We start from the raw sequence: 70,781 nt of genomic DNA, 5'->3' as shown, positions 1-70,781 counted from the left end.
TCACAATGTGACCTAGCTTCAGAAACATCACAGCATCGTTCATGCAGTGTCCTACCGGTTACACAGGCCAACCCCACTCTTTCCAGTAGACTTTGTTTTTAGACAGTTTTAAGTTCACAGCAACATGGAGGGAAGGTACAGGGATTTCCCACCTGCCCTGCCCCCCGCATCCACATCCCCAGTGGGGTGGGACATCCGTCACAACTGATCGCCCAGAGTCCAAGGTGTGCATCAGGGCTCACGCCTGGTGCCGCGCACTCTGTGGGTTGGCCAACCTGTAATGACGTGTGTCCCCCATGACAGCATTCCGCCACGTGGCCTCACCACCCTGGAAACCCTCTCTGCTCTGCTGTTCATCCCCCCGCCCCCTGGCAACCACTGATCTTTTATTGTTTCCACAGTTTTGCCTTTTCCGGAATGTCATGTAGCTGGCATCACTGGGTGCAGCCTTTTCAGATTGGCCTCTCTCACTTAGCCATATGCGTTCAAGGTTCCTCCGCGTCTTTACAGGGCTCGACGGCCCCTGCGTCTTTAGTGTCGAATGACGCCCCATTGTCAGGGGGACCACAGCCTATCATCCATCACCCACCAAGGGCAGCTTGGCTGCTCTCAAGTATTCAAGCCAGCCCTTGGCTGTGCTGAAGAGGAATGCACGGAGCTTCCAGGAGACGGAATTACTGGGGCCACCGTGGAAAGTGGCCGTCACAACCTGCCCCGTGTCCCTGGACGCACATGCCTTCCACACAGAAAACACACCCAGCTCTTTCCAAGACCCTTTGCAATTTCAGCACAAAGTCCAGAATCCTATCACCTAAACTAGGTCCAGGCATGGCCACTGGTCCCCAGGAGAGTCCTGAAGTACAACTTCCTGAGCACAGCTACCCTTGATCTGAAGACAAGACCTACAAATAGAACGACACGAACTGCACAGTAGAGCACCACTGCCCCGGCTTCTCCAACTAATTTCTGGACGAGACAGAACACATGGGTCCCTGGTTTTGTTTTGCGTACACTTGTCTAGCTGTTCGAACCCACTGTGTGAAAAAACTATCCTTCCCCCACTGAACTGCCCTTGCACCTTTGTCAAAAACCAGGGTAGATTAACTGACCTGTCAGTCTTTCACTGAACCACACCGTCCCCATCACGGAGGTTTTCTAGCAAATCTCGAAACCAGGCTGTGCGAGCCTGCAGCTTTGCTCTTTCCTTTACCTCTCCGTATAAATCTTAGAACCAGTTTGTCAATATTTGCATCTACCCATCTCTCTATCTCTCTGTCATCTATCATCCATTAATCATTTATCGATCTATCAATTTGATAGATCCATCGATCTATCATCTACCGATCTATCTATCTCCATTTGGGCAAAACTGGCATTTTGACAATACTGAGCCATCCAAACCAGGAACACAATATAGCTCCCTGTTCATTAAGTCATCTTTGACTTCATTCATTAGCATTTCGTAGTTTTAAACATACATGTCCTGCACCTTCTTTGGCTGTACGTATACCTAAACACTTTTCTTTTTGGGGTGCCATCGAAATAGCTGTTTTTCTTTTTCTTTTCTTAAATATAATTTATTGTCAATTTGGCTAACATACAGTGTGCACAGTGTGCTCTTGGTTTGGGGGGTAGATTCTCGTGATTCATTGTTTACATACAACACCCAGTGCTCATCCCAACAAATGCCCTCCTCCCTCCCCATCACCCATTTTCCCCTCACCCCACCCCCTCATCAACCCTCAGTTCATTTAAGAGTGTATTTAAAAGAGTGTCTTATGGTTTGCTTCTCTCCCTCTCTGTTTGTATCTATTTTTTTCTCCTTCCCTTCCCCCATGGTCTTCTGTTAAATTTCTCCAACTCAACACCCGAAAAACAAATAATCCAGTGAAGAAATGGGCAGAAGACACGAATAGACACTTTTCCAAAGAAGACATCCAGATGGCCAACAGGCACATGAAAAGATGCTCAACATCACTCCTCATCAAGGAAATACAAATCAAAACCACACTGAGACACCACCTCATACTGGTCAGAGTGGCTGAAATAGTTCTTTTTCAGCCTGAGAAGCCGGTTCCCCATGCACTCTCCAGTTTGCAGGGACCTGTTTCACACATGTGTTGCCAGAAATACAAAGATTTTGCTGCTGCGCCCAAACACTGTTTCACACTTGGACATCCTCATGGCACAGCTGGGGGGCGAAGAAGGAAGAAGGAGGTGCGCCCTGGCACGGCAGAGTTGTCTTTCTAGAATTTTGTCCAGAGTTTCTATCTGTCATCAGGGGAGAGGTCATTAAAGGGGTGTACTCCGTCTGGGCCAGCAAAGGGGTCTCATGACAAGATGGCTGGTTACAAGTTTGAATGTTTGATTGACATGGGGATTTTTAAGTACTCTGATTTTCTTGGGTCACTTTTGGTGATTTGTGTCCATGAAAAATACGGTCCATTTCATCTAGTCGTCGAGTTTTCTTGGCATAGAATTGTTCATAATATTTATCTATTACCTTTTCATTAGCTGATCTATAGAGATTTCTTTCTTTTGTTCTTGGGATTGGTAATTTGAGTCTCTCTTTTTTAAAAATCATCATTACTGGGGTGCCTGGGTGTCTCAGTCTGTTAAGTGTCCGATTCTTGATTTTGGCTCATGATCTCATGGTTCGTGAGTTCGAGCCCCACATTGGGCTCTATGTTGACAACGCAGAGCCTGCTTAGGATTCTCTCCCTCCCTCCCTCTCTCTGCCCCTCCCTCTCTCTGCCCCTCCCTCTCTCGATCACACACAGGTACTCTCTCTCTCTCAAAAATAAATAAAATAAACTTTAAAAAATATTATTACTAACTAGCCTAACTACAGGCTCATACTTTCATTTTTTTCCCCAAAGAACTATTTTATGGCTTCAATTTTTTCTACTGTTTATTTTCCATTTCACTGATTTCCACTCCTTTTTATTTTTATTTTTATTTTTTTTTTCAACGTTTTTTATTTATTTTTGGACAGAGAGAGACAGAGCATGAACGGGGGAGGGGCAGAGAGAGAGGGAGACACAGAATCGGAAACAGGCTCCAGGCTCCGAGCCATCCGCCCAGAGCCTGACGCGGGGCTCGAACTCACGGACCGCGAGATCGTGACCTGGCTGAAGTCGGACGCTTAACCGACTGCGCCACCCAGGCGCCCTCCACTCCTTTTTAAATCATTTTCCTTCTATTCACTTTTAGTTGAGTTTGTTTGTTTGTTTGTTTGTTTTTACTTAATGCCTCAAGTTGTTAGCTCAGATCACTGGATGTAGGTAATTCTTCTCTAATATATGAATTTAATTTTATAAATTTCCTTCAATGTCCTGTTACAGCTGCATCCCATAAACACTGGTATGTTGTATTTTCACTACAATTCAGTTAGAAATATTACCTAATTTCCTTCGTGCTTTAAACTATGGTTTATTTAGTAGTGTGTTGTGTAATTTCCAAATACTTGAGGAATACCTTCGTCATATTTCTGAGGTAGACTTCTAACTTAATTTTATTGTGATTTTTTTTTTAGGCCACATTCAGACATTTGATCTGACTTACAAGAACTTAAATTAAATACAACCTCTGCAGGATTTGAATCGTCAATCTGCTGAGGCTTGTTTTAGGCTCCAGCATACGGCATATGCTCTTGAAAATAATTGACGTTCCTCTGCCGACAGGCGTGGTGTTCAGGAAGTGTCGGCAAACTCAAGAAGGTTGTCGTGTTGTTTAGACCTTTATGTTGTCGACTGCTGTCAGTTCTTCCATAAATTGCTGATGCGGGGGTTTTAAATCGCCAACTCTGACCGTGGGATTTCCCATTTCCCCCATTAATTCTGTCTATTTTTCTTTCATGTATTTTGAAGCTTCGTTATTACAGAAGACACACATCGATTGTTATGTCTTCCTCCTTAAGTGACCCTTTTTTATTGTAACTTTTCCTTCTTTATCTCTGGTAAGGCCTTTTAACTTGAAATCCGTCTTTCTGACGCCACGGCAGCCACTTGAGCTTTCATGCTTTGTGCCTGCACACTGACTCCTGTTTTGCTGCTTCCAACCAGTCTCCCTGTGGCTTTGCATTTAAGGTCAGATTTCCGGGACAGCATATCGTTGGATCCCGTGTTCGCATCCATCTGAGAACCTCCTCTCTCCACACAGGGTGTCGGCTACACTGACACCTGGTGTCATTGTTGACATGGCTGTCTGGGCTCCACCATTTGATTGGTGGTTTCCTAACTGTCCCTCCTGGATTTTTGTTGTTGTTTCTTTCTCCTTCCACGCCTTCTTTGGACTATTTAAACGGCTCTCATGGGGACTTCAGCGAGGCTTTAAGTCAGCTGGGTCACCCAGAAAAAAATCAGGTGACCTTGGATAGCTTATCTCCCCAGGTACCTGGAAGGAAGAAAACAAAATTCTCCCTGGAGGACGATATTGAACTAGGCCTCAGATTATTTCTGCAAATACCTACACGGTACACACGCGCACATACACGCATATGTGAAAAGTACATGCTGATCAATATCAGGCAGCAACAGTGGTAATAATACATAATAGCAACACTAGTACTAACAGGATGAACTAGGTGATTGACATCACTTCTTTCTCACTTTTGTTTTTCAGTGGGGGACGCTGTGAAAAGAAAATGTTGAAATGCTGAGCCAAAATTTGGATACCTAAATTTGAGTTTGAATTCTGTGATGTAACGGTTGCACAGACTAGGGTAACATGATACTGTCTGGCCTCGGTTTCCTCGTCTGTAGAATAAAGCACTCAAACAACATGATCTATAATCTCTCTCCCACCTCTCACCTTCTGTAGAGGGAAACTGGGCAAATATTTCTATTCAGAAGGAAAACACAAATTTCCATGGATTTGACGCCTGCTTTAGTCAGGGCCCGTGTGCAGAGAAGAGAATCCACACCCGTAAACATGGGCAGGACCGAGGAGAGGTGGCAAAGAAGGACCGCGGTAGCTGTAGGTAGAGTTCGGGACAAAGCACAAAGCCACCCTGGACAGGCGGCTGCCTGGAGGCAATGTCCCATGACAGCTGACTCAGCAAAGGGGTGCCTCACCTGGCTTCCTCATCCCCGCACCCCTTCCCTGAGGTCCAGAGTCAAGCCTGGGGCTACCAGAGCTGTGGCAGGGCCCTGAGCAGCAAGAGTGTGCAGGAGTGGAGATGCTTGCTTCCTTGCATCTGATGAGCAGGAAGGCCCCTGAGAAGAGGGGGGCGGTAGGGGGGGTCACAGGCCTCCATTCTGCCTGCCTCGAGCCCCTGCCTTCTGTGGCTGGGCCTCCAGGTGACACACAGATTCGGGCCCCATCTCCCACGGCTGGGCCTCCAGGAAGCACACACTCGAGCCCTCTCCAGAATCTGAGCACGGAGCGCAGGAGCCTCCCTCACTTCTCGTGCTCGGGACAGCATCCTCAACCAGCCCCCCGGGCAGCAGCCCGGAGGGACCCTCGGGAAAATCTCCAGGGGGACGAGGCGTCAAGCAAGCATGGACCATTGGTGGACAGAGCCAACACGCAAGTGCCCGCGCCTCCCGCAGCCCACGGCGGTCAGCTCCGCCCACGTGGCGAAGACAGGGAAAAGATTTGAACCTGTAGAAGATGGGATCCCCCTCAGGCGCTCCCCCCTCTGCGCTCCACCTCAGGAGCCCTGCCGGCTCTCTGCCGGGCCGTCCCCCAGATTGGGTCCCCCAGGGCCCGCCGGCAGGTGTGCGGCCCAGTCAGCCCTGCCTTGGAGTCGAACCTCGCACGGGGCCGCCCGGGAACACCCCCGGGACGTGGCGTGTGGAGCCCCGGGGGTCCCTGCCCCGAGAACCACGTGGCGTGGGCAGCCTGGGGGGTGCCCCGCGAGCAGACAGGAAGGCAGCAGACCCCCACAACCCCAGGGAAGGCTGGGGGAGGGGAGCCGCCGCGAGGGACTGAAAAACAAAAGGTAAAGTTAACGCAGTGTAATGATAGTGCAATTTCCAAATATTATGGAAGAGGCAGCCTCTAGACAAATATTTTTGAATTTCTAATGGAAAAATAACATTTCTTTTATTTATTTTTTATGTATTTTTGAGTGTTAACAAATAGTTGTAGCGATAATTAGCATCTTTGTATATTTATTGAGAACCAGCACTAAGTCTGTATATTCACAGCAAAGTGCCTTCGGCACAGATAATAGCACCAACCCGTGCCTGTGAATTGACAGTCTTCTCTAAACACAGACTGGAAATTCGGCAATTATCACTACAGCTGTTTGTTAAAATTTGACAATAGATAAATAATGACTAGAAATCAATCTTTTCATTAAAATTCAAGAAACAAAAATATCTAAAGGAATTTTATTATTCCTTTAACAAGCCCAGGCCATGCTGCAAGAAACTCCTACACATACGTTTTGGAGACACGCGCCATGTTTCTTCTCACAGATGTGCGTCCGGCTGGAGACGGAGAGGTCGCGCCTGTGCCCTCCGCTCCTCTCACCGCCACTCCCCACTCACTGACACGCAGGCGGAGCACACAACGCACATCCACGCTCTTGCACCCATGTCTGCAATGCACACCCACACTCATGTGTGCATGCCCACGCACACTCACACACCTGCACACCCACACTCACGTGTGCACACCCACGCACACTCACACCTCTGCACACTCAGATTGACAAACTCACGCGCATTCACACAATACCCACACCCACACACATCTGCACACCCACACTCCCACACACCCACTCACACCCCCCTGCGCGCACACACACCCTCACTCACACATGGGCACACCTACACTCACACATCTCTACACTCACACTCAGGTGTGCACGTACCCTCACACATGCACACTCACACATTCACACTCATATACACATCTGTACACACTCACACATCCATACACACACACACACACACACACACACACACACACAGATGGTGCTGAGCCAAAGTGTTCACATTGCTTATTCTCTCCACTGACTAGACCAGCAAATGTGTCCTTGCCCTAAATAACCCCCCTCCTCCAAACAAACAAACAAACTGGTTTGTGCCGTAGATGTTAATTCATTGAAAACATTGAGTTAGATATTATCTGAGAATTAACTGTGTTGTGGGCTTTTGTTACAAAGAAAAGGCGGGGAGCACAGGTGGAGCTGAGACGGATGAGTGTGGTGAGCCCTTCCCATTCTGGCAGGAGAGCGCGGACAGGCTCCAGTCACAGAAGAGACGAGAAGAGACGAGGTGTCTGACAGGTGCATGGCCTTCCTGTCACCGGACATGGAGGGTGACGGGTCAGCCCACCGCAGAGTGAACAATGGCCAGCAGAGATCTTGTAAGATTCTCTGCAGGGTTTCTGCCTGGTTTTCAGCTTGCAGGGAGGTGGGCCAAGAAAAGAAACGGTGAATATTCCAAATCAATCTCCAGCTAAGGATTCGGGGCCAACAGAGCCCCTCTCTGTCACAATTTCCGGCGTTTCTTCATTTTCACAGTACTGCCTGTGCCCCTCCCTCCCCTGCGGGACAGGACAGTCACCCTCCCAAAAGCCCGCACAGCTCACAGATCTCCAGTTTCAAACTTTCCTTAAAAGATAAATATAGTCCTTTCCATTTTGGAGCAGAAACGTTTTCTTTCTTTCTCGTTTCCCTGCCATCCTTCTTAAATGGTGGGGTGCTACCCCGCATAAGGAAAACGGTTATCTGCAAACTATAACAGCACAGCAAGATGTGTCTGGAGGGGGTATCACTCTCCCTGCCACTGGGCGAGCTACCCTCACCGCCCACTACGGCATGGCCTCTGTCAGGACACGGCCACTAAAGTCCACTTCCCCGCCTTTGTGGCTACCACTGACACACCTCAGTGGGGTCTGTGCCGTGAGAAGGGGGCACCAGGCTGTGGCCACGAGAGTGGAGCAGAGTGCGGAAGGGAGGGTCTTCCGGTGTGACGGCTGTGTGGGCCGAGCCAGCCGGGTCGCCGGGAACGTGAGCACAGGTGAGCCGCGTGCTGTCTGTCTCAAGAATGAATCCCATTTGGGTCAAAAGTTTGATCACAGGAAGTTTCCACACCAGGACATGAACAGGAATGGACCTCGTGCGATTGCTTGCCCGGTAGACAAACACTGATTCGATAGTTTATTGACCATCTTTTCTTCTCGAGGCTGGATGCGGGAAGCATGTGACAGGGATGGCTTGTCCTCAGTGGTCATTCAACACCACCCCTGGGTTTGCACCCCTAACTCTGCCCCATGATAGCCCTGAGGTCTCAATTCCTGGGCTGTGGGACTTTGAATGTAAGCAACGGTAACCTGGTTCAAACTGGCCTAAGAAAGAAGTGGAATGCCCTGGCTCATGTACCTGCAAAGTCCAGCAACAGGCATGGCTGGATCAGGGCGTTCAAACAATGAGGACCCAGCAGTGTCATCTGTGTTGGCTTCCCTCTCAGTGGGCTTGCCGCACACAGGACGAGCAGGGTCACCAGCATTTCCAAGCTTCGGGGCTCTCCAGCTCTATCAGTTCTCACTCTCAAATGGTCTGGACAGAAAACACGTGCTGTGTGCACGCGAATGTACACGAGGACAGAGAGAGGGCAGGAGACAGATCAGGCAAATCTGGCAGGATGTCGTTTGGGGAACCGGAGACTCTGGACTCACTAGTACTTCTCTTGCAAGTTTTCAGCGAGGCTGAAGTTCTGGCTTTGAAGCCGCCCTCTCCTGACAGCTCCCACCACCTCAACAAGCAGGCCTGGAGCCCTGGGCCTTCCCTGGGTCCACAGTGGACCCAGGTGTGCGCGGCTCTACCGGCCTCCCGCCCACCCTGGAGCCGGCGTGGGGTCAACCTCAGCAGACCCACACGGCCGGCAGGGGAAGGGTGGCTCCCCACACGCAGACTGGGTGCTGCAGCCAAAATGAGGGGTGTGGATGCTGGCCACACTTTCCCCCGACATTCCAGCCGGTGGCCGCCCTTCTGTCCCTTCCCTGGGCCCGCCGGAGCAGAGGTCATCAGACCGTGATTCTCAGAAGCAAAAATCCCTACAGTCCCAACCCAGACAGTCATGGGATTGACCACGACCTGCGATTCTCACACATCTCCAAGCGGTGATGGGATTCACCAGAGGAGGTGAGATCCGTTAAGAAAACACAGCCATGGTCTTTTTGAAGAAAACCGTCTTCCTATTTTTTTTTTTTCACAAAAGTACTTATTTTCTTTGAACAGGAAATAAACCTGGTCAACGGAGTTATTTTATCAAAATATCCCATTACATACAGGAAAGGTAAGTGAGCACTGAAATTCAACCGAAACCAGGCTATTCCAGTGAATGCGAACATCCCAGAAACATCAAACTGGTGTGAACCTGTGGGGTCAGACCCTCACCCAGCCCCCCGGGGTGTGAGTGGATCAGCACAGGGACGTCGGAGGAACCCCTCAGAGCCCAGAGACCCTCTCCGCAGTGGAGCAGTGTGAAAATACCACCTTTTATCTATTTCTTGTAACACGTAAAGACAAGCACAGCTCCGGGCCGCAGTGTCTCCATATTTATATTTGGATTGTTGTGCCTTTAATGCTGTCTATTTTCTGCCTTTTAGGTGCTCTGGCGATTGTAACATGTTAACACTGCTCTGGAATAAGTGCTTTTTGTGAGAAGTTCATCCTCCAGGTTCAAACACATTGCATTTCCCGGTAAAATTTTATTTTGCAATTATTACACTTTTTAAGAAATTTTCATGCCACAAGATGTGAAGTCCAAAATATTTATGTTTCTGATTGTCAGTCTTTCCTTCTTCAAGATGTCGAAGTGAAAACAAAATAGACAACTCATTTTGTTGAATCAATACAGGCGTATTATCACAGCGAGATTATAATTCCGGCGCACAATACCTGCATTTTCAGAGCACAGCAAGGAGGCCGGGAGGCGCTCAGACGCACAGCAGGTAACTAGTATCAATAAAGTAGCCCAGATCTGTGTTCCAACAACACAGGGGTCGAACTTCAACCTACAAAAGTTGACAAAAAGCAGAGTTAAGGTCAAAGTCACCCCAAACCCACCTCTGGCTTTGGGGGGCGGGGGAAACTGTCGGGAGGGAGCTCGTCTGGTGTGGCCTCCTGGTGCCCATGGTTCCACCGGGAGACCAGGGTTCATCTGGGGCCAAGGCACAGGGACTGACAGTGACACTAAAACACTGGAAGGCTACCTCCTAGACATCCATGTCTCCCTACTGCTACCCTCTCATTAGCGCCCCATCGCTGCCACCTCACACCCTCGACCCCCCTCCTTCTTCCTCCTCCCTCCTCCTCCCTCCTCCTCCCTCCTCCTCTTCCCTTCTCCTCCTCTCTCCTCCCCCTCCCTCCATCTAGTCCTCCCTCCTCCTTCTTCCCTCCTCCCCCTCCTCCTCTCCTCCTCCCCCTTCTTCCCCCCTCCTCCTCCCTCCTCCTCTCCTCTTCTTCCCCCTCCTCCTCCTCCCCCCCTCCTCTCCTCTTCTTCTCCTCCTCCCCCTCCTCCTCTTCCCTCCTCCTCCCTCCTCCCTTCTCCTCCCCCTCCTCCTCCCCCTCCTCTCTCCTCCTCCCTCCTCCTCCTCCCTCTTTTCTATCCTCCCTCCTCCCCCTCCCACCTCCTCCAATTCCTCTCTCCTCTTCCTCCCTCTCCTTCTCTCTCCTCCTCCCTCTCCCTCCTCCTCCCCCTCCTCCCTCTCCCTCCTCCTCCCTTCTCCTCCCTCCTCCCCCTTCCTCCTTCTCGTCCTCCATCCTCCTCCCTCCTCCTCCTCCTCATCCTCCCTTTCCTCTCTCCTCCCCCTCCCTTCTTCTCATCCTCCCTCCTCCCCCTCCTCCTCCCTTCTCCTCCCTCCTCCCCCTCCCTCCTTCTCATCCTCCCTCCACCTCCTCCTCCTCTCCTCCTCCCCCTCCTCCTCCTTCCCCTCCTTCCCCTCTTCCTCCTCCCTCCTCCTCCCTCCCCCCTCCCCCTCCCTCCTCCTCCCCTTCCTTCCCCTCCTCCTCCTCCTTCCTTCCCTCCTCCTCCCTCCCCCTCCTTCCCCTCCTCTTCCTCCTTCCTCCCCTCCTCCTGCCTCCTCCCCTTCCCCTCCTCCTCCTCCCTCCTCCTCCCACCCCCCTCCCCCTCCTCCCCCTCCTCCCCCTCCTCCTCTCCTCCTCCGCCTCCTCTTCCTCTGTGCCAACATATCTCTGCACCATGGCCTCAGCATTCTGACGATCTCTTCTCCAGAAACAATTTTATAACAAACTAGAATAGGCTTCAATCGCACATAAGCAAAGCGAGACTTTATAGTATTCAAGCACACTTCTGAATGTACTGAAGATACATATAATCTGAATGTAAATTTTATGTCTATTTTGGCTCCCAGAACTTAATGACACGCAGAGTTTCCTACAATGAGTCAATAGCAGATCCCAAAATACAGAACAGTTTATTGGTTGTCTACCAAGCAAGACTTCAAGGCTTTGGGTGTGCGTGACTGGCTCTCAGGCCAAGACCACACGCGTGTTCACACACACACAGATGCCCTGTCCTTGCCCGTGGCCCAGCGCTGTACTGAGAGACAAGGCCATAAGTGTCCCTGTCACGGGAGGAGTTTACAGAGGCTTGCTGTAGGACGTCACTATTTTCAATCCTATGAGTCATCACAATATTTCCTGAAAAGAGCCACCTCAGCGTGTGAGGGCAGGAAATGGCATGTGAGGCCCACGGCCAGGCCTCAAATCCACCTCCATCCACCCGTGGCCGGGGACACGTGGGTTGCTGGCAGTGCCCGTGCCGTGGCCTGCGAGCCCAGCAGATGCCAGGTCACCCTGAGCCACAGGGCAGTATTTCCAAACTCAGCAAGACAGCCTTCGAGGACATGCACCCACCTACCCCCAACCGGGGACAGGGCCACGCCCCCATTCACCACCCCGCCCCCCCCTCCCCCTGGCGACAAGGCGGTGGGGCTTCGAGGGCTGGACGTTCTGAGGGCCAAGCATTGTCCCCCCACGTCAAGAGGGAAGAATATGCTTGCATTCCCACAGGAGACCAGATGTGCCAAAGGCCACCGCAGCCCTGCGTGGCTCCCTTGCTGCTCGGCCCTAGTGCCCACGGCTGGCAAGGATGAACGCCTGTCCCAGGCCACCCGACGCGCCAACAAGGCCACTGCTGACAGGACCACCGGCCCTGTGCACTCTCCCAACACCCCCCATCCTCACCGCCGAGGGCTCGCCTCCTCCACAGGGTGGGGGTGCACAGGGGATGAGGCCCAGAAATGGGTCAGGATGTCTGTTTCCATCATTCTTAGGTGACCGAAAACCATGAAATGCGGTGGCCTGATTTTCAGGTCCTCTCCCCCATCCCAGCACCTTGACCGTGGGGTTCATGTCCACACAGGCCTGTGGGAGGCACGAGATACCCCGGCAGACCACCGTACCGGCCCCATCTCTGTCTCTGGTTGCTGGTGACTCCGGGCACTCAGGCCTGGATGCAGCCGCACAGAGTGAGGCCATGACAGCCACGTGAGTTCAGGTCCCACTGCTTCCCTGGGCTCCCAGGGAGAGACCAGCCTGCATGGGCATCCCCCACGCCCATTGGTTCCACTCAGCCTGCACGCCCACACCACGGCCAAGGTCAGCCTTTACCCCCAGAACTCCGAGGCCACTTGGAATGGGCCACAGAGCCTGCGATGACGGCCATGGGGGCAGACCTGGGTCCACCCGCACAGAAACAGGTTCCAGAGGGTTCTGGCAGGCCCCAGAGGCCCAACTGGGCTTTGGTGGCTCGCCGGCCTGGGGTCCATGTGGCCCCAAGCCAGGTATCTGTCCCCCCATCAGACATGACCTCCTCCCAGCTCCTGCACCCTGATTGCTCACCCCCCGTCAGACAGGATGTGCCAGGGGGCAGCGCCGGACCTCAAAGCTGCTTGGTGCACAGCGTCCGTCCCTTTCTCACACACACTCTGTCCCGGGAGCCCAGAACCTGGAGAACATGGCCTGGGCGTCACCCCGAAGCAGGCTGGGGACCCTCAAGGCAGAAGGGCTTCCGTGGAGGGTCCTGGGAGGATGGGGCAGGGGCAGACCAGGCTTCCCCAGGCAGTACCAGTTTAGTGCCTTGACTTCAGGCTCCCGAGTGACGGTCTGTCATTTCTTCTGGAAACATCCACCGAGGCGACTCCACCAGCAGCTCTCTAGGCCCCATGGGGAAATGTGGAGCCACCGCAGCCAAGGCCTCGCATGCAGTCAGGGCCCCAAACAGGTTCAGGAGGCTCGCGGCCCTCAGTGCCCTCTCACCTTCACCAAGGGACCCATTGAAGCCCCGAAGTTCCCTTATCACGTGGAGCCACAGCCACGGCCCCACGGCATCCCCTGCTCCAGATCTGCGGCCACAGGACCAGCAGAAGTCCCACGTCAGGGTTCTCTGCGCCCAGAGCCGGCCCCTCCCCAGGCTTCCCCACCTACGTCCCTGAGCCGGTCCCCCAGCCTCTGGAAGAGGGCCCGGGAGAGGAGGTCCAGACGCGGCCACGTGTGTTGACACTCTGAGGACCACACCTGGGCCCCAGGCATCCCCCGCCCTGTTCCAGTGCCCTGCCCAGCACCCCAAGCTGGGCCTGCGTCCACCCCGCGTAGCCCCAGCACCTCCTCTCACGTCTGCCCGCGAGGCTTCGGGTCCCGGCACAGCCGCGGTCTGGGCACTCCACCCGCTGTTTTCTTCTGGCACCTTCCAGAGGGCACCCACCCCAGACGGCGTGAACGCTTGTGACAGTCCCCCCACAGGGCGCATGGTCGTTCCCTAACTCGGTTCAGATTTCTCAAGGACGGCGCTCTTGGGCAGCCCCAGCCCGCGGCCTCCTGGGCCTGAGGTGTGTGGAGGATTATTTCACTCTTTTTAAAAATGGGACGAAAGCTACTTTTCATGGAAACCTTGGAGAGCATCCTCCACCATATTGGCGGCAGTGAAAAGACACACACACCAGAGCAGATGGCTCAGGCTGTATTTACACAACAGGAAAGGACGTTCTGTTACTTTAATGGGCTGTTTTCCCCAAATCCTTCATCTGGACAGCACAGCATCCTGACTCAGGGCGAGCGCAGGCTGGATTCGGTCCACGGCAGGCCCCGGATGGCCCTGGCACGGTGAGGGCGCCAAACACCAGCTCAGATCCCGCTCCCTCCCGCCCAGCCGGCCTCCTCCCCTCACGGTATCCTCCGGCTCTGTAGGCTTTTCTCCCCGAACGGCACTTTGAAGTGCAAGCTTCCCCAGGGCTGTTTCCTGCAGGCATCCTCATAGGGAAGGGGACACAGCCACACTGAGGGCAGCACTGGACTGTGGGAGGCAGGGGGCTCCCGGGCTCAGTCTGCGCCAGGCAGGGGTGCAGAGGCCGGGGCCTCTGTCCAGGGTAGCTGATGGGTGCAACCCCCGCCTCGCCTCCGGCAGGAGTGTGGGCCTGAACGGGGAGCCCACAGTGCGGATCACAGTGGAGAAGTCAGAAAATTGGAATCAGAGCAAATTGCCACAACATGTGACTAGAAAGTAAGAGCTCTCGACTGAAGGAGCGTCCAACGGCCAAATGTGGGACCACTTCAACCATAATAATAACAGATTGTGTCCCATGGGACATAATAAACACCCAAGGGCTTAGGCTGATACAGATAAATAGTTGATACATAAGGGGAAAGGGAAGCTCTTACCGCGGAATCTAACTAATAAATGTAGACTCGATGATGGAAATAGAAATCACACTTGGCAAGCGACACGGTGATAATTGTCGAAGCCAGAGCCATCAATGCCGGCAAAAACTGGTAGGTGAAAATATAACGAGGAATGGGCTATTTGCCTTGTCCCAAAATATCTTCCCATAAATACTTACTGGTTACCAAGAGGAAAAGCACAAGTTCACAGTGGAGACAACTGGCAGGCAGGGCCCTGAGCACCTGACGGAAGCAGCCTTCGCCACGGGAGGGACACCTGGGCACCGGGCACCCCTCAGGCCCCACTTGGGTGGACTTCTGGCCAAAGACGCAAACTCGGGCTTATTCATGAGGAAGCCCAGGCAAACCCCAACTGAGGCATGTTTTGGGAAATCACAGGCCATCCCTCTGCGAAACCGCCAAGGTCATTAAAGACAAACATGTACGAAGGAATGGTCTCCGATGAGAGAAACACGCAGACATGGGGCCTGAGGCCAGCTCTCAGGACGGAAAAGGGACGTTTGTGGGGAGGATGGCAACCTTTGAATCGGGTCCGTAGATTAACCAGCAAGAATGTACACCGGTACATTAACTGTCTGATGTTGATATCGAGCTGTGATTCTACGAGACGGTGACACTTAGGGAAGTTGAGTGAAGGGTAGGCAAGAATTCTTTAGTTTTGAAATTATTTTGTAAATCTGAGGTGATTTCTGAATGAAAAGTTACAGAATAAAGTAAGGCTGTTGACGAACGGGTGCTCCCGCGGTCTTCTCCCAGGACCTGCTTTGACCACGGGCACTGCCCACACCACACCACAACCCCCCCACCAGCGTGGGGAGACTCAAGTCCCTGCCACTCAGCTGGTGGCCATCCCCGTGGGGCCCAGGCCTCTGTGCACCGGGAAGCTGGCAGGTGTCCACTGGGCCTCATCTCCGCTGTCACCCTGCGCACTCAGAGCCATCCAGGACCCGCCCCAAGCCTCCCGCTCTCCCCTTCGGACACTAGGACCCTGCCACCCACCCAGACAGGGACTTTCCTGGAGGACAATAAGGGCCAGGACTCCGAGTCGGCCGGCTTCTCACACCTCCTCCGTGTGGACGGGTCCGGCTGCCTACGGCACCTGGACAGGAGCTCCACACCTTCATTTCCAGGTCTTGCTTTCATTGTCCTGCAAAGTGGTTCTAAGGATCACCAGGTCGAGCGTAAGGAAAGGGAGAGGCATTTTCTACAGACGCTGGTACTGTTGCCAACAAGGGTGACGCACTCATTGTTCCCTTGGCTGAGACGCACGGTGACGTGGTTTCAGGAGCAGCACAGCCCTGCAGGCCAAAACACCGGGAAGTGGATGGCACTCCTCTCTGGGTGGGCGCGAAGGAGCCGTGTGGACACAGACCTGGCACGTTGCCCGGGCCCAGAGGGCAGTCTGGGGTGGGGAGGGGGGGGACGTGGGGTCTGTGCACCACCCATGGGGGGCACCGTGAGACCACCGGCTGACCCTGGGGGCGAAAGCATGCACAATGTCCGGCACAGCTAGGAGCAGGTGTGGGTGAGGAACACACAAGGAGGATGCAGTTTTGTGTCTCAGCCCCAGGGAGCAGCCCCCTCCTCACGGGACCACCGACACCTAGGCCTCGTGTTAGCGTGAACTTCACACACACACACACACACGTGAAGTACACGCGCGCAACAGATGTGTCTGTGAATAACACGTGCACGCTCACCTACGACAGGCACAGAGAGCAACAGCACACGAACACAGCACACGTAAGGTACGTGTGGGGTGTGCACGACACTCATGGAAAAAACCCACACCCGTGTTCTGTCGTGCGTCTAAGAAGTACAACGTGCAAGCATAGCAGCGTCACGCATGAATGTCACAGACACAACACGTAACGCACACGTGCCGTACGCATAACCCGCATGTGAGGAGCCCACGCAAAGATGTAGGTAATATCGCACACAACACACATCGCAGCGTGCGCGGACGACACCTGTAACATATGTAGTGTAAACGTGCGACACGCTAGAACACACGTGTGTACAATGACAGGCACCTGTGACAGCGTGTCTCCACGGCAGGCGTGGTGAACCCACAGAGCGCTAACACCTCCCCCCACTTTCTCAGAGGAGGCCGCACACACCATCGTCACACTTCGTGAGTGAGAAAGTGGTTGGTTTGCTGAGTGTCAGCTTTGGAAACATTGTCCCATTTGGGAAACCTGGCTGGTTCCGCTTTCCTGGACTCGCACGCAAGTGTGGGCGCTGGCATCTGGGCCCAGCCGCCCTGCACAGCTCACTCGAACTCCCGAGCGGCGTCCAACCAGCTAGAAGCTTCCCTGGGTCATTGTCCCTGAGCCTCAGGCTTTTCCAAGAGCCCGCCCCACCCCGAGGGGCCCCTCCCACACACACCGGGCGCCTGGCCTCTCCTTCTGGAAGCCACAAAGCCTCCTGCGGGAGTGGGAGCCGCCGGAATGAATTGCCACAGTTAGCACTTGCAGCAAGGGTCCCGCATTGTGGCCAAGGAGCATAATAAGTGTGTCGTGAAAGGAAAATACTTTTAATTAAAGCTGCTAAGAACAGTGCCAAGAAAACCGAGGCTGGAACAGGACTGGGGCCGGGGGCTCGCCCCACACCTGCCTCTGCTGCACAGGCAGGGCGGGGCGAGCAGAGCCAGGCCAGGCAGCCCCCCACCCCCACCCCGAGCAGGCGGGTCAGAGGGGCAGAGAGCGGGCGCCCCGGTGAGCAGGCCTGTGCTCCATCACGGCCAAGGTGGGCCCATCTTCTTCCCGTTCTCCTTCCTCGGAGCCTAGTGGGGACCCTGCTCTCGGCCGTCAGGCTCTCGCTGCTGAGCCCTCTGCTGAGCCGCCCGTGGCCAGCGCGCCCGCCGTGAGCACACGCTGCTGCCCACATGTCCTGCCCTGCTGCTGACGCTGGGGTCGCCCGGAGAGACACGTGCACCTCGGATGGCATCCGGGGACACAGTGACCCCAGGGAAACTTCAAGAGGCTCTTCTTGCCCCTGTTACCCGGAGACACCCGTCAAACTCCAAGTAGACAGCCGGGCAAGCTGGTCGTGAGCGAGACAAGCTCAGGAGAAGGAATGGGGAGGGGTCTGTGGGGTGCTGTGAGGTCACGTTCACACCCTCCCTGACAGAACCCGGGAGACGTGAGGGCTGCTCACTGTGGCCCTACGACCTTCAAAAGTCGGCCCCCCAAACCAGGGACGGACGTCGCAGGAAGGCGCTGGCCAGGCCGCCCCTCGGGCCACAGGTGTGCCGCGGGCACAGGGCAGTCAGCTCCTCACTCGGCTGCATTGAGACCCGTTCCTGGCACGACTTTTACCAAAAACTTCTGTCTGGCTCATCCGACTCCAGGACGCCTCTGGTGATTTTTAGTTGCTTTAATTTAATTAACTTTCCGAGACCCAGAGCATATTGGTAAAATACAGTCCCCGGTCACATCTACACGATTGCTAACAACCTACCCAATTACAGGAGGGGGTCCTGACCTCGCACCTGGTAATTAAAATTGCTAATCACTAGCAATTATCTGGCTCGGCTTTAGAGGCGAGGGAAACTGTGTGACCCTTCGCTCACAGCGGGAACAATGTTTGTGTCCATCCCGCGCTTAGCAAAGCCGTCCTGGCCCCTGCCTCTTAAGTGCCACTAATAGGAGATCCCACAAAAGAGCTGTGACATCTGCAGGGACGTCCGGGCCCAGGTCTGCGCACACAGGTGCTGGCATAAGGCTGCCAAAGCGGGAGCCCCGAGCAGGAAAATGTACCAATAATGAAGCGCCTTCGCAGCCGGCCTTTCAGCCAGGACCCAGCCCCAGCCCTCGGGGAGCGGCGCACGACCAGGCCTTTTGTCCTGCAGGCCCGCCTGGTCAAAAGCACTGGATGGGATTTCTTTTTTTTATCTTCTCTTTAATGAGTCTTCTCCGTGCTCCAGCAGAAGTGAAAGATGTTGCCTAGTCTTTTATTTTGCAGGGAGCCGGGGCTTTCTCCCCCCATCTCAGAGGGCGGAGGGTCTGTTTTCACTGCTGGGCTGAAGTGGTTCTTGGACAAGACCGGCTGTGACCGGCTGCTGGAAAGAGGCCCTCAACTAGTTTAGGCTCCCAAGAGGCAGCTTCACACAGCCCCGGGGCCCAGCGGGGGCTCCCAGGGCCCTGCCTCTCCATCCGGGGTCCCCTCCTGCAGGCGCACACGCGCCTGCACTTTCCCCCTGGCCGTCTGAGGAGGAGATGGCCGGGCTTGGACATACGAGGTCATCAGCACAACACGGGGACCTACGTGACCCGGACCTAGCCACCGGCAGACAGCAGGGGACACTCCCAGGGGACTTTCATGCTGGCTGAGGACGGTGACGGGAAAGTCAGTGCAACACCCCCTTTGGCCCTTTATAAAAACATAAAGTAGAATTAAGTACCACGGATTTTAAAGTATGTCTTCTAAGGAAAAGATAAAAAGAAAACACATAAAATGAAATGCCTTCCCGTGTTTGGCTCCCCACTTAGCCCTCTCTCAGCCCATCTCTCCCTCTCCCTGGAACCCAGGGGTCTGCCCTAGGCTCTCCCCAGAGTGTGGCCATGGGACCCCGGGGTGTCCAGCACCTTCTGGGGGTCAGAAAGGTCGGAGTTGTTTTCCTGACAACGCTGAGATGCTCCCGACCTTTTCACCGTGTGGACATCTGCACCGACGCACCAAAGCAACAGCGGGTCAACTTCGGGGACCTCAGGGTGAACCAGGGCAGCGGCACCCAAGTGTCTGGTGTCGTCACTGTGCTGGCCACCATCACCCTCAGAGCAGGCCCAGAAAATGCCAGTTGCACTTAACAATGTGCTTGATGAAGTCATTTTATGAAGTCTGGACGCACAAGAACGCAGGGCTGGCCTCCCAGGCGAGACACCCAAGCACCCCCATGGCCTCGGTGCACAGAAGGGCCAGTGTGCGGCCGATGCTGTGCAGTCCCCATCTCAAAACTCCTCATTTGTCCTTAAACAAGAGCCCTGCACTGTCCTTTTGCACCCAGTCCAGAGTCTGAGTTTTCCACGAAGGCTCTTTGTAGGACATCGGCAGTGCCGTGCACGAGGCACACGTGTGCACACGGCACGAGAGAGCCGCGCTACCGCGAGGAAAAGGACACCGTGCCGCCGTCTGAGCTGCAAGCGAACTGGCCGCTCCCTAGTGGAACATCCCTCTTCCTTAAAAGACCCACCGGCAGCTCAACGTTCAGACCCGGCTGTTGGGCAGAGACATTGTCCCGGGAAAAGGGCAGTGCGTGCCTGGATCTTTAAGGAGAGAAGCTGGCAGTTACCATGTGGCCTTTCAAGCAAAAACCGAAGAAAACGGATCTGTGCCCCTGAGCCTGACACACTTGCCTCCTAACGGTGTCTCATCTTTTCTGGTGAGGTCAGTGGGGCTACCAAGGAAGGTGATCTTTTCTGATATCGCATGACGATGTGTGTCAACACCTGGAAAATCTACGTCACCCTGTGCCAAACTGGCAAAAGATGTGGTCAGAGCCCAAGACAGAGCAACAGGCTCTAACGTGACAGCGTAGGAACAGCTCACTGCGAGGGTTTTAGACACCACCGCATAAACACCCTGGAGAAAGCCGCCACACGTCGCGGTTTAGTGCGGCCTCAACAAATATCCACATTCACCTGAAAAAGCTGTTGAGATGCCCTTCCTGTCTTCAACCAGGGGTTCCATGTTGGGCTCTGACGACAGAAATACAAGAACTTATTTTCTGTTCTCTTAACACTAATGGCATTTCCCAAATGAATATCTATCACTTTAAAATCCGATGTTACTTTGGCAATAGAAAAATATGCTATGTTTTATTTTTAAAAGAATGAGTGCTCTCCTAGCTAACTGATCCAGAGGAACTGACGAACTTGATACTATATTCCGAAGCTCTATAATGAGTTCTTGCTGAGACACGAGCGAGGGTCATTCCTGGAAGAAACCACCCTGGTTCTCAGAAGAGCGGCCCAGAGACGTGAAATCCCAGCTCCGAGCCCAGAGCCCTGGGAAACAAGCATAACCAAAAAGCATTTCCTTCTTTATGAGAACCACAGTGCTTTCTTTTTAGAGTAATAGGTTATTTAATCCAATATATCCAAACTGTTACCAAGTCAAAATGTAACCAATACACAATTGCAAATGAGACATTATGCGTTACTGGCGACGAGTCCCCTGTCTCGGGGCAGCTTGCCCCCAAAGCCCCTCCCCATCAGACTCGTGGAGCACCGTGGTCCGTGGCTGCTGTGCTCACATCGCAGTTCTGGCCTCGGAAGCAGGCTGGCTGTCATCCGTGTGTGTCCCCACTGGGCCGTGGAAAGAGCTTCCCACGTGACCTGAAATTGGCCTGGGAGCCAGGGGGCGGGGGGCGAGGCTCTCCACTTAGCTCTGGCCAGCAGCAGAGGCCCCGCCTACACCTGCCTGGCTCTGCCTCAGGCCCCACAGGCTGTCCTCAGGACCTCCAGCAGGACCCTGTATGGAGCCCCCGCCCTGAACTGCACACGGTCTGCAGTCTAGGACAAGAAATATCCAGCCAAGCTTCCAGCCCCCTCCCCACCCAGGACATGGCTCCCCCAGAGGACAGCTTACACAGGGTGTCCAGATCACTCGCCCTCCGAGGACATCTGCCCTCCTCTGGCCTGATTTCTGGTCTGGGAGCCACAGAGCCATACCTACCCTTCCCCCTCTCAGTCTCCAAGTCAGTTTCTGAGGGTAGATTTCTTTTCCACTTTTTAAACCATTTCTCAGCAATCCTACGGCTTCTCCCCCATGGCCTCTCTCTGGATTTAGGCTGGCCTCCACCACCGGCCTCCCTGCCATCCATGCTCCATGCTACCACCCGGGACTCAGGGTCCGTCCACCCACGGCAGGGCGTGGGGGGCTGATGGGGCCTCCCTGACCGCTGACTCCCCTGCCAAGCAGCCAAATCCCCAGTGCCTTGGGGTCTGGGACCTTCGGGCTCAGTGACACTATCTCTATCCCAGTTTCTAGTCACTGAAGGTTCCCCTCCAGGAGGCTGGAGAGGCGGGACCCCAGGTCCTCAGCCACGCACCCCAAGATGCCCACAGCCTCAGATGGGTTTGCCTTGAAGAGGGCCACCCCTCGCTGCCACTGTCAGCTCCAAAGGGAGGGGGCCAGCTGTGGGCGGTGACGACAATGGCTGCACGTGCCAGAGCCACCAGAGGAGCCCCGGGGCCGTGCGACACACAGCAGGACGGCCCTGCCAGCAGCGGGCCTTCTCCACCACGGCAGCGCCACCAACCTCAGGCAAGTCGCTTCACCTGTGAGATCCTTCAGTGGGACTGCAGTGGAAACTGGACACAGTAAGTGGGGCACCAACACCGCGCCCTGCTCTCCAAATGTGATCAGTGAGCGGTGGAAGCCTGTGTTATGTCAGTGCACCCAACGACTCCCAGTCCAGTGAGCCCTCTGCTGCTACCAACCCGTGTGTGCACATGTGTGTGCGCGTGCACATGTTACCAACCCGTGTGTGTGCACATGTGTGTCACCAACCTATGTGTGCACGTGTGTGTGCACGCACGTGTGTTACCAACCCGTGTGCACGTGTGCGTGTGCATGTTACCAACCTGTGTGTGTGCGTGTGTGTCACCCTGTATGTGCATATGTGCATGTGTGTGTTACCAACCTGTGTGTGTACTGTGTGTGCGTGTCACCAACCTGTGTGTGCACGTATGTGTGTGTGTGCCAGCATGTGTTACCAACCCGTGTGTGCACGTGTGTGCGTGTCACCAACCTGTGTGTGCACGTGTGCATGTGTGCACACGTGTGTTACCAACCCGTGTGTGCACGTGTGCGTGTGCATGTTACCAAGCTGTGTGTGCATGTGTGCATGTTACCAACCTGTGTATGTGCGTGTCACCAACCTGTGTGTGCGTGTGTGCGTGCGAGTTACCAACCTGTGTGTGCACGTGTGTGTGCATGTCACCAACCTGTGTGTGCACGTGTGCATGTGTGTGCCCGCGTGTTACCAAACCGTGTGTGCATGCATGTGTGTGCACGTGTGCATGTGTGTTTTACCAACCCGTGTGTGCACGTGTGCATGTGCATGTTACCAACCCGTGTGTGCACATGTGTTACCAACCCGTGTGTGCACGTGTGTGTTACCAACCCGTGTGTGCATGCATGTGCGTGTGTTACCAACCCGTGTGTGCACTGCGTGTGCGTGTATTTGTGCATGTGTGCTTGTGTTATCAGCCATGTGTGTGCATGTGTGCATGTGTGCCTGTACATGCGTGTGCATTCATGTATGCACACATGCTTGTATGTGTGCACGCATGTGCACACGTGTGCATGTTTGTGTGTACACACACGGGGCGGGGAGCAGATACAAATGAACAAGTAACAATATCTACACCTGTGATGATTGATTTTCTGTGTCAACTTGGCTAGGCTCAGAGGTGCCAGGATGGCTGATAAAATATTATTTCTGCTGAGTCTGTGAGGGCGCTTCCGGAAGAGCCCAGTGTCGGCAGTGCTGGGCTGAGTGGACACACCTTCACCCACACAGGCAGTCCCATCCAATCTGTGGAAGACCCGAAAAGAGCAAATGGGCAGAGGGAGGGCATCTTCGCTCTGCCTCTGCCAGGGCACCCGTCCTCCTGGCACCTCTAGTTCTCTGGCCCTCAGGTCTGGACAGGGACGCCCCCTCCGCACCCCGGCTGCCCTGCGCCTGCAGCTTGCAGACAGCAGGTGGTGGGCTGGGCCTCCGCGACCACAGGAGCCCGGTCCCCTAACAATGCTCTCCCTGTCCATCTCTGTCTGTCCACTTGTCCTCCTTCTGGGAGAGCAGCTCACCTGAGCTCGTGGTTAAGAGAAGCAAATCTAGAAGATTCCTTTCTCCCACATGACATGCCATAGCTTCCTCTCTTGATAAATGTGCATTTCTATTTCACACATCTTACTAAAATTTCTCTAGTTTAAGTTCCTGAAAGAGCAGGCCCTCTACTGCCATGAAACTGCCACAAAACATTCCTTTTTTTTTTTCTCTTTTCCCTTCCCTTCTCTTCCCTTCCCTTTCCTTTTATCTTTTCTTTTTTAGCTCCTTGGGTCTCCAAACTGCAAGCCAGGATGAGACCCCTCTCTTCATTTGGCCTGTAGGGACAAGACCCCTGAACTGGGTCTCATGAAGGACCCGACCATTCCTCCGGACGCCTGTCCCTCTGCTGTCCCCAGCAAAGGAGCGTGCACGTACGTGAAAGTCCATTTGTCAGGATCACATTAGGAAAGCCTCGGAGGACACCGTCTGCATGTGCCCGGGATTCTGATGCTAATTCAATTCTGCAGGGATGAGCAGCTAATGTGAGGGATGGGACCGCGCTGATACCCCTGTGACCCGAAGGAGAAGCTTCCGGGCTGCTGCAAGCTGCTGCAGGTGGGGCAGCCTCGCTTTACAATCTCCCAAAAGGTAATAAACTGATCTGTACAAGTACCACTGATGCCTCACATGACAGCTCTCCCAGGAGCTCAGTGGCCTTGCCTAATTAGCCACATAATAACTGGGAGCTTCTCCCCACAAACTGGACCTGGGTGCCGTGCCCTCCCCCATACCCACGTCACAGACACTCTGAGCAGCAGAAGTGGTCACAGGAAAAAGTCTAACATGCCTCCAACTTCTGGACGAAAAGACACGTGTAGAATCAGCCCTGCTGCCAGGATGCACAGCCCTCGCGTCTCCAGACTTATGCTTTCCAATAGGCCCCCGACGTGGGCTTTTCTGTCCTGTGCGGAAACTCCACACGTGCTCAGGAGCACGGTGGACAACCAGCTCAATTTCCAACGGGGAACCTCCTGTGGCCACCCCCTGGGACCCGTGGGTTCTGCGGTTTTCTGGAGTCACCGTGATGACATCATGATCCCAGTCGTGTGAGTTGAAGACCACAGGGTCAGGGCATGCACGCACCATAAAGACCACCATCTCGGCACTTCTGAGCGTGCGGCACGCTGTCGTGGGCGGGATCTGCAGAACGTTTCTGTCCTGGGGAGCAGAGACCCCACCTACAGCCCTTGAACCACAACCCCTATCCCCTCCAGCCCCAGGCAGCCGTGCCAGGTGTCGGCTTCTGAAATTATCGAGGAGGATCTAATAAGAGAACATGGAAAGAAAGCAAGTAAGCAGTGTCCAGGAGGGAAGATCCCTGCCGTCCTGGGGTCTGGGCGTGAGCCCACACAGACCCAGGCAGAGTGCATCACCAGTGAGAGCTGCTTCCCTGGACCCGAGACCTTTTCCAGAAGGCTCATCCTTCAGATGGTTGTGGCTGGTCTCCTGCACAAAAGGTGAAAATATACATACAATCAAGCCTTCCATTAAGTCGAGTTGCCGTCTACCAGTAATTCTGGAACTTGCCAGAACTATTTGCTTTTGTGTGCTGGGTTACCTCTGTTCACTTACAGGCTTGAGGTGCTATTTTAAACATTTGCCATTTGGATAACACAGGGTCACAGGCCCAACACCCTGCCCGGATCCTGTTGCCGCGGCCATGCACTCAGTGTGAGCACACACACGTAGCCGAGACCGGTCTGGAGACACAGAAGGTGCCGGCACGTCCTGAACCCTACAGCACAGACCCGTCTCTACCCAGGTGTCGACACTGTGCTCTTCGCACACACAGGAGCTAAACAACCTCATTCACTATGTGGCTCTCATACAGCCCACAAGCTTTGCAAGACGTGTTCTAAGGCCACTGTTCCACGAGAACTGGCAGCGGCCAGGAGAGCGCTGTTGTCAGGGGGTGCTGTGGCCCTGAGCTCGAATCGGCTGTCCCCAGCAGGCCGGCAGGGATGAAGCCCCACACACAGGAACCTGGGAATCTTGACCCAGGAGAGCACGTTTCCTGCCCACTTCTGTATGGACGGCCTGTAAATGAGATGCTGTCCCCACCAGGTTGAAATGCCCTGGTGGTGCTAGGACATCCAGGCTTTGCCACGACTGTGTCACCCGGCTGACGCGTGGCCTCCCCAGGTCCCTCTGGGGACACTGAGGGACGCCGCCCTCCAGTGGCCGGGCCACCCTGTCATCACTCATCAGAGGCCTCAGAGAAATCACCTTGAACGCTGAGGCAGGAGAGAGAGGCAATCCCCTGTGATTGATAGCACTAAATACGAAACTGCATGTACCTTGTCCGTGAAGCTTGGAATCATGCGCATTGTCACCGGGGGAGATGAATGGAACTTGAGATAACCCTGGCAAATTAGGCGTATGTTAGCGTTAAGCTTTGTCAGTAAGCAGGCTATAAATTACAGACATATTGTAACTCCATAAACTCTTCTAATGAATTGAATGACGGCAGTAATTTAATGCGGAACATGCCAGCTTAACCCTTTTAAGAAATTAGCCCCAGGTCTCCACCACGCAACCAGCCAAAGTGCATTTTCAAAGTTGGTGCTTAGATCTCCCGAGAGAGCATATACAGCAGGCTGTAAGAACTTCTGAAATTTTCCTGGATATTAAAAACAAATGTCCAAGAGCCTCTGAGTAATTACATTATTTCATAGTTAATTCTTTCCTGAGCTTTTTCTCCCCCCACACATAATCTTCATTATAGTCCTTTTTTTCCCCCTAAAACGATCGCACTAAATATATGGAAGCCATAAGCCCCAGCGTGCAGTGCATTTCTGGGTGATTATTGAACCCATCGGGGGGTACCAGGAGCTCTGCGGCTGAAGGCGCAGAGACTTTAACCCGAAAGGGGGGCAGGAATCCCACATAAATGCACTACCTGCGGTGTCTTGTTGCAATAATGAAGCGGAATTTATAAATAAGAATCAGGTGCAAGGCAGAGCCTGTGCACTTTCCGGCCGTCACTGACAGAGGCAAGACACCCGTGACAGCTGAGTCGTGATGTGAAGCTGTTTCAGAATCTGCTGTATATTTTAGTGGAAGTTGCATGTAGAAATAACTGACAAATCAGTGTTGATCCAAAGAAAACTTTAAATTCAAATGGGAAAATTAAAGGTAATATGTCATTATTTAGAGTGTGTTGGCACAGTAAAAAGCATTCTTTAGCTCTTACTCAAATGGAAGGATGCAAAACAGCGCCAGTGGACGTAATTACTGCATAACAGGTACCACTCGGCTCCTAATGTTACAAAACTAGGAATTTTTAAAATAAATGACCCCTCTATGGGTGTGTTTTCTCTTTACAGAACACAATTATCTCTTGCTGGATGTGTTAAGCGTGGTCTGTCCTGCGTCACGGGGTGGCTGGTCTCATCTCACACACACACACACACACACAACACACACACACACGGCACAAAACTCCAGCCAGACCTCAGCGCCCCCTGGGTTTTACAGGGGTAGATCCGCAATATGGTCTCCGGTTCCGGCAGGAGTGTCCACGGGGCGCTTGTGTTGAGCTGGGCCACGGCCTTTATGCTGGTGGGAGGGACGAGTGACAATTACCCATGTGTCTTGGGTGTTACCACTGCACCCCTAGCCCTAGGGATCTTCCAGCACCTTGAAGAAAAATGTCAGAATATTGTCTGTTTCAGTAACTTCTGAAACACGATCACTGAAGAATCTGAATTCTTTACCTAAAAAGTGAAGTCCAGGAAAACAATCTGTGTGTCGCTTGCTGCAAAGACAGAAGAAATAAACTCTGAAATCCCAAATTTCCTTCTGGGAGTCTGGATTCCTTCTTTTGTTAAATTGGACCCTAAAAGGTCTAAGCTCCATAAATAGGCGTCATTCCAACCTCCTGACAGAAGAGCCTTGCAGACGTTTTCTGAGGTCATGGGTCCCGCTCTGCGCACCTGCGGGCTCTCTGCAAGGGGCCGTGGCTGAGAGGGTGCGCTCGCGGTGGAAAGAAGTGGGTGTTGCTGGGTCTCCGCCCTCCATGTGCTGGCACCACTTGTGGCCGTGAGGGCCTCCAGCGGACTCCAGGCTCTACCAGCACAGTCACCGTCGACACCGCGTTTCACGAATTTCTCAGCCCACAAGGGTGGCTGCAGGCCCTGATGGCTTATTCCCTCTGGCTGCAGAAGACTTAAAGTCACAGATTCCACCTGAAACCCCCCTTGGAGCCTCTCTCAGAAGACGCAGCCTCAGCTCCCTCCCCTGGGCCCTGGGTCTGGAATCGGCACCGCGGCCCAGCCACCTCGCTGGCCAGCCTTCCCTGCCCTGTCCCCACAGACCTGTCCCCAAACACCTAGCATAGGGGACACCATGCCAGCCCCGCGACAGCAATTCCCCTCTTTGTGCGTCTTGCCGAGTCTCATGTGAACACCGCGACTGTTAGCACCTTGTTCTTCAGCGTGAGGCCCGGGACCCGGGCATCACCTCTGCCGGGAACTTGTGAGAACTGCCATCTCCGGCACCTGCTGGGCCCTGCACGTCCCGCATCTATTGGGATCCATAGGCCACCTGCGCACAGAGGTTTGAGGCAGCGCCATCGGGCCTTAGGGAGCTGGGTCGGGGCTGATGACGCTCGGCTGTGCGCAGACAGCGGTGGGAGGGAGGAGGCGGGCACTGGCAACTCTGGGCCTGACTTTTAAGCTAACACACTAACCCCACACACGGCTGATGGGAGAGCGAGCCACGCCCAGGAGCAATTCTGGGGTGGTCAGGGGATCAAGGAAATCATGGCCCATACACATCATCCTGGTTTTCAAATGGCCGCCATGCTGGAGGGTTGGGTCCCACGGACACGGGCTCCTGAGGACCCTGAGAGCAGCACCCCTCCCGCCCGATGGAACGCAAGGGTGTGTGAGGTCGGGCCCCGGCGATTGTGCCGGGTGTGAGTCCAGAGCGCCGCCTCGTGAGCAGACTCCGGTAGCAGCATCTGCACATCTCTGTGCACTGCCCGAGAACGACAAAGAGATGCCCGGCGGCCAAGGTCCTCGCCAGCCTGAGAGCTGCCCGATGGTGCGGCTCCCCGGCCACGGCCATCCAGGCGCCAAGTGGGCAGGGAGGAGGGGCTGTGATGGTGGTCGGGGGGGCACACCCGTGCATCTGTCTCACTGACATGTGCACCGTGATGCACACATCATGGCTCTGGTTTTGTTTTTTCTAGTGTTTATTTATATCTGAGAGAGAGAGAGAGAGAGAGAGAGCGAGCAGGGGAGCAGCAAAGAGAGGGAGACACAGAATCCTAGCAGGCTCTAGGCTCCAAGCTGTCAGCACAGAGCTCAACGCGGGGCTCGATCCCCCTCGATCATGACCTGGGCCGAAGTCGGAGGCCTAACGGACTGAGCCCCCGTTAGGGTTAGCCCCCAAGGCGCCCCTCTGGCCTTGGTTTTGAATGAACTAGGAATTGAGTCATCACTTCTGTCTGCAGAGAACAAGAAAGTCCTCACAAAACAGTGCACGCCTGAGCGGCCTCTGCAAGGCAAGCCAGATTTCGGTATCTTCTCTCTAACGAGGGTCCTACTTCTGGTTCTGTCCTCCAAATGTCACTGCGTTTGGGACACCGGCCAGTGCTCTCCTCTGGCCCCTCATGGGGACAAACTGGAGGAAAGTCTGGATTTTTTGTGCCTTCCCTTGGTCCAGAGGCCCCTCCTGTGGGCTCGGGAGCCTGACAACCTTCCCCCTGAACCGACTCACTCTGCCCCGCACCCTGCAGGACCCAAGGAGCCACACCTGAGTCCCCGTCACTGGCCACGGAGGGCACCTGGGGCTCATCTTGTCTTGGGCACAATGGGTGTTGCCGGCTTCCCAGAGCCCCTGACTGCAGGGCGCAGGCTCTCGCGATGGGCTGCTCTCCTGGCATGGCCAGTGCCCCACATGTGGACCCCACACCTCTGCATACGGCCCTGGCCCACAGGACTGGCCCACTCAGCCTGGTCGGCCCGTGATACTCACCATCCAGGGGAGGAGTGACACCCGGACCCCATTCTGCTGCCAACTGCCCAGGAGGCAACGGGCCGCGAGGGCCAAAGCAGCCTCAGTGTTTTCCTTCGTCAAGGAGGAGCTCCAGAGCACCCCGGCCAGCACCCACCTTCCGCAGTTACAGACATCACTGTCCGCAGCTGCCTCCCTTTTCCACGTGTGATGGCGTACTTGGCTCCCAGGCAGTGTGCAATCCAGATCCGTGTTCAGTCCCCACCAGTTGTGTATGGCTGCAGTGCTGGTGCAAGGCTCTGGATGGCTGTACGTGGTCGTGCACAGCTGTGGGTGGTCAGATGGTCACGTGATTGTGGATGCACGTGATTGTGCATAGTTCTGTATGGCTGCAATGCTGGCATGTGGTTGTGAATGTTTCTAGCAGCCCTTCTGGTGTGAGCAGGGTTCAGCTCTACTCTGGCGAATAAGACCCTGCAAACACCACCTTCCTCACGTGGACCATAAGGTTTATGCCACGGATCTTACACCCAGACATCAGTGCAGCCCAGCAAAGCCCGAACTTCGTGGCTGAAAACAACAGTGTACGATCACCTCCATGGTGCTGGGCTGATAGGCTTGGCTAGGGGCTCTCCCTCAGGACCCCCACTTGGCGTCAGCTGGGAAATGATGCTGGCGGTGTTGGAAGGCACCCGCGTGGCTCGTCTGGGCCCAAGCGTGGGTGGTGGGACTGCCGGGCACTTGTTGGCTCGCTGTGTCCTCAGCCTGTCCCTTCACATCCAGAAAACATGTTGAGTTACCCAAGTCTCACATATTATTCCTCAAAAATTAATTATAATAGCTCAAAAACCCACAGCTTCTGCAAAATACCTCGGGAATGTGCAGCAGTGTCGGGGGAGCTCCCACCGTATCAGCAACGACTTGGGGCTCTCGCGAGGGGGTGCGAGGCCTCCCAGGGCAGGGCGGGCCCTTCACTTTGTCCATTTATTTGATCAGATCGTTGTGAAGAGCTGCTCACCAGTCTGGACGGTCGTGCCCCAGGCACCTGACAGCACCGTGGCTGGTGTGTGCGACGCACAGACAGGACACGTCTGAGGATCAGCATGTGCTCCTAGGGGCCCGTCTCTACAGATATAACGTGAGTATAAACAGACTTACCAGCTGTCGCTTCAAACATCAGCCATCAGATGTCAACACCACCCAGCCGGACACGCTCCCTTTCTCTTAAACTCAAACGACTCCTTTCAAGGAGGCAAATGCCTGTCCCCTTCCCTGTGCCCAGGGATTCACACTTGGAAACACGTCAGTTTCCTCTTCTGACAGTCTATTTCCATTTCCTCTATTGAGTCAGCCATCATACTGTTCTCCACATGTGGGTTAGTCGTTCCAGGTAAAGAGAGGTTAGTGCTATCTGTCGTGAAACAGGGAGGTGGAATCGGCAGCCCTGGGGGCCTTGCTCTGTAGCACATTCGAGTTGCTGGCTGATAGATGATGCATCCACGCAGGCAGCTCTCTGCTCTCTCCACAGAAAACACACACGTTTCCTGCGACAAGTAAGTAAATAGCTCTCAGATAAAGCCCGAAGGCTGTCTACAGTCTCTTGATGCCCACCCTGGAAAGCTGCTGGCTACTAAAGCCATCAAAGTTTGGACTCCGACCTGACCGCACAAAGACAGTAAACAGCGAGAACCTGCCTTGTACTATGAGCTGCAGCAGCTTTAGAACAAGCAGCTCTCAGAGGCTCCAGAACTGACCCAACCCCAGAGGCTTGCATCCGTCAGGTGCTCCAGAGGACAGCTCAGTAAGGACACCCGGCCCTTTGAAAGGAGGCATCAATCTTGTTGCTTAACCCTCAAAACATGCACTGATTTCAGTCAAAGGAGAGCAAAGCTGTTTCAGAAATTCTTAATAGCTTCCCTTCTTGAGGACGCTTCACCTTGGAAACTTCCACTGACTTCTCCTCTCAGACGCCCACGAGGAGCCGGTAGATGCTGCCTGGCGATCAGAACTTAACGGTACAATGAGGCAGCTCCCAAACCCTGTTGACAGAAGAAGAGAAAATCTTAAAACGCTTTCAGAAGTCAAATCAGTGGGCACCAAGACAGAATAAAATCGGGAGGGAAAGAGCAGTGTGGCTGGGGAAGAGGAGAAGAGATGTTGTCACTTAGATTTGAGTGGGATGGAATGGCTAGAAAATACCAGAAAGTCACAGAAATGTTCTCCAGGGCTGAGATGTCTATGTCAACGCGAAGACACCATCACCCATAGGACACTTATCACTCCTTTAATCCCCATTCCCACCGGGGTTATGAGCATCAGCAGCCCCACTGTACAGATGGGGAAACCGAGGCACCGGGAGTCCCAGCTCCTGCCTGAGGTCACAGACGACCTGAGCTCGGTGGTCCGGCTCCTAAACATGGTGCTCCCACCTCTTCCACACCCACAGACACAGCCAGTATTTGAAAAGAGGTGCAGGGTGCTAGGGGGTGGGGTACAGAGGAAGGGGGGCAGGGTCTGCAGGAAGGTGAGGGAGGGTGCAGGGGTGCAGGGGTGCAGGTTGCTGGGGGTACAGAGGGGGGGCAGGGTCTGCAGGAAGGTGAGGGCAGGTGCAGATGTGCAGGGTGCTGGGGGTAGGGTACAGAAGGGGGGGCAGGGTCTGCAGCAAGGTGAGGGCGGGTGCAGGGGTGCAGGGTGCTGGGGGTGGGGTGCAGAGGGGGGGCAGGGTCTACAGGAAGGTGAGGGCAGGTGCAGGGGTGCTGGGGGGTGGGGTTCAGAGGAGGGGGGCAGTGTCTGCAGGAAAGTGAGGGTGGGTGCAGGGGTGCAGGCCCTTGCCTGGGCTGTGGGGTCACATTGGAGTTATTCCAGAAGCTGACTCGTTCTACTTGGCAGCACGTACTTAGGTGTGCTACGGGGTCAACGTGATGGGAGATGTGTGCAAGTGGGTGCAAGTGCAGCTGGAGAAAAGGCGGGAAGGAAAGTCTGGGTGGGGCGTTACCACTGGGGCTTGGCCAGCCCGCCATGCCACTGCTGTGACTAAGACCTCACGTGGCCATCTCTCCTGGCTCGGTCCCTCCCCCCTCCTCTGCCTCCTGGCTCCCGGCCCGCCCCCTCTTCCTGTCTCAGTCTTCTGCATGTGCCCAGAGGGGAGCGGACCCCAAAACGGGGAGCACTGGGGATGGGGCAGGCTCTCTGAGGGTGGGATGACCTCAGGTCCCAGGGGCATGAGGAGCCGTTCCCCAAAGTTGGCACGGTGACCTGGAGCTTCTCCAGAAGGAGTGGCATCCACAGCAGGTGGCCCCATCAGTCCCCCAGTGGCACGCACCCCTTAGCAACTGCCACCCTCGACCCGGCGTCCTGACGTGAAATTTGCACGGCGGAGAAATGTATCTAACACCATAACAAGACCAAACTCTGATGAGGCTTCACTCCCTTCAAAATGAAATGAAATTTGAAACCTTCAAGTTCAAAACAAAATTGTAAGATTAGGTTTTTATTAATGTAGATATATGCATGGTTATGCTCAGCCAATTTTTTCTTTCCTTTGCCGGGGTGGGGGGTGGTGGTGGGGGCTATCCACTGAGTGCATCAGTTGGCTGTTTGCAAAGAGAGAACTTGTAAGTGGCCTGGCCTCCTATTCCCATCAGTGTCCTTCCTCCAAATGACACAGTAATGGCTTCGTGGGAAGCAGAGCGTCTGTCATCCGATTGCCAGGCCACCTGGAGCCAAGGCTCAGGAACCGGCATCTTTTTTTTAAGATCAAAATTCATTTGAAAAACTGGACTCAGTTATTTCAAACGACAGTCTGAGGAGACGTGTGCCTGGAAGTATTTGGAGCTGTCCCCTTGCAACAGAGAAGGACCGCGTCTCGGGACAGCGCCCAAACCCCCCTCCCACAGAGCGCGCAGCTCTACATCCTGGGTCATGCGGCATCCTCCCTCGCGGGGCCCACCACCAGGGGCTCTACGTGTCGGCCTATGACCTGCTCAGGGCTGGCACGAGCTTGATCTCAGAATAAAATTAGCCCCGATCCCTCGTCCCAGCAGAAATTGTATGACTCTCCCTCTCCACTTTCTTAATGGTTTCTTCACTACAAAGCCGCAATCGAATGACCATGTCGGCCATCTCCAAGGTTTGGAATTAAATGTCCCTAACATAAATCAATAGAAAGGAAATCAAAACGGAAAGGCCAATTATTTTTGCAGATGTCTTTGTGCAAAACAACTTTGCATTGAACTCTGGGCCACCTGGAGACTGCAGAAGGAGCCTCCTTCCAGTTTTCAGGGACACTAATGTAACGAAGAACTTTCATGAGCAGACGCTGATGACAGGATCTATTAAAATGGACTCACAAGGCTGGCCCATCCACCTCCCAGAGCTACTAGATAACAATATTAGGAAGTTCAGAATTCTAAGTGTTCAATTTCAAATCGACAGACAAGTGGCCTTTGCAAACAGCACCGCTGCCTCTTCTCGCTTCCCCCCTCAGCTTCCCAAAGAATTCCACGTGCACATGGGTTTTCAGGGTACCGCCTTCTCGAAACGGGGGGCTACAAGAAAGCCCCACGGACACGTTTAGAATCGAGTGGAGGGTACCTTCAGGGAGCCAGCCCCTCCTCCCTCCGGACACCCACTCCCAGAGCTCTGGGGTCTCCTCAGCACAGCACAGCCCGTAGGGACTAGTCACTGTGATCCTGTGCCGTCACTTACCATGATTTACTGCAGCTAGTGAAGCCGTTTCCTAAACTAATTAGCTCTTGGGTATCAGTGGCTGCTAAATTATTAACATGTTATCCCTTCCAAAAGTATTGAATTTTTAAATGGTAAGCCCCAATTACATAATATTTTAAGCAAAGGAAGAACTCTCTAATGGTAAAAATTCAGCCACCTGAGCCAAGAAGAAAACAATCTGTGCCTTTATGGTTTTAAGGAGCCGCGTACTGTGTCGACATCTATGGTTGGTTCTGTGAACTGCAGATTCCCGGCTGAATTTCTGCCGTGGTCCCCCAGAGCCCAGGCAACGCAGCAGAACTGGGATTCTATTCTGAACACTTGAAAGTCAAAAGAGAACCATTGTGCCTCCACCTGCTTTCCCGGCTCCAAAGCACGTTGGCTGTTACTTATTCTGCATTGTTAAAAGAGACACGAGTTCTTACAAAGAAGCATAAACTTGGCTGAGTGGGTGCTGGAGATATGTAATTCCAATGGGAAAGCAGACAGACCCAGCACCGGTCTCAAGGCTCTGATGTCATCTTTAAAAAGTCAGCAAATGAGGGGCGCCTGGGGGGCTCAGTCAGGTAAGCCTCCGACTTCGGCTCAGGTCATGATCTCACAGTTCCTGGGTTTGAGCCCCACGTCGGGCTCTGTGCTGACAGCTCGGAACCTGGAGCTTGCTTTGGATTCTGCGTCTCCCTCTGTCTCTGCCCCTCCCCTGCTTGCACTATGTCTCTCCCTATCTCTCAAAAATAAATGAACATTAAAAATTTTTAAATAAATCAAACAAAAAGTCAGCAAATGAGAATAATATTTTTCAGTCATTTGCAAAATGTAACAGCAGTGAGAGTGAGCTTTTCTGCTAAGTTGATCTGACCTGTAGAGCATTAGAATGACAAAAAGAGACCTTTGCACTTTTTTAAACTGACAGATTCTACCACTTTTCTGGATGCCCACAGTTCTCGGTGCACGTCCCTAAGAGAACACGAGAGAAGAGGAGACAGCGGAACCAGATCAAATGGAAGAAAGAAAAACTGGGTGTGAGTGTGTGTGTGTAACCAACGAATCCGTGCTGGGACCGCGTGCATCCACAGATGCTCAGACCTGCTCTACACACGACCTTCTGTCCCTGTGCAGAGAGCACAGCCTCTGATGTTCTTCCCAGAGGGATTTCGGGAGAAAAGATAACATCCCAGGTGAAGGTGACATTCTTAACAAATGTGGGTAAAATGTCACTGCCAGTTCACACAGTCAGCCAGAAATTTCTTTACGTTAATTACATGTCGTCCAGACAAGCATACACACAGGCAGGCCCCTCATATCTGTACACATTTGCTAGCACTTTTGTTCTGATTTTTAAAGAACCTTGACTAATTCACTTGAGCGCGGAGCTAATCCTCCAGCAGAGGGCTAAGTATAAAACAAGTAACATTCTCAAACGGGTGACAGAAATGAGCAGACTGGGGGTCATTAAGTGCTCATTAGCTGTATGTTGTCACATTAACTACGGGGTGTAACACCAATTTTCTCTTCTTTGTCAGGAGCCGACTCGGTCCCCTTTCACGGGGCAGGCCCCCGGGGGGTATGCTGCCCAGAGCGCGCCCCAATCAGCGCTGCCCGCGTGAGGCTCTCCCAGCTTTCTCTCCTTCGCCCCCCGTTTCAGCAGCTCGCCAGGAAGAAGCCGTTACCTGGGTCTGTTGGCCACGGCGACGAGGAACTGAAACGATCAAGGATCAGAACAGGATTCTTTCCACGCGCGCCAATATTCACGGCTGAGAGGGCCAGGGGTGTGGGCAGAGTGGTCTGAGTTGAAGTCATGGTTCTGGAATCTTAAAGACGGTCAGGTAATCCAGACATTCAGGGTTTCCTGTTTCGATTCCTGGTCACCCTCAGCCCCACGGGGAGGGGCAGCGGTGGCCCCCGCCCTTGGCCGTGACCGAGGAAGCCCATGCTCCCCCCGCGCGTGGCTGGGGCACGTCCTCTCCGTTTCTCCGCCCTGTCTCCCTGTTCGTCCCTCCGGCTGATGCCCTTGTGAACAGAAACCAAAGGCCCACACTGAAGCTCGGCTAGCAGAGGTCCCCTCCTCAGCAATACGAGGGCACAGGCCTGGGCAGATGTTTCCAGCACAACTGTAGTTATGAAGCTCTGCTACCCTCACACAACACCGCATCTTGTCTATCATATTCCATTTTGACAAAACTCTACCCCAACGCAACATCAGGTTCCTTATCTGAATTCAGGAGACTGACTGAACCCAACAGAGACTGAAACCATGGAAGCTGGTCTCAGCAGACATATCGGTCTTTGCTCTCATGGAGCCGGTCTCGGCCTCTCTTTGAGGCCGACAGAAGACACGCTCCGGGAGGAGACAAGGAAGCCGAACCAACGAACAAATGAATTAATGGAGGGGCTTCCTCACGTGGGCAAACCTTTCCCCGCTGCTCCCACAGAAGAGGCGGTGTCACCCCTGGCATTTCATTTTTGCAGCACCCCCCACCTTGGGATTCCCTGTAGAGGGACCTCAGGACACAGAGCTGTCATCGGGGCCCATTGAGGTCAAGTGGGCGCCCCCAGGGACTGAGCCCGCCCTGATGCGGCCTCGGGCGGGTTGGCAGCCCAGGCAGGAAGGGTCACTGGCATACCACACGGCTGCACTTCATGAGCACAGTTCCCTACCATTCATCTGCAGGGCACCAGAACTCTGTGGTTCTGACACAGTTAATTGTTCCCAGGACTCTATTTTAAGCGCTCTGAAGACAAAAGTAAGAAGACAATTATACAGATTGCAGAGACCAGAGAGAGAGAGGAGCAGGGAAAGGGAGCTCAGAGAGCCAGCAACAATGTAACACAAACAGCTCAGCAAATAACAGTGCGGCGTCCCCGCTAATAGAACGTTGTAACACCTGAATACACCCGCATGCCTGATTAGGCGCTGACAACATACACCCATAAAGGAAGATTATAAGTTGTAATATGTCTTTGCGAGAAGCAGCATATTAACCACTGTTTGTATACTTCTCCAATTAGATTCCTGTAATTCTTCATTTAGCAAACAGTTTACATTATAATAGCCAGCATCACTTCTGGTTTTGAAACAATTGATTATATGTATACTGCCAAATTATGGGTCTACGGGATATTTTCATAAGTGAAAACAACTCTGAACGATCTTCAAAAGGATCTTTAACTGGGGCGTCTGGCGACGTGCAGAGAGACTATCACCTGCGCCTGCTACCCCTAGGGCCTCCCAGTCAATGGAAACATCCCATTTTTCCCCTCTCCGGTTTTCCAGGAGCAGAGATTTGTTCCGTGGACCTGGAAACCAGAACAGCGGTGCTGGTCACAGCTCTGTCCCTGGCCCCTTGGCTCTCTGCCCCACGGACCCCAGCCCTTCAAGCTGTCATGCTGGGCAGGACCATAAGCTGGTGAGGCCAGTGGTTTATTCTGTGTCCAAAGGTGCCTCTTCGGTACCTGAACCCCCAAATGCTGCCAGCCCCCCCCACCCCGCCTAGAGCTGGCCAGCGTGGAGTCTCTCCTGGGACCACGGAACCATGTCAGAAGCCGTGCAGTCACGAGACAGGCCAAACAGCAGAGCCCCCAAGACAAGACGTCGGTGAGGAGGAGAGCCACTGAAGGAGGGACTGGCAAGGGCACAGCCAGGTGAGGCAGAGATGACCCCGGGGGCCCCGACACAGCCCAGCGAGTAGGGGCTACGTGGCAAGAGGGGGAAATAAATGACCCATGGGAACACCTGTCCTCATGGGATGGCTCGGAAGCTGAGGCTCGGTGTGACTTCTCTGAGGTCACCAGCTAGTAAGCAGCCAAGCTGGGAGCTGAGTCAGCCTAGTTCCCAGTGTGCACCACCTCTCCAAAGCTTGGCCACGCTGCACACGAACCCCCTGGTGATTTCTAGGAAAGCACGTGTGGACCTCTACCAGGAAAACCCATCCCCTGGTCTTGTCACTAAGCACAATGAAGTCTGTTGATGTTACTTGTAAAACAAACGTGAGAATTCTCCAGGAGACGCAGAGATGGCTGAGGACAAGGGGCCTCAGGACCTGAGGGACAGCATGGCAATGGGTCCCCTGGGTTCTCAGATTGCCTCATGAATCCCAGTGGGGTCCAGCTGGAGATGCTGGCAACACAGAAATACCCACAGACCCAGACTGCTCCCTCCAGCCAAATGACAGGGACGCAGGGTCAGCCTCACGAGACAGATGACATTTCCACAGTACAACGCCTCTACCCCAGCCAGACACCACAGAAAAAAATGTTCCCTGTCTCCAGCCCACCAGCCAAAGTTGCATGGGTAACCTAGCCTTGCACCCTCACTGAGCTGTTAAAAGGGGCCAACTCACTGTTGGGGACACCGGTGCAGCAGGCTGAGCACGGCAGCCGGACCCCACCCCATCGACAGTAACGATGGCTCCAGGGCAGTGTCAGATGCCTGCCTATGGAGAACAAGGTCTAAATGACCCCAGAGTCTTATACGGCGATGCATGCACCGGCTGGATGTCAAAGCCCAGTCATCGCACCGGGACGGGACAGGTGTCTGAAGTAACTGCTGAGGATTTTAATGCACTGATCATACAAATGCCTCCCCGAGACTTTACAAACATGCTTGGCACAAGTGAAAAATAGAAAGTCTCCACAAAGATACAAAAGCTTTCAGCAAATACACAGAGAATGTAAAGAACCAAGCGGATATTTTAGAACTAAATATCCGCTAAATGTCTGAAGAGTTAAAAATCTCACAAGATGGGTTCAATAGCAAGAGAAGACAGAAAAGGATCAGCGGAGGAGAAAAAGGTAAAACAGTAGAAATTCCCCGCTGTCACTGACCATATTGGTGGACAAACGAAGAAGGAATCTATGATCGTATCAATTCACGCAGGAAAACATTTTTGACAATTCCTTCCAAACCGATCTAAAGGTTTAACAAAATTCTCATTGAAATCCCAGCAAAATTTTTCTGCAAGTATAGACAATATTATCATAAATCTTTGTGGGTTATACATGATAATTATAAGCTATAAAGTATAAAACTTTTAGAAGATAAGAGAAATCTTCCAGACCAGGGGCTTAGGGAAAAGACAGGACAACTATGGAAAACATGACTACACTGTGTGGCACATTCTGATTGGGTGGGTCCGGGCCTCAGGCAGTGAAAGAACTCACCCCCCAGGACAGAACAAAGAGACAGAGGTTTGTTGAATACATTGGGGACGGGGTTGGGGGGGGGGGGGTCACAGGACAGCAGAGAGACTGTCCGTCAGGAGGCAGTGGTGAGGCGCTGTGGTTACAGGATGCAGTGAGGAAGCATGTGGACGGAGGAATTTTCCCTGTTTTGGTAATCTTAGGAGTCGGGCCTGGTTGTAGGCAGTCCATTGGTCCGCTGGGGCTGATGGCACTTCAGGGTGGGTCACTTACTGGGCCTCTTGCATTCAGCCTGGCGGTCACTCTAGGCCCCTGACTCAGACTTCCACTGCCCAGGCTCGTTGCCTGAAAGCAGCCTCTACACGTTGGATTCAGCAAAACCAAAAACAACTGTTGTTCGCAGAAAACCTCGTAAAGAAGATGAAAGGTGGGCTGCTGACCGCGAGAGACTGTTTGCAAATGGAAGCTCTAATAGGTACTCGTACTTAGTAAGAATAAATATATAATGAACTCTCAAAATTCCACACTAAGTCAGAAGTGGGCAAAAGACATTGTTGTCTGCAGGACGGTGGTCTGCACACCCAGGCCTGCAATCTCCAGAGCCTGCGAGTTTTCTGACTTAATATGGTCGCGGTAACTGCGGTTGTAGGTGGAATTCAGATTGCCAGCCACCTGAATTTAGAGGGAGGGTTTATCCTGGATTGTCCATGGGGGCCCGAATGAGGACTCTCCAGGGAAACAGAGCCAGGAGGCGGTGTGGATGCAGAGAGAAAAGATTTATTTTCAGGAATTGGCTCACGTGATTGTGGAAGCCGACGAGTCTCAAACGGCAGGGCAGGCTGGAGCCCACGAAAGAGCGGACACTGCAGTCCAGGTCTGAAGGCCATCTGCTGGGAGAAGTCCCTCCTGCGCGGGAGGGATCGGTGTTTTTGCTCTAATCAGGCCTTCAACTGATGGAATGAGGCTCACCCCCATTATGGAGAACAGTCGGCTTTACCCAAAGTCCAACAGTCTGAAAGTAAATCTCATCAAGAAGCCCCTCATGGAAACATCCAGAATATTTGGTCACATGTCTAGGCCACGTGGTCAGCCAAGTTGGCACCTAAAATTAATGCTCACAGAGAACCCCATGAAATCTCAAATGTCTATATAACCAGCACAGGGAGAACCAGAGAGAGGACAGGCTTTGAAGATGGAGAAGACCAACCACAGCCAAGGAACGTAGTGCCTTCTGGGAACTGGAAGAGGCAGAGGAAGAAAGTCTAGAGAGCCCTTGGAAGTCACACATCGCTGCCGTCCACCCAGTGTGGACTCTGTCCTCTGGGACTATTAAGATGATAAATTTATGTTTCTTTCTTAATGTTTTTATTTTTGAGAGAGAGAGAAAGAGCACAAGCAGGGGAGGGGCAGAGAGAGAGGGAGACACATATCTGAAACAGGCTCCAGGCTCTGAACCGTCAGCATAGAGCCCGACATGGGCCTCGAACTCACGAACCATGAGATCGTGACCTGAACCAAAGTCGGTTGCTCAACCGACTGAGCCACCCAGGTGCCCCTAAATTTATGTTGTTTTAAGTGAGTGTTGAGGACATGCCTGCCCCAGGTGGTTCTCCCCAGGTTTGCTCTCCAGCCCCTCACAGGGAAATGCCCGGAGCTGCCTTCTCCCAGTGGCATAGGTAGGAAGTGGGACAAAAATTAAGAAAATTGTCAATTACTGATCAAATGCAGGTCATTTGGGGCTGATTGTTGTAGCAACTGCTGCTTAACCACTCGGACGGTGGCCCTGGACGGTAGGTCACAATTCTGTCACTCGAGGTGCCGCTGTCCATTTGTGTTTTGTTTCCACTGTCTCATGTGGGGACTGCTGGCTCAAGGACCTGAACAGCAGAAGTCCACACCACTGGTCTATATGTCATCAGTCCATTAATTAGCTCAAGTGGGACATGAAACCCACCACATCACCCGCAAACCCAAGCCACGTTAACATGCCTGACGGACATTGCAGATATTTGCAGCGTCCTTCATGATCACTCCCACAGGTAGAAGGGTTCCACTACATCCACCAGGAAGAATACCTAAGCAAAAATCTGCAAAAGTTCCCCATTTCAGCAATAAAAAAATCAGAACTCTAAGAGACCCCTGGTAGGCCAGCCATCTTTAGAGCCATTACCAGGTTTTAGGAGGCATGGTTGTTCTCTTTTACCCTGGTCCACTCCCCTGGGACCCCACACCTGTTTACACAAGAGCAGTGGCCTGGGCAGACCACCCACCCCACTGTGAGCCCAGGGACAGGTATCAGTCCTGGTCGGGTATGACCTAGGCGAGCCAACCAGAGTCCTTCCTCTGGGGTTTTCTCACAGATGTCAACGGAGAAAAGCCTAGAATGTCTGAGACAATGAGCTGTGGGACATATGTAGCCATGTTCCTGTCTTGGGATGAGAGTCCACCACCAGAGAGAAGTCAGGGCTGCTGAGAAGGAGGGAAAGGGGGAGAGTGGCAGACCTGGGGCATCAGCCCTATTCTTCTCAGACCCCTGGAAATGCTGGTTCCAGCGCTCACCATCCGCCTTCCAAGGCACCTCTTGTCACTTAAGCTGATTTTGGTTGGCTCTGCCACGTGCCCTTAGAGTCTTGATTACTATCCCACCCCTCGGGCTTCAGGGACTGCAGGACAAAAGAAGGCTCCAGAACAGGAAGCGAGCACGCTAAGGGGATCTCTGTTACCCTACTGCGCCAGTCAGCCTCCCTGCTTCATCACACGACCCCGACACAGCCCTCCCCGCACAGGGGGCAGGACGCCACTCACTTCCTGCGTGACGTCACAGGACCCTGGACACCAGACTCCCTGCATAAGGGGCGGGACCCTGTGCACTTCCTACCATGACGTCACAGGATGCTGGACACTAACCTCCCCGGAACACGGGGTAGGACCCCGCGCCCTTCCCACCATGACGTCACAGCTCCCCAGACATGGCCCTCCCAGCACGAGGGTGCAGGACCCCACTCACTTCCTGCTGTGAGGTCACAGGACGCTGGACACTACCATCCCCAGAACACAGGGTGGGACCCTGCTCACTTCCTGCCGTGATGTCACAGGACCCTGGACATTCCAGGGTATCCTGGAGACCAAGGTCTTCAGGGCATGGTCTTCCTCCTTCAGCTGGAGGGAACATGGCAGGAGACAGAGGAGTGACCCTGTTTGTCCTGCTGCTGTCCTGCTGGTGCCACACGGAGCCCCAGCCCATCAACACGATTTCAGGTACAGTCACAGGTGGGTGGCTGTTGGGCGCGTGGGAAACGCACGTCTCCCTGGGGCTGAGTCAGGCCCCTCCCCACCTCCCCAGTTTCCCATCCATTTCTGGGAGAGAGTGAAGCGAGTTGAACACTTTTTCTACCTTGAAAGTCCTTTTCAAACTCCAGAACCCCATGGGGAAGGAGCGTATGCGATGTATTTTCACTTGTTATCACAGATGATTTCTAGGGCACCTGGTGGTTCAGTCAGTTGAGCGGCCGACTCTTGATTTGGGCCCAGGTCTTGACCCCAGGGTCATGGGATCCAGCTCCGCATTGGCCTCCGTGCTGAGTGTGGAGCCTGCTGGGGGTTTTCTCTCTCTCCCCTCTCTGCCTCTCTCCCCTGCTCATGCACATGCTTGCTCTCTCTCTCTCTCTCTCTCTCTCCCTCTCCCCCTAAACTAAGGAAACAAAGACAATTTCTAACCTCCCGAAAGTCGAGGGGCAGCACAGAGACCCTGCCGCCCCCACCCTGTCCGCCACCCCACACTTCCTGCACACACACACTGCTGCTGTCCCGGGACCTTGTAGTCCTGTCCAAATGGTCTTACTGCTTCACCTAAACCTTTTCTTGCTAACGTGAGGCAGTTGTCCCTTACACGCCGGTGTCATGAAGACCTGGACAAAATTAACGGAAGCCTGCACAGCAGCTCATCCCGGCTGCACCCGATCCGCCGTGGTCCCCAAATGCCCTTGTCAGGGAGGGTGCCGATCACACCCAGGACAGCCCCTGCGTGCCTCTGGCCCCGGCCCTCCCATGCTGGCCCCTTCCGCGTGGAGGATCCGAGCGGGGACAGGCCAGCCGGGATGGGATGGGACTCTGTGACTCCCCAGCAAAGGATGGCAGGGAGGCGGTGCTCCGTGACCCCCCTACCCCACTTCCTGCCAGGAAGCTCTATTCTCAGGCCACCCAGCCACTCTTACACCTGCCGCACAGGTCACCACAGATGGAAGGAACAGGGCAGAGATGGTCCTCCAGCCCCAGCTCCCAAGGATGGCCGAGTGGACCCTGAAGGCTCACCCACAGGGTTTGGGGGGCTCCTCTGAGAGCAGGACCATGGGTGCTGCCGGAGCCGGCTCTGTGTCCCCTCCCACCCTTGCCACGCCCACATGTCCGGGTTGGGGGGCGGGGGTTGGGCCAGGCTGCAGTCGGGCCAGAAGTCAGGTGGTCCTGAAAGGACTGAACATCCCCAACTTCCTTTTCTTCAGCAAACTGAGCTCTGAGGCACTTCCCAAGGACAGTGTCCTTTGCAACGCCGTGGGTGCGGATGGGGCTGTAACAGGAGGGGGCCGTGTGTCCCCCATGGGAGGGCGCGTCCCTCCAGGCTGCTCCTTCCTGCTCAGACTGTCATGTGCCAGTGCCCTCGGGAGGTGCTCCCAGCGCTCAATGACGGAGCACGCCTCCAGCCCTAAGGCAGCCCGCCCCTCCCCGACCTGGTCTCCTGTCCAGACAGGGACACCCTTAGGTGACCATCATGGTCTTCCTGGCTTAAGGCCAGTTAAGGGCAGACTCTAAATCATTTTCTGAAAGGAAACAGTGGGTTTCCTTATGGGCTTGCGGCTGGGGCGCAGGGGAGCGGGATTACCCGTCTCCGGGGGTCCCAAACAGACCAGCTCCGGCCGCTGACAAAATCCAAAGGTGGAGACAGTGGTGGTGACACGAGAAAGGAGTTCATTTCGGTGAGGCCGACAGCCAGAAGACAGCACGGACTGGTGTCTCCAAAACTGTCTCCAAATGCAAAGACCCTTCCAGGTTTATCTGCAGAGATGTGGGACAGAGACCAAGGCACAGGCAGATGGACAGGAAGGGTCATGTGCATCATTGTCATGGGGTCCATCACGTGTGGGCTCCGGCCGGCTCAGGCAGTTTCCATTCCCATCGGAGGAGGCTTTGCCCTCCGAGTCTTGCTTGAGTCAAGGGAGAAACTGGAAATGAGAACTTCATCTATTAGAAAGTTTGCAGTCAAAACGGGGATGGTTGAAGTCCCCCCCGCCGGGGGCTTACCGCCTCCCAGGGCACTGGTGCCGTTGGCCAACGTGAGCCGCCCCGACCACGAGGAGAGACGGGAACGGCAGCCATGGGCCTGGTTTGCCTTGTTTTCCCCAAATTAACCAGAGCACAGCCGCAGAGGTCAGCAGCGAGCCCTTCCCGGTGTCCGGGATGCGCACTGTGCAAATATAGAGGAGTAGTCAGGGATCCTGGTAACTCCGGCGCCCGGCGGTTTGAAGCCGAGAGACTGTCAGTCAGAGGTGACAACAGGCGAAACACGCCACAGCCGCCACCGTTGACAATGCACTTTGAAAACCGTGCGGGTATTCTAGAGCATAAATATTTTTCTGCACACGCTTGCTGCCTGACTGGCACAATACTCCCATTATAATCACGGGACAGACACAGAATGAAAAGAGTATTTTTGACAAAGTGCTCGCTCGACGCAGCTGTGCCCATTCTTAATGACTCATTAATGCCTCATCCTCGGCGAACTGTACTTTTGTTTGCCTCGTTGCAGGGAGGTCAGCACACTGGGAAGCGATTGTCATCTCCGTGCAGACCTCCTTGCAGAGATTTCCGCATTGTTCTAAGCCCCGCGTGCAGATGAGGCCATTGGTATGCAGATTGTCCGTCATTAAAACCATTTGAAAATCAGCGTCGTCACTGGTTTACTGTTGGAACGAGAGTCTGCAGACGCCTGCGAGCTCTGTGCAGCCGGGCAAGGTGGCGCTGCCCAGCGGGTCCCGGGCGTGCCCTCTCCCCTCCCCGGGGGCGGGAGGGGAGGCTGACCTTGACCCTGAGTCGAGGAAATGGACGAGGACACCCAGCTCTGAGCAAAAAGAGTAGTAGGGAGCCCCCGGCTGGTGCCGCTGTGCGGAAACCCTCACTCCATGCACTGTCGGGCCCCCAGCGAGGCCGGGGAGGCTGGGGGTCAGGCGTCCAGGGATCCCACGGAAGTCTGCCGTCTGGCCCGGCCGGCTCACCCCTGAGACCCCGTGCCTTCCCTGTAAACAGACCACCTGGAATCACTCTGCTTCTGAAGGGGAGAGAGCCGGTGGCCAGTCTCTCTGGGACCCCTCCCGACCAGAGAACCCCCACCGTTCCCCAAATCAGGTCCCTAAGCTCCCAGAGGCACCGGCTTCTGGAGCCCTTCAGAAAGGACGTGCGCGTCCCTCTTGGTTGGCTGTCCGCGGAGCACGTGCAAGGGCAGTCATCCCTGGTGCCAGGACACGTGTTCCCTTCTGAGGGACGGTGCCAGCGAGCACTGCCCCACACGGCAGGAGTCAGAGCACAGGGCACCTCCCTCTACCACACGGCCACCTTGCCCGCCACTTTCCGGATGAGAACCCAGTCCTGGGAACCACTTGCAGGCCTCTCCCCCCTGCAGCAGGCTGGTGGGTGCCGCAGAGAGAGAGATCAGTGCAAATTCAATGAATTGTTAAACTATTAGGGCATTTATTTCCCCCCTAGGTCCAACCACTGAAATGCCACCCAACTCAAAAGATCAGGAGGATATACCTGGAATATTTGGTAAGGAACCTCCTCATATCGGTATTTGGCCTGTATCTGGAGGGATGGGTGCCTGTGAATGGGTGCTCCCCAGAGAACCTGGTGGCACAGGTGGAGGGTGTGATTTGGTTTGAGGTTAGAACCACACGCCATGGCCACAGCCATGGCCATGGCTTCAGTGCTTTCACCTGAGTCAAACTTCCAAGAATTCAGGAAAGAAGTAGAATTTTAGGCCATTAGACGCAAGAAGGGCTGTGGAGCATCGCTTCTGAATGCGGGTCCCCAGACCAGCAAGCCGCGCCAGCCAGGAGCACGTAAGAAATGCCCAGTATCCAGCCCTCCCCAGAAGTCCTGCTGTCCTGGGAATCGCTGACTTTAGGGCTGCTCAAAAGAAGTACAACGCAGGCCACACATACGGTTTTAAATTGTCTAGTAGCCATATATTTTTTAAGTGTTTATTTTATTTTTGAGAGGGACAGAGAGAATCACAAGCGGGCTCCATGCTGCCAGCACAGATCCTGATATGGGCCCTGAACTTAAAAACTGTGAGATGGCGACCTAAGCAGAAATCAAGTATCAGATGCTTAACCAACTGAGCCCCCAGGCGCCCCATCCAGTAGCCATATTTTTTTTTAAAAGAAGCGGATGAAACTTAATCACATTTTGTTTGATGTTATCGTTTCAACGTGTAACCAACATAAAAGTACTAATGAGGTATTTTCAGCCTTTTGTCACACAGAGTACTCACAGTTCAGTGTAGTTCACGCTTAGAGGACATGTCAGTCGGACACGCGTGGGTCCCACATGGCCAGAGCTACGGGGCCCCCAGTTCTGGTCCAGCCCTCACTTCACATTTGTAGAAGCCCCCTGGGCAGAGAGAGGGCTCCCGGCAGTCTCCCTCCTGCTGGGACGGCTCTCCCCCTAGGCTCCGGCTGGGGACTTGGACTTCCCTGGGTCTGAGCAGGAGCCCTAGAAACTCAAACAGCGGAGTGCCTGTCTGGTGATGTGGGCTCTTTCCAGCAGCGTCTCTGCCACGACGTTGGACTTTGCTGCATTTCCAAGTCTGATGCAGCAGAGGCCCTGGGAAATCCTCTCTGACTGCCAGAGGGATGGTAGACAGACAGACAGGTGGATTGGCAGATTACATGAATGAGCGAATGAATGAATGTTCCAGTTTGGTCTGGGGCTACTCCGCTCATCTCCGCGCTTCCCGTCTCAGACTCAGAGGCAGTGGTTCCAATGCCCACAGGTGCCTCAGTCCCCCTGAAGCAGGTCCTGGCCGTAAAACAACAGGACATCAGCTCTGTGTGTGGTTCAGGCCTTGGGGAGAACTTAGGTGCATGGAGGCCCCTGCCCCACGCAGGTGTGAGCTTAAAGGTGTGACTTAGATGCCCTTAAAAATGCTACGTGCAGGTCAGGTAAGTCTGAGGGTGCCAGACCTGGAAGGGCGAGGCCTCATCAGGTGAACTTTCCAGCAAGAACGGGGCACCAGCAGGTCCACGAGCAGTGGAGACAAACGCTCCCAAGTTTCCTGGGGGCTCTGACCATCCCGGGCCCCGCAGGACCATAGTCCTGACACCAGCACCCCCTCCATCCCGTGGGCTGACCCCCCAAAATCCCGGCTACTGTGGAGAAAGTCAGAAAGGATGAGTCACTGGGATTTCTGATCAACTAAGCCCAGAAGGGGAGCTGAGGCTCCCTGTCCACCCTCCCCATACTTCCCCCGGATGGGGGCGGGAGAGTAAGACATCCGCGTCTCTGGAAATAAGTGAGGCCACCACATGAGAACAGCAGGGGCTGCCCATTCAGAGCTCCCTGTAGCAGGGCATCCGCCAGGCCACCGCCATGTGCTTGTGGCAGAGACTCAGGTGGGTGGGGCGGGGAGAGCTCAAGGTAGAAAGGAGGTGGCTGGGGGCGGGGACCCTGGGGGAGGTGCTGGCCCGGGACAGCTTGGGGGTGGGCTGCGGGAGGTGCTGGCCCAGGACAGCTGGGAGAAGGGCCTGGAGAATGTGCTGGCCCAGGACAGCTGGTGGGGGGGGGGGGGGCCTGTGGGAGGTGCTGGCCCAGGACATCTGGGGGGGGGGTCTGGGGGGAGGGGCTGGCCCAGGACATCTGTGGGGAGGGGCCTGGAGGAGGTGCTGGCCCAGGACAGCTGGGGGGTGCTTAGGGGAGGTGCTAGCCCAGAACAGCATGGGGGGGGAGGGGCGGCTGGGGGAGGGCCTGGGGGAGGGCCTGGGCCAGGACAGCTTGGGGGGGGGGGATTGGGGGAGGTGCTGGCCCAGGACAGCTTGGGGGAGGGGGCCCAGACGTGGGTGCTGGCCAGGACACCGGGGCAGCTAACCAGAAGCAGGTCCAGGGATGGGTTAGGGAAGCACATGGGGCTTTCTCTGATTGGTCCCGGGTTGGAAGCAGGACAACAGTTGGGGAAGCCGTCCTGCCTTCAGGGGCAGATTGCCCGGGGGTGTAGGTGCGGCTGCAGGAGTGCCTTCTGGAAGGTCCCCCCCCAACCCGGCCGTCTGGGCTATGGCCAACACCATGGGCTGGTTTTGTTTTGACGTAGGTCTGGTGCTTGTCTGTTTGTATATTCAGTATCTCATTTATCAGAAACAAGTTACCCATAAGAAATTAGACACAATTCGAAGACAGCGTTGTCTCACTCGTACAGCAACCTGATGCTCTGTCACTCCCTGAAGGTTTCTGCTACGATTACACGCACAGTGCCTCTGGAGGCCTGTTGGAACTTGTGGTTTGGGTTTGCTCACCTCTGAGGTGTCCCCCAGCCCCCCTCTGAAGGTGGTATGAGGTCAGCTGGCTTTGGCCTCCTCTTGGCCCTGAGGACTGTCCCCGCCCACTTTGAGGACCTCTCAGGATGTGTGCAGCTGATGGTCTCTAGTGTCCCCAGGAGGCCACCTGACTTCCTTCACGAGGTAGACTGGTTCCAGGAGCTCCCACTGCTTTGAGCTGGTCAGTCAGGCTCCTGTCCCGGCCCCTGGTGGGTGCTCTGTAAAGTGCTGTGCACAATCACACATGTAGAGTCCTGCCCCTCGCACACAGCTGCGTATTTGCTCCAGACAGAGACCAGGGACCAGGGCTGGGCTGCCCTTGACCCCCAGGCATCTGGACAGTTTCTGGTACACAGTAAGTGCTCAATACAAGTTTATTATTCCCATGAATCTCCGCTCTTCTGTCTGACCCAAAATCTAACTAGACACCTTGATCTTCGGGGACTTAAAATGGGCTCTTCTGCACAATAACTGGCCCAGAAGAGTGGCCAAAATCTTCTCAAGGTGGAGACAGGTGTGGCAAAAACCACTGGCCACATGAGCAGGGCCAGAATGGCAGCAGTAAGGGGTTGTGCTCCTGTGTCACCAGCAGCTCGGTGACATCAAGTAATGGCCCTGAGGCCACACTGGCCATCCCTTGAGCTTCTGCCTGTGGTCATGGATGGCGTCCACAGCCCCAGAACTGTGTCCACTTCCAGGGCAGGAAGAAGTAAGGGTGTGGGGGGTGAAGCCACCCACTTCTCTCTACCGGGAGAAGCAAAGTTCCTGTCAAAGCCAGTGGGCTCGCTGACCTTTGCATGTCCTGAGCCCCCAGCCGCCCCACGGCCCCAGCCAAGTTTAGCTTCTGTGGGGGAGGTTGGAGGATGCCACACAGAGCCGTGCAAGAGCGTCTTCCCGTACATGGTGGTGAAACCTTTGTTTCCAGTGACACTTCACGTCTGTTCCCCTGGACTCCTGTAAGTCACATGACTTGGAACCCGGGTGGGCAGCCGTGTGCTTTGCCCAGCATCTCAGGGCTCCCAGGATGTGGACCAGGAAAGTCTGGGCAAACTAGTCATCGCCTGCTAGGTGGGCTCCAGCCTCAGCACCTGGACCGACTGCTCAGGGTTCCTCTTAGGCAGCAGAGGTCGGGCGACTCCCAGCTGCTGTCTTTTAAATTACATTAGTCTCCACCACGGTCCCCGACTGTGCTAAGGGCTTTCCACATACACGGCTTTATGTGACCCTCGTAACATGCCTGATGAGATAAGACAGACCCATTTTACAGAGGAGAAAACTGAGGGTCCAAGTAGAAGCTGCCTGGGTCGTGATCCAGTGAGAGTGAAACCAGGACGTGGGTCCCGTCTGTCTGACGCAAAGCCCAGTGCGCTTACGTTAGAAGCTTCCTGGGAGCTGTCAGGGAGACATAGAGGGAGAGAGAAAACAATGCTGCATTCTGCAGAAATCGGGAAAGACCGTGTGCCTCCAAGGGGACAGCTTGGGGAAAGTCTCAGAGGAGACAGAAGGACAGAGGGGCAGAGAGTAGAGGCGGGACGGCATCTGGACCAGGCTTTCTAGCCTCGTGTCTTTGGGGAACAAAGTTTATTGTCCAGGGCATCTGGACGCCCTCAGGTTTTCAGGAGTTGTTGAGGGGGGCAGTGATCTCCCACCCCAGACAGGGCTCTTTAGAGACCCCAACCCTGTCCGTCTCCACGGTGCCCCTTGAGTTCCGGTTTCTAGTCCCACTTCACAGACTGCCTTCGGTCCAGGTAGAACAAGAGGGTACCTGTCTTGCTCCGCTGGTTCTGACATGTCTTTATGTGCTTTTCCCAAGATGAAATTCTAGTCCAAGAGATGTTAAATCCAAATAAGTCATCAGTGGCTGGAAAGCACATGACAGCATCAACATTGTCAACAAAGTTGTTCAACGATAAAAGCAAGTATACATTTTTTAAACCTGTGATTGCATTGCGTGTACTCCTAGAGGTCTGTGGTCTAGGTCAGACCTAGAGGTCTGATTGTGAAGACACAATCCTACCAGTTTACATTCTTTAAGGCCAGCTTACTTCTGGGGCAAAAGCAAATGGCGGTGTGCAAGAAACAGGTGTCCGGAACCTTCTCTGTAACCTTCCCGAGATTGAGGCGGCCAAGCCGAGGCTGGCGGAGACGAGTTCCTCTTATTTTGGGGTGGTCTCGGGGGTGCACACGCAAGCAGGCTCTTGTGCTCAGGATGCAAATGCGGCTTAGCCACTGTGGGAACGGGGGGGACACATGGAAACGGGGACTTGCGACCACCCGCTCACTGACACGTACCTAAGCGTTGAGAGCGCGGGCAGTGACATTGACCCCATTGCACGCGGGACAGAACAAAGGTCTGAAGAACCTACCCGAGGCCACACCGCTAGTAGTGAACGTGGAGAGAGAAGGCGCTTTTCCAAAGGGCGGTTCCGTGGTGTCCGGGGTGCGTGTCGATCAGTGAAACAGCTCGCTGAGAACCAAGACCCAGTATTTGGCTGACAGTTGCCAAGGGGAGGCCGGGAGCAGAAACCCACAAGAAGTGCGTGAACTGCATTCAGCAGCCAGGAAGTTCAGCACTTTCTTGCAATTGTGCACCCAGATGTGAATTCCGGTTCCTGGGACGAACACCACCCAGCATCTGCTGGGGCCCAAACTGCTGGGTTCAAGGCGGTCAGATGACGCCTGACTCTGGTACATCTCAACTTTCCAAGGCACGTTTTCAGTAGACCTTGACAACTGTTAGCGTTCTGTAAGATACAGTGTGGACCCAAATGTTCGTGTGTGTGTAATCAAAAATTTGTTTCCTTATTTTTTCCATGGTCTTCATCAAAGATGACAGCATGAATGAGAATTTTGAAGTTGGTGGCACTCAGAATTATCATGGACTCTCCGATAATTCACAATTCTCTATTGGCAGTGAGGACAAAATTTTCAATAATGGTAAATGCAACACGGTAATGCCCTTGCCTTAGGAGAAGGTGGTGGGGAGGACAGAGGAGCCAGGCAGATGTACACGGGGACGTCCCTGTCACGGAGGATGAAAGCGTGGCTGGGGAGTGATTGAGGCTGCTTCACTCCAGTTGGGCTGATTTCCCGTCTCATCGAGGAACCGCCTGCCCACCACCCCTGCCCGTGGTTCTGACCCAGAGAAGCAGGGTCAGAAGGTGGCAGGAAGGTCCCGGCAGGCAGGTGGCCACTAGCCGGGAGGAAGGGCCGCCACACTGCCCGCCCCTCCCACACATCAGCTGGGTACCTGCCCCTCCCTGGGGGTCAGGGGTTGGGCGGGGAGAGCCAGTGTCACCCCCGCCACCAGGGAGGTTCCCCCGGAGTGAGGGAAAGTGTCCCTCCAACGGCCAAGGTTGCTGAAATGAACTCCAGCGTTCAGGCTCTGAGGCTGAGGAGCTAGACCCCCATGGAGTGACAGATCTTTTCCTCACCCTAAAGATGACGCAAAAGAAAGGTGCCCATGTAGCTCGCGGGACGCCTGGCCCGTGAAGGGTTGTGGCAGGCTCTAGAGAAGAGAGCTTGTGAAATGGCAGCTTTCTGCTTCCATCACTCCTTCTGTGTTTCTTTATTGGGATTTTTGCCCTGAGGAAGAGCTTGTACCTTATTTATTCTTTCACTTACCCCAGATTTGCCTTGGGGGGGTCCCTCCATTTGGCTCTTTGGTCCTGTTACTGTGCCCCCTCCTTCTGAACACCTCCCCACTTTCTGGCACCATGAGGTGTTCTGGGCCTCTAGCCCCCCAGCCCCAGCCCTGGAGTCGTGATTCTTTTTCACCAAAGGATGGAACTTAGAAACAAAGAAGTGGGTGTCAGGTGGACTTGAGTAGAATGTCATTGCCTCCTTCAGCAGGCCGGACTGGGAAGTATGTGACCACACACAGAGACACACACGCACGCATGCACATGCACACGCAGAGACACGTACACACAGAGACACACACTTGTGCACACGCAGAGACATGCACACACAGAGACACATATTTGTGCACATGCAGAGACGTGTGCACACAGAGACACACGCTCGTGCACACAGACATGCATGTGCATATGCAGAGACACATGCTCGTGCACACGCAGAGATGTGCACACACAGACACACGCTCATGCACACAGACACGCATGTGCACATGCAGAGACACACGCTTGTGCACACACAGAGATGTGCGCACACAGAGACACGCAGTACACATGCAGAGACGTGCACACACAGCTAGACACATGTACACAGATAAGCACATGCACACACAGACACACATGTGTGTGCACACAGGCACACGCAGACGTGTGTGCGTATGCAGACCTACAGACACACATGCATGTGCAGATACAAACACACACAACCAGTCACGCACACACAAATGTGCAACACAGGCGTGCACACGCACAAACACAGAGGCACGTGCACACGCAGCCATATTAAACTGTCTCCCTCTTTCTCTACGTAAAACCATGACCTGCAGCTGACAGGCCTCCATCCCGCTCCTTGGAACTTTCTTAAAAATCTGGCTCCCATTTCCACAGTAACTGAAGCACTTGCTTAGTCTAGAGACTTCGGATTGCTCCCCCCACCCCTTGGGAAAATCAGATTGGCCAACAGGAGAGCAGTGTCAGTGAGGAGTTCTTTGTCTCTGTCTCACGTGTGGTTCGCAGGGTCACCCGGGGCACATCTTTCCTCCCGCCCTTTCTGTGTGCCCCTCGTTTCCCGTGAAGCCAGGCTCATTCCTCATGCTGTTGATGTTAGATGTTTGTATTTGAATATGTGGGCATTACTATGGTTTTGGAGGTCATCATGATAGACAGAGGTATGTACCAGAATCCGCTAGTGGCCCACCACGTGCATGCCTAGTGGGCCGTCCCCACGAGTCCCGTGTTCCCTTGGGCTCAAATGAGATTCACGTACACTCAGATCACCTCCCTTGTTAGGTGAGGGCTCCCACCAGGCTCTGCTTTGTCCCCTCACACCAAGCTGGGAGCCATCGCACACCCTTAAGGGAGCTGGTGCCTGGTTCTCCAGCGGGGCACGCCCCTGTGCCAGTGAACCACGCCTCGTGCCCGCCGTCTTTCTACTTGTTTCCATTTTACATTGTCTCTACAGTTCTGCAGGGTGCCACGGCAACAGCCTGCTGGGTGTGTGTTTGCATGTTGTTGGAGATGTAAATTCTCCTAATTGGGAGGTGGGGCCAGCAAACAAGTGAATACAAGGTGTTGATAGATGACGCCTGACTTGATACTTGTGCCATGGCTTTCCAGAACACGTTATTTTTTAAAGCCTATTTATTTATTTTGAGAGAGAGAGAAGGTGCAAGTCATGGAGGGGCAGAGAAAGAGAGAGAGGGGGAGAGAGAAAGAACCCCAAGCAGGCTCCTCACTGTCAGTACAGAGCCCAATGCGGGCTTGAACCTACGAACCGTGAGATCATGACTGGAGCCAAAGTCGGACACTTAACCGACTGAACCACCCAAGCGCCCCCAGAACACATTTTTAAATAAAATTTGAAAATGATATTGCATTTCAACTTAATGTTCAAAAATAAAACATGGCCGAAACGTTCATAAATGTGTAATCAAAACACTGTCTACCTGTTTTTTCCATGTTCGTCATCGAAGAACCCAGTACTGACCAGAGTTACCGACTCAGCAATCCTGAGGGTTACAGTGAATCACAGTTCTCTTCTGGCGGTAAGGACAGAGTTTCCAATGACAGTGACTGTGACTCAGTAGCTACCTCTGCCTGCATGCCGGGAAGATGGGGCGGGAGAGTCAGTCTGCCTTGCTGCTGTTACAAATGAGGACATCTTTGCCCTGTGTGCTGTAACTGTTTTCTTTGTGTATTTGAATGCTGTTGATTTTTGAAGGCTAAGTATTATTCTGCTCTCTTCTTAAATCCTTTTATTGTTTCAGTTCATTTTAACATTGATGCTTTAGGGTTTTCCAAACATACTGCATTATCACGTACAAATAGAATTTTCTTCTTCTTTACCAATGTTTATGCATCTCATTGGTTTCTCTTGTCTAATTGCGTTAGCTCGTGTTTCTAGAACAGTGGTTGGAAGTAGCAGAGTTAGTGGGTTTCAGTGCCTCATTCACAGTCTTAGCAGAATAAGTTTAGCCAATAAGTAAGATTCTGGCTTTTGGACAAAGACTTATGTATTTTCATGTGTAAAAAAAAAGTATCCACCAACTTTTTTACATTTTGTCCCGACCATTTTCATTATCTTTGGCAATGCTAAAGTTTTTTCTTTAGATCTATTAATGCAGTGAATGATGTATGCATGGATTTTCCAGTGTTGAACCAACCTTGCATTCTTAGAACAGATCTCACTTGGTCATGTTCATTGTTTTGGATCCTGCTCGTTGGTGTTTTATTTAGTAATTTTGCACCCAAATACAGTTCATAGGTGGTATTAGTCTGTAGTGTTTTTTGGTACTTTTTATCAGATTGAAATGTCAGTGTGATACCTGCCTCATAACAAAGATTTAAAAATTTATTTTCTTTCTTTTTGAATCTCTTAGAAAATTTAAAGAGCATTGAAACCATCTGGTCTTTTCAGACTAGTCAGAAATGCCCTGTGAAACCATCTCATTCTGGTGCTTTTCCTAGAGTAATTACTCAGTAACTCTCTATTTCTTCTAGGCAAAGTGATTCATTTAATCTTTCTTAATCAGATGCAGTCAATTTTAGCAATGCATATTTTTTTAGAAAAACATCCATTTCTTCTGTGTTCTCAAACGTATTTGCAAGGAAGTCTCCAACTCATCGCATTATTTTAAAAATATCATTTGTTTCTACTGCTATTTCCCCCTTGTCATGTCTTATTTTATAAATATATACTCTTTTTTAAATCTTCCTTATTAGGTAAACCAGCATTTTGTCTAATGTATTAATTTCTTCCCAAGATCTAGGGTATTGGCATATTAACTAACTACACCGAGTTTCCATTCTGCACCCCTATTTATCTGTGTCTTTGTCATTACTATTTCCTTCTTTATGCTTTTTTTGTAGTGAGCTTTGCTGCCTTTCCCAGTCTTCGGGCTGAGTGGCTCACTGACTTCATTTTACCAATAAGTGGTTGGTGCTCTGCTCTTTAAATGTGTCCCATAGATTCTCATATATCATGTTTTCATTGTCATTATCTCCCAGAAATTCCACAAATTTTAGTGCATAGTTCCTTTTTACCCAAAAGTTGTCTGAGAGGTGTTTTCTGATTTCTAGGTAGTAGGGCCTTTTCTCTTTGTTTCTGTTAATAATTCCTAGTTTGATTAAACTATGATCGGGAAGTGTTTTCAGTGGTGCTACTGTGTGGCTGATGTACATTTTCTTTGTGACCTGACATTAATTTCTGTGAATGCTGCAAGAGCACTGAGAAGGTGTGCACTCTGCCGGGGTGGGAAGGGTACTTGTAGTATCTGCTTATTGATGATGTGGTTTAGGCCCCTCTCTGCTCACCTCTTCTTTTCTCCCTAATCTTTCCCTAGAATGGGGTGTAAATCCTCCCACTGTACACATCCTTGCATTTCCTGTAGTTTTTGCTTTACGAGCGTGATTCTTGTGACATTTGGCTCAAGGATGTTCATGAGCATTATCTCTCCGTTACGAACTCTAGCTTTCTGTATTAAAAAGAGCCTTTCTTTGTCATGTTTAATGCTTTCGGGCTTGGATTTTACTTTCCCTGATGTAAGGGTCACTACCACCTGCTTTCTTGTTATTTCAGTTTACCTGCTGTGTCTTTGTCCATTTTTTCATCTTTACGTAAATAAGCTGTCGCGCTGTAAGTACACAATGTGTACTTGGATCTTGTGTTAGCCCTTTCAGTGAAGAGGAAACCGCCTCATGAAGTCCAAAGCCTCCCTCCAGGGGGAGGTGTCGAGGAAGCAGAGCCTGGCTGTGACGAGGCCCCAGGCCCCCAGTCACTTCCTCTTCCTGCCACAACCTGAGCCAGACTTTCAAGCGTTTGGAAAAAGCTGAACAGAAGTGTTAAGACAACTCCCATTTCAACCTGGCCCCTAAAAACTGAGGGAACGATGCACAGTAGAGCTGGGGCTCTGGTCTCTGGGGAAGCACGGCCCCTGCTTTGTTCCCTGCCCGCCCCCTACCAGCCCCACGAGTCCCCTGTGTGCTCCCAAAGGGGCTGCTGTGTCCTCCTTGTCACCCAGCACTTTGTACCAGGCAGGTGTCTGTGGGCTCTGGATGAACCAGCTGTCAAGGGGATCCTGAAATCGTGGGGTTCATTTGAGCAAAACACTGGCCAAGATGCCACTGTGGGAATATGTGGAGGAAACGTGGATCCATTAACACCCAAAAAAGGCAACATTCCATAATGTTTCACAACTTCACAAGCCACTGAAAGGCAATTCGATAGAATCGTTGCGTGTTGCGCGTGGTGGGTGCTCTGGGACCCGTCGGGGGACCCAGGGAGGCCCGTGTGATGGTGGAGGAGCCGACTGGAGAACCAGGAGAAAAACGGAGAAGGAAATCTTTTCTCTAAGCTCTCAAACAGCGAAGGACAAAGACAGGCCGTGGCAGAGCAAGACGGGATGAGGACATGAGTGCATCCGGAGAGAAACCGTCTCCCTCGTGAGAGTCAGCGCCATGGGCTCCCCAAGCCACCTTTCCCCAGGAACCGGCCTCCTGCGGGGGCACCACGCGTGGGCCAGGAAATCAACTTCCCAGGGGCAGCGACACTTGTAAGGCCGGTGCTGATGAGGCTCCTGTGCCCGAGACCCAAAGGGCCAGGTCCCGCCGGCGGGGAGCTGTGAGCACATGAAGACCATGGGCACAGGCGGCCCCCCACCCTCTGCTAGCCCCCCAGGCTGCTCCAGAGGCTGTCCTCCTGCGTGCTGGCTTCCTGTGCTGTTGAGACCCGTTGTCGCTCTGTCCTGGGGGCAGAAGTCCCAGACGAAGGTTTTGGCAGGAGGCTCCTTCCAGGCCGTGAGGGAGTCCCTCCCACGCTCTCCCAGCTCTCAGGGGTCTCCCCAGGCCTCCTGGGTTCCTTGGCTTGCAGCAGCCTCCCCGACCCCTGCCTTGTTACCACATGCCTGCTCCTTACGCACTGCTCTGCAGCTGAATGTCCTCCTCTAATTATGACGCCAGTCACGCTGGATGGGGGCCGCCCTGCTACCCGTGGGCCGGCTCTGAACTGGTCACACTTGCCGCAGCCCCGTTTCCACGAGGCCACCACGTGAACTCTAGGGCGCCCCATGACATCGCCTGGCAGTGGACACCCGCTGTCAGTGCCCGGAAACAAGCCCGGGGTGTCCTGCCGGATGTGGACTGCAGTAAAAAAGAAGTAAATGCTCTGCCGTCTTATTTTCACTAAGAGATCGTGCGAGGGTCAGAAGAGCCTTGTCTGGTTTGCTGGGCTGTTCTCGGTCCCGGTGACCCGGGACCCCTGACGCCCGGCCCTGGCCAGGGAGGGGCGGGGACCGTGGGGTCCTGCGGGGCGGTGGTGGTGGGGAGGCCCCAGCTGGCCGGCCGGGAGGTTGTTTCTGAGTGATCGGTTGCCTGGAGCCCCGCCCCCACGTTCCCGTGAGGAGGCTGTGGTCTGGGTGGGACAGTGACGTTGCAGACTTTGGCCCGTGAGCAAGGACCTGTGTTCAGTGTTGCCAGGCCGCTGCTGTGCTGCAGACTGAGAGCTGTGGGTGTTATTTGTGGGCTGCACGTGCATTTTCGCCCCGAGCCACGTTGTTGTGGGCGAGAGACCCTGAGGCAGTTCAACCAGCACGTGGTTGTCAGTGACAATAGCAATACTTCTTCAGCCCGTCCTTGAGTACCTCGCGGTCGGAGACACAGCCCTGCAAAGTCGTGGCTCCCACATAGTGGGGCAGGTGCTGAGGAGGACGGGGACAGGTGACCTGTGGACGGCCCGATACTGTCGCGTGCGCAGTCTGAAGCTATGAAGGAGCAGGGAGTTGTGTGTGGAACACATTGGGGTGGCGGCCCCTGACCACCAGGGGAGGAAGCCACCGTCACTCCTCTCCCGATCCAGGAAAGCAGATTTTGTGGCTGTGCCACAGCCAGTGAGAGAACAGCCATCGCCCAGGGGATGCCTCCTCCATGACTCCAGGTCCGACCGCGACAAGCGTGGCTGCTTCTAGGAAACCCCGCGGCCCCCGGAGGCCCAGAGCAGCACAAGCAGGGCCCCCCACAGGCATGCTCTGGAGGGCGCCACATTGCCCCAGGGTAGCTGCAGACAACAGGCCCTCGGCAGAGACTTCCCGAGCGAGTGGGCAGGAGGGTCACTGCTGACGCCGGCATCCACCAGGTCTGCCGTCTCCCAGAAGCCGCGTAAGCATAGTCCTGTCCTCAGAGCTAGCAGACAAGACTAAGAAACCCACCGTGTGGAGCACGAGGCGTGTATCTGGGTGATGGCGATGTCAGTGGAGACGCACAGATGGACGATCCAGGTACAGGGACAGGTAAGGGCCTCACCTGAGAGAAGGAAAGCTTAGTGTCTACAATGATCTTTTGACTTGAAAAGCCGTCACTTCTGTCCTTCCTTGGGAGGAACCACAGGATCCCACGGTTGTCTGCGAATGTTTTCTAGTCGAGGCTTCTATCCACTCCCCTCTGCGTTTACTCCCTGTACTCCTCTGTGTGCATCCACGGAAGGGGGACACGAAGTCCAGAGCTCCGCTAACTGTGATGGGCCCTGGCCTGTGCACCCCTCCTGGACAGGCACCAGGAGGCACCCTTCACGTGGCCCCCGACCTAGCACCCGGCACAGGGGCTGCTGCCTGGCGTTTGCCGAATCAGCGAGTCAGCAGGTGAATAGTGCAAGTGTCGTCAATGGTGCATAAGTATGAAAGGTAATCGTCCCTCCATGACTGTTACAACCATTGCAGCAACAGTGACGTTCTCCCCCTCGGAGCACTCACGGTGTGCCTGGCCCTGTCACATTCAAATCACCCCGAGGGACCTCACGGCGGTCCTATGTCGGGACCTCAGGCCGGGGAGCCAAGGACCTAGCCCTGGAGATTCACACCGCTTCCAAGGGCATTGGAGAACCCGGGGCCGGGGCTCCCCTGCGGCTGCCTGGAGCAGTGAGGACCAGCTCTGTGACCAGTTCTTGGTTTTTCTGGCTCTGCCCGTGGCTCTGCAAACCCTGCCTCCACCCGTCCTGTCTTTCCCACCTGCGCTGTGAGTGTGCAGGACGGGTGCCAGGGAGAACAATGGAGGTGATTTTACCTTTCAGGTGTCCCTGCAGGAAATGATTTCCATCTCAGAAGCCAGCAGCCAGTGCTTCCTGCCTCCCTGGGGTGCCTCGGGGGAGGGGCCCTCCCCAGCTTTTGTGGGCACATCTATCTAGAACTTTCTCATGGCCACAAGATAACATCATCTCCAGTCCAGTGCTCTGGGCCAGTGAGATTTGCGGACACTCTCTTCCCTTCACACTGACTTTAGGACGAAGGGGACTTCTGCTCGTTTATCATCCTAGACCCCCAGGTGTGCCGTGATTTCATCTACACTGGGTTAGAAGTCAGTTCATGTCATTTGTAGACAAACAGGCCCCTTAGAAACCAGTCTTCTTCTTTGTCTCTGGTCAACAGCGAGCAGGTTTTGGAAGCTTCCAAATTAGAAGGAATGAGTAGATTAGAACACCTCCCCGAGGACTAGGGTCTTAGGCTGAGCCACTAGAAATGACCGTGCAGATCAAAGACGGTCCGATACCCGCTCCCGGGAACCTTTCGGGGCCCCTGCGGCTCAGCGTAGCTGGGCACCCCCAGGCGTCCCTTCTGTCCTAGCCCACGCAACACACAGGCCCCTCTGGGAGCAGGTGTGCATCCTGGGCCTATGGCCACAGGCGGCGCATTTCTGGAGCTCCAGCCCCCACCCCCAGCGGGCACATGGGTGGGCTCTCAGCAGGGCGGTCAAGCAACCCCACGTGTTGAGGACTCATTGCTCAGGGCTATGCTGAGCTCCACCACCGACTGCCCCAGAGACAAAAAAGTAGAGACACCACAATGTCGTCCTCCTACGCCACACCTGGGGACAGCACGGCAAGGAAGGTTTAAAGTAGGCTCCAAGGAATGAATCTCTAATGTGAAATTCTGGCCGCCACAGCAGGGCACCTCTTGGAAACTGACGGGCTCTCCTTCCTGGGCTGGAGCCCTTCTCTCCCGCTAAGCGATAGGTGGGACTGCTCATGTGATATGACCGTCCCCTGGGGGCATGGGTCATTTTCTGCTTGATCTCAACCCCGTGGTGTTTGTCATCTGCCAGTGGAAGTCCAGCTAACCTTGCTGCCATCCTTCTCGGCGGAATGGGCCTAGAAACAGACAAGTGTCTGTGGGACGTGGGACGTGGGACGTGGGAAAGAGTGCAGGGCAGAGAGGAAGAGCCTGTCAGACCCCGGCTCCACCGCCTACTGGCTCTGCCTTCTTTGAACCTGTTTCATCATCTGTAAGCTGGGAGTCATCGTGCCTTAAGCTGTGGGGTCAATGGGACAATTAAATTGGTTGAAAAGGTAAGAACTTGGGGCAGATCTTGATTCATAAGAAGTGTTAGGCGTTATTACTAGACTTTCTGTGTTTTAGTAAGATTCAGTGCGATACAGGGAAACTCATCCTTTCTAGAGTCATGTAACCATCACCACAAATGACATACGGAAGAGGTCCATTACCAGAAAATTCCACGCTGCTTCCACAGAGCCCTAATATACTGACCTGTGTCCTGTTTCTGTAATTTTCCCCCTTCCGGAATGTCATACTCTACAAAGACCATGTAGACCTTTGAGTGTAGCTTCCTCAACTAGCACAACGCATTTGAGACGCATGCATGTTTGCCCGTAATTATTCGGTTCCCCTCACTGCAGCCCCTGCTGGCTTACTCACTCACCAGCTGAATGAGCTTGGGAATGACAAATAAAGCCACTGGAGATATTCCCACACAAGGTTTTGGGTGAATAAAAATGTTCCTTTAGTTTAGGTAAACAGCTAAAGGTATGGCAGCTATATTTTACTGTATAAGAAACTGTCAATGGGGGGCACCTGTGTGGCTCAGTGGGTTGAGCGTCTGACTTCAGCTCAGGTCACGATCTCAGGGTTCGTGGGTTCGAGCCCCGTGTCGGGCTCTGTGCTGACAGCTCGGAGCCTGGAGCCTGCTTCGGATTCTGTGTCTCTCTGTCTGCCCCTGCCCCGCTTGCACTCTCTCTCTCTCTCTCTCTCTCTCTCAAATATAAGTAAAAACATTAAAAAATTTTAAAGAAGAAAGAAAGAAAGAAACTGTCAGCAGAAGTTGCATCCCTGCTAGCAGAATTGGAGCGACCCTGGGTCCTCCTCAACACCTGAGATTTTCTGTCTCCAGGCCGCTCTAGCAGACACACAAGAGTCTCACTGTGGCATGGGTGTGCACTTCCCTAGTGACTGGTAATCCCGAGCGTATTTTCCTGTCTTTATTTGCCATCTGAAGATCTCCTTTGGTCTAGTGCCCATTTTCCTTAGTCTGTTTTCTTACTGTTGAGTTTTGAGATGTGTTTACACATTCTGGATACAAGTCCTCTGTCACGTGTGTGATCGGAAAGATTGCCTGCCAGTCTGCGGCTCGCTTTTCATTTGCATACCAGTGTCTTTCAGAGATCAGAAGTTCTTAACATTGGTCAAATCCAATTTATCAAGTTTCGTTTTCAGTGTCAAATAAGAAATCTTTGCCTCATTTAAAGTCACAAACATTTTCCACGTTCTCTTCCGGAAGTTTTAAAATTGTAGATTTTACTTTAGGGCTGTGATCCATTTTGAGTTAAGTTGTGTATATGGTGTAAGATAAGGATTCTTTTGTTTTGGTTTGATTTCTTGCATATTGATGTCCGGTGCCAACACCATTTTTTGCAAAAACTCCTCTTTCTCTGTTGAATTGCCTGTGCACATAGTTGACAATCAACTAGTCATTTGTGAGCCTGTTTCTGGCCTCTTACTTTGTTCCACGGACTTAAGATTTAAGATCTACTCTTTTTCAGGTGTCACGTTGTCTTGGCTACAGTACGTTGATACCAAGATTTGAAATCAGGTAGTGTCCTCCCGCTTTGTTCGGATTTTCAGAATCAACTTGGTTATTCTGGTTTCTCTGCCTTCCCTTATACATTTTAAAAGTGGCTTGTTAATTTCCGCAGCCCATTCTTTTGGGACTTTGGCTGGAATTGCTATGAGTCTATACATCAGTTTGTCAGGCACCGACTTCTTAACCGTATTCAGTCTTGCCCTCTGTGGAGGACTCTGTGTATGTAGGTCCTCTTTGGTTTCTCTCACCAGAGTTTTGTAGTGTTCAGCATAAAGATTTTGCATATGTCTTATTACATTTATGCATAAGTATCTCATAATTCTTGATGTGATCATAAATGATACTGTTTTTTAAATTTCAACCCCTGGTTAGTCATTTCCAGTGTATAGAAATGTGATTGTTTCGTACAAGACTCTGTAACCTTCCCCCTTGCTCAGCTCACTCTTGTGTTCCAGAAGCTTTCCTGTAGATTATTTAGGATTTACTGCTTACTGAATCATATCATCTGTGAATAGATTTTTTTTTTCCTTTCCAATACATACACCTTTTATTCATTTTTCTTGCCTTACCCCACTAGTTCCAGTACAACGTTGGAGGTTAAATACTAGTGGTCAGAACGGGTGCCCTTTCATAAATTAGGTGTATCTAATCGCAAGCATAGAGGACTTTTTTGGTAAAAAGTCAGATAGCAAATATTTTAGTCTAAGAGCAATATGGCCCCTGTTGCAACTACTTAACTAGAAGCAGCCAGAGACCACACATAAAAGAACAGGTGTGGCTATATTCCAACAAAACTTTATTTACTAAAACCAGTGCTGATCCATACTTGGCCTGTAAGCCACGTTTACCAACCCCTCGTCTACTGAAATGATCGGTTGGTTTTTCTTCATTCTGTTCATATGGCGAATTACATGTCTTCATTTCTTTTTTTCTATTTAATTTTTTTTAATGTTTATTTATTTTTGAGACAGAGAGAGACAGAGCATGAATGGGGGAGGGTCAGAGAGAGGGAGACACAGAATCTGAAACAGGCTCCAGGCTCTGAGCTGTCAGCACAGAGCCCGATGTGGGGCTCGAACTCAGAGACTGTGAGATCATGACCTGAGCCGAAGTCGGCTGCTTAACCGACTGAGCCACCCAGGCGCCCCTACATGTCTTGATTTCTGAGTGTTGAACCAGGCCTGTATTTCTGAGATAAACCCGTGATACAGTTTCCTTTTTTATGTCCTTTGGATTCAATTTGCCAAAATTTAGTTAAGAATTTTTGCATTTATGTTCATGAATGATGTTGGCCTATAGTTTTTTCTACTCGATGCTTTTGTCTAGCTTTGGTTTCAAGGTACTAATGGCCTCACAGAATGAATTGGGAAGTACTCCGTTTCCTTCGGTTTTCTAGATCTGTCTGTATGAAATAAATATTACTTCTACATAAAATGTCCGATAGGATTTACCAATGAAGACATTAGGTCCTGTAATTTCTTTGTGGGAAGGTTTTTAAGTACGCATTTTATTTCTTCTGTAGATAAAGGGCTGTTTAGTGTATCTGTATGTTCTTTGGTGAGCTTTGGCGGTTTGTGTCTTTAGGGGAATTTTCCCATTTCATCTAAATAGCGGTCTCTCAACGCCCTTTTTAATGTCTGCAGGAACCATGGGGCTGTCGTTTCTCTCACTCTTGATATCAGTAATTTGTGCCTTTTTTTAAATCCCTGGTGGTCTGATCAGTAGTTTATCAATCTTATTAATCTGTCCAGAGAACCAGGCTTTTGGTTTCATTTTTCCATGTTGTTTTTCTATTTTTTTTATCAGAGTGATTTTTTTTCTTTTAATTTTCTTTTTTTTCACTGCGAATTTTGAGGTTTTTCTCTCCTTTTTTTAATGACTTGTTAATGTGAATACTTAGGTCGTAGACTTGAGGCTAACTCTCTTTTTTATTGTGAATGTTTAGTTCCTTTTCATTCTACTTTAATCCCACCCTACAAATTTCAATGTGCTGTGTTTTTATTTTTGTCCGTTCAAAATGCCTTATAACTCACCTTTTAAATCTATTCTTTGAGCCGTGGGCCATTTAGAAATGTGCCATTTCATTTTCAAATATTTGGAGACTTTTCCAACACCATTGTGTTACCGATTTATGATTTATTTCTGTTTTGGTCAGAAACACACAGTGTATGACTTAGATCTTTTTAACGCATTTTTAAAAACTTTAAATATAGCTCAGAATACAGCATTCTTTAGCAAGCACTCCCATATGTGCCTGAAAAGAACGTGTACATGTTGTTGATTTGCGGAGTCACAACAATTATAAATGTCAATTAGATCAAGTAGCTGAACTACCTTGTTCAGGTCTCCTACACCCTTATTGAGTTCCTGTCTCCCCATTTACTCGACTATTAAGACAGCAGAATTTAAGTCTCAGACGATCACCGTGGATGTGCTCACTGTGCCTTTCGGCTCGACCAGTGTTCATTTCACGCCCTTCGAAGCTCTTTCATTGCACTTCATCCGTATGCATAAAAATGTGGAATTGTTCTATCTTCTGGATGAATTACTGCTTTAACAGTAAGAAATGACCCTCTTTATTCCTGGCGATATTCTGTTTTTGTCTAATATTTAAATAGCCACTCTAGCTTTCTTTTGATCAGTGTTCGCGTGGCTGATCTTTTTATTTTATTTTTTACCTCCTTGTGCTTTATATTTAAGGTGGAATTTTGTAGACAGTGCATAGCTGTGTTTTTACGTAATTTGACACTCTGTGCTTCTTGAACATTTGCGATACGGTGTTACGATAAATTTTGATATCCTTGCCCTCTAATTCTACCTATAGAGTCATTTCTGGGCCAGTTTTGATTGGTTGACTCTGGTCATTATAGGTCATATTTCATTGGTTATTCTCATACCTGCTCATTCTTGTTTGGATGCCAAGTATGAATCTCACTTTCTTGGATGTTGGATATTCTATTTTTAGAAAATATTAGCCTTGCTCTTGAACCCACTTAAATAACTTTGAGGTTCACTTTTAAGCTTTGTTAAGACCAAGCAGCCCTTACCCCAAAGGCTAGTATTCCCCGATACCGAGGCAGTAAAACTCTACCCGATGCCTGTGTATAATGAGGCTCTTTACGTTTACCAGCGAAGACGCCAACTTTTTCTGGCCTGTGTGAGCTCTGGAGATTGTTCTGCCACCTTTTTCGGTGGCTCTTGTTCCACGCTAAGGCTTCCTGTGGCTTCTCACTGACCCCTACTCAGCTGGAGACAGGGCCACCCTCTGCAGTGTCCGAGTTCCCTCGCCTCTGCTGCTCTGGCCTCCCCAGCCCCTCCCCTCCTGGTGACACCACAGGTCTCTGCCTACATCCTCCCTCATCACACAGGACCAGAAACACTCCAGGCAGGAACCAGAGGCTCATGGGAGCCCCTTGGCAGTCCCTCCTCAGGGGTCACTGTCCCTTGTTGCCCATTATCTGATAAATGGGAAATCATTGTTTCATATAATTTTTCTAGTTTTTTGTTTTTTTTTTTTTTTATTAAATCGGGAGGATAAATCTGGTCCTTGTTACTCCCATATTTTCCAGGCGTGAAAGTTCAAATAGAGGGCTCTCACATATAGGAAAACCCCTGCATTTCAACTCTGGTCAAAGCTTCAGGGTAGCCTAGAAGGAGCAGAAGCCAGGGGCCCTGCCTCCCGGGTGCTTTCCCAGCTGGACCACGTGCCACCTCAGTGACCTCAATGCTTTGTGTCCCTGGGGTCTCATCCACAACTGGAAAGTAAACATTTCCCACAAGCCTCATCAGTGCATTGATGTTCAGGTGGAACCACACCTACACAGTCCGTGTAAATGTCACCATAGCACGTGAAGTCCTAACTAAAGATCGTAGTCCAGAAATGAGCATTTTGAGATGCACATGTTTTATACTTATTAATGAATTATGTGTTTCCCTAAAATTCATCAGTCTGAATTATCCACCAAAATTTCCTAAGCAATTTCCTCTAAAAAACATAAATGTGGTTTTAAATATTGAGCGAGAGTATGATGTTGGCAACAATCTCCGTCACCAGAAGGACACAGAGGCGGATGGCAATTGTGGCCTCCAGGAGGAAGCTGGAAATGAGGTACCAACTATTGGAAATGGCCTTACTTTCCACAGTTTTTTTTATTTTTTTCAGGTTTTCAAATTCTACCATGGGCTTATAATACTTATAAAAATATGAATTTGTTACCTTAAAATAACTTTGAGGAATGTTTTAAAAGCCACAAGCACTGGGGCGCCTGCGTGGCTCAGTCGGTTGAGCGTCCGACTTCAGCTCAGGTCATGATCTCATGTTTCGTGGGTTCAAGCCCTGCGTCGGGCTCTGTGCTGACAGCTCAGAGCCTGGAGCCTGCTTCCGATTCTGTGTCTCCCTCTCTCTCTGCCCCTTCCCCACTCATACTCTGTCTCTCTCTCTCTCAAAAATAAATAAACATTTAAAAAAAAAAAAAAAGCCAGAAGCACCTTGAAGGATCTGCCGAGAACCTCTCTCTCTTGTTGCTGGAACAGCCAGCCCCCTGTGTGCTATCCAGAACGTCCAAAAATGCCCCACGACCCAAAGCACCACTCCTGACCTCTGGAATGTGCCTGGACTTCAGGCTCTGTTCCAGTCTGCGTGCCGCGCGGGACACGGATAATTTTATGCCCTGATCAGTGATTCGCGGCTGGCCTTCGCTGTAACAAAAGATTCGTCCTCTTGCTCGGTGAATACCTGCTGAGCACGGGCTGGGAGGCTCCAGGCGAATGAGGGGCTGTGCTTTTATAAGCCCACAGAGCAGCCGGCCACCAGGCAGGACCCGCGTGGTGGACAGATGGGCTGGCTTGAATGTTTTCCTTGCGTCTTCCTGCTGTGCTCAAGTGGAGTTTTGGGAAACCTTCAGGATGGCAGTGTCCTTGTTATGCTTGGAGAGCGGGGCAGCCAGGAAGGAGAAGGGGGAGAGCGCCCCGGGCAATGGCAAAGGCCACACCCCCGGGGAAGGGAGCCTCGTGGGCGGGCCGTGTGGGCCTCTCCCCACCGACCCGCGCCGTGAACCCACACTCTGCCCTCTCTGCAGCGGTGAGATGGGCCCCGCGATTCTGGGGTAAGGGCGGTTCCGGGATGGGGCGTGAGATGTCATAAAATACGCGTCCAAGGGACCGGGAGCATCACCTGAAGGATGCAGGCTGGGGCGGCAGCATGAGGAGGAAGCCGCAGGGCCGTGTCCGTGACCGCCCAGGGCCGCACAGGCCGCAGCTCTGGCTCGGGGCAGGCCGCCCTCACCTGCGAACCGGTGTCCCCAGAGCTGTCGTTCTGAGGCTGGAAAGGTGTTTGGAATCGTGACTTAACCCTTGACCAAATCCTGATCATTGTACTTATTTTTTCCCCACAGGAAAGAATTTAAAAAATGATCAATATAAAAAAACATCAGTTCTGGACAAAATCCTTCAAAACATTGGAAAATCTTCAGGTAAGTGGAATAATAGATAAGTGGGTCCTTGTGCTGGGATGCCACCCCCGCCGTGGAGAGAAGTAAACCGTCTGCTCCAGGGGACAGCTCTCTGGAGGGGCAGGTGACTCAGTCCCTGGGCAGACTGGCAGGGACCCCCACAGGTTTCCTGTGTTGTCAGTGCGGGACTCCTGGCCCATTGAGTCCAAATTCCACGAGTCCTGGGCCACGTGTGGGTGTCCCCTCCCTTCTCAGCTGTCCCTGGGACCTGTGGGCCCACCACTACATACCACAGGACCAGGCCCACAAGGTCCCCAAGCCTCCCACCCGGGGAGTCCCACACCTTTGAGCGCCCCTGCCCTCTGCCCTCCCCACTCCTCCCACCCCTGCCCTTTCAGACAACTTCCTAATTGCTGAAGTTGGTCCACGAATTTCCCCTGGTGGCTTCTGCCCTGGCCCCGTGCTTCTTCCTGGAACTTTCCAGAACACTCCTGAGCCTCTTCTCCAGGCCAGTCCTCCTCCTGGCCTCCCAGCCTCTCCCAGGTAGACTCTGTAGTCCCGTAGACGGTTCGAATCAGCACCTCCTGAGTTCTTTCTACCACACACCATTAGTTGGGTCCTCGTAGAGCCAAGTGCAGGACCAAACACTTACACCTGGCCACCTTCATTCGCCTCCATCAGTGCTCACTGGGCACCTACTACGGGCCCACACCCTTCTCAGTTCTGGGGACTGAGCACCGTGGACACGGACCCCTGCCCTTGAGGCGCCCGCATTCCAGGGGAAGGTTAGATCGCCCTCCGCTCCAGCCTGCTGGGACACTTCTGGGTCCAGCATCTTGCGGTCAGCCGCTCCTTCAAACCCCCCTCCCCCAACCCGTCATCCTCTTGCGGCCAGCCTGCTATCTTGTCCTTTGTTTAAATGCCCAGGAGGGTGGAGCCACAGACGGGTCACTAGAGACCTCGCATTGTGTGACTGGTCACCAAGCAGCCAGGAGCCACTCTGTGCAGGGCCAGAGCCAGCCCTGGGGCCCCGAAATTGCAGGCCCCCCACGGTCTGCACCTCCCCCCAGTGGGACAGCCCAGTGCAGTCGGGGGTTGAAAGGGGGGTGAGCGGTTGCCCCGCCCGCCACAAACTTACCGACCGGTACTGACATCCAGCCACTTTCTGCTGCTTTACTCAGATGTCAGGGAGACTTTGCCAAATCCCCAGTCCCCAGGCCCTGAGAGTTCTGTCGTTGAGAACAGGAACATCCCTATGGCTCCAGTGTCTGAGGCAGGACCTTTCCACATTGCACGTCCTGCACGTTGGTCCTGGGCCTGCCTGTCTGGGGGATGGGCGGCGGGCACTCCTCTGGTGCCAGGGCTGGGGGCCCAGCAGTGCGTGCACGGGAGGGACCGAGGTCCTTGACCTCCCAGAGCCTGACATCACAGGACTGTGTCCACAGGGGGTGCCCCCGAGGGGAGGGGACACCCCTAGCCCAGCCCAGTAGTGTTCAGAGGGGCCCCCACCCGGTTTGGAGGCAGAAGGCCGTGGCAGTGAGGCATTAAAGGGTGCGGCCTGGCACCCACCCGGTCCTACCTCCGCGACCACCTCCCCACAGCTCCTCCCCTCTCTGCATCCTGGCCTGGGCTCCCCAAGATCCTGCCAGGGCTCTCCCCACCTGGCCCACTGCCACCCTCACCCAAACCCACACCTTCCCCCTCTCCCTCATGCAAACAGTGCCTCCGAGTTCGCCCTGACCTCTCGGGGCTTTGGCTTGCCCCCTGTTGCCTCTGCACCCTTGCAAGCCCGTTTCCCCCCACCCAGGACTCTCTCTTCCTGCGGTTCCTTCCAGCCCCACAGCACCTGTGACTGCTGCCCACAGACTGGGGACACTGGAGGCTGGCTTCACGCCTGTAGTCCTGCACCAGTGGGACAGTCCAGGAGGGTCTGAGCCACAGGATGAGCAGGGCGCCTAGGATTTCTCAAAAAACTCTCTCTCCAAACAGGGAGCTCTTCCCAGTAAGTGGAAGAGGAGGGTGAAGCTCCGAGGAGACGCAGAGGATGGTCAGCAAGGCCACCCGCCCCGAGGGAGCCCCCTCAGCAGGAAACTCCAGACTTCGTGAGACCCCACAGCCCCACCCTCAGGAATAAAGAGCATATATGTGCACATACTGTTAACCACGCTGTGCGAGGAAGTGTGTTTTATTCATGAGTCTCAAGTAGAGCTTATTTGTTTAAATGTTAAGGTGGAGGGTATGTGGGTTTCCTTTTGTTTTTTTAATAAACAGAAATTACTGAGTCTGAGAAAGGAAAGGCTTGAGAGGCTCCTGTTTTCTAACAGGATAAAGCTTGAGGACGCTTAGCTTCTGAGCGTCGTGTCCATGAAGAACCAGAGTCACCTGCTGCCCCCCTCCCGTGGCAGCGCCCTGCAAAGTGCACACACGTGTACA

At 53.1% G+C, this 70,781-nt stretch overlaps 1 protein-coding gene across 4 annotated transcripts; it reads left to right on the top strand.

Annotated features, from left to right (window-relative positions):
• Positions 1 to 42,200: 42,200 nt before the first annotated feature.
• SPACA7 (sperm acrosome associated 7) lies at positions 42,201 to 70,509 on the top strand. Of its 4 annotated transcripts, none has more exons than XM_058742374.1 (7): positions 42,222 to 42,599; positions 46,083 to 46,142; positions 50,718 to 50,819; positions 51,734 to 51,841; positions 54,513 to 54,584; positions 68,292 to 68,369; positions 70,338 to 70,509. In XM_058742374.1, the coding sequence occupies exons 1-7, from the start codon at positions 42,299 to 42,301 to the stop codon at positions 70,352 to 70,354; spliced, it is 738 nt and encodes a 245-aa protein (XP_058598357.1). In that variant the 5' UTR covers positions 42,222 to 42,298; the 3' UTR covers positions 70,355 to 70,509. The 4 variants fall into 4 exon arrangements, with proteins under 4 accessions (XP_058598375.1, XP_058598384.1, XP_058598357.1 ...); XM_058742383.1 differs by having other exon boundaries at positions 42,338 to 42,587; XM_058742392.1 differs by lacking the exon at positions 50,718 to 50,819 and having other exon boundaries at positions 42,201 to 42,599.
• Positions 70,510 to 70,781: the final 272 nt, after the last annotated feature.

Source organism: Neofelis nebulosa, chromosome 1 (assembly GCF_028018385.1).
Source record: "Neofelis nebulosa isolate mNeoNeb1 chromosome 1, mNeoNeb1.pri, whole genome shotgun sequence".
NCBI classification, from domain to species: Eukaryota; Metazoa; Chordata; class Mammalia; order Carnivora; family Felidae; genus Neofelis; species Neofelis nebulosa.
Note: the sequence above shows the minus strand (reverse complement) of the source record. Positions and strands in the feature narration are given on the sequence as shown.

What these genes read in the sequence shown, in the direction of transcription:
- SPACA7 (XM_058742374.1), top strand. Translation starts at nt 42,299, where the DNA reads ATGGCCCTCCCAGCACGAGGGTGCAGGACCCCACTCACTTCCTGCTGT. An exon ending in GGATATACCTGGAATATTTG is followed by an intron (nt 46,143 to 50,717) that starts GTAAGGAACCTC and finishes GCTTTTCCCAAG; the next exon opens with ATGAAATTCTAGTCCAAGAG. An exon ending in AAAGTTGTTCAACGATAAAA is followed by an intron (nt 50,820 to 51,733) that starts GCAAGTATACAT and finishes TCTTCATCAAAG; the next exon opens with ATGACAGCATGAATGAGAAT.